Here is a 71,083-nt window from a genome sequence, read left to right as displayed (position 1 = left end):
AGCCCCGCCGGGGCCCTGCTGCTGGTGCGCGGACCGCCCTGTGGGTAGAAGACAGGAGGCTCTTCCCACCTCCGTGTGGGGTCCTCCCTCGTTGGGGTGCCGCCCGTGCACAGTAGGGAGGGAGCCGCACGCCAGGCCCCCGGCCACTCCGCGCCCACAGCGTCCCCTCTCCCCAGACGGCCTCTGCTCATTGACAAGCGTCCCGAGGGGTGGCGGACAAAATGGTGCCAGTGGGGAGCCCGCAGTCCCCAGTAAAAGCATTTAAAAATGAAGAAGGTACAGCTCTGGCTTGGACAGGGCTTTCGTGCTCTGCACACCGCCGACTAGGACAGGGTCGTCTCTGAGGGGGCGTGGGGCCATCCTGTGCATTGGAAGGGGGCTAGCAGCAGTCTCTACTCGCTGGAAGCCTGGAGGACACGTCTCTGTCTGCGGGCATTGCTAGGTGTCCCCTGGGGCACCATTGCCCCGTGAGAGCCGCTGCCGCCTCCTCGGTGGCCGAGGGGCCTCCCGTGTTGTGTTCCCAGGGCTTCTCATCCCCAAGGCTGAGCGGACGTTCTCAGCTCCTACCACCCTGTGTGCGCAGGGGACAAGACAGTGCGAGCATTGCCTGTCCTCGCCCACCAGGGAAACCCTCTCTGCGTTTGTGGCTTCTAATGGCTACTTTGTCACAGATGTTATATATATATATTTGACCTTGACTTGTGACCAAGCTGCCAGAAGAAGATGTATCATTGCAGTCCCTGCACTGGACCCAGCAGCCTCAGGAGTCTTGTGGCCACAGGGTGGGACCTCTCTGTGCGCCCAGCCCCCAGCTCCCAGCTGCACTGCGGCTCACAGGCAGCTAGTGGTATCACTAGTGGTTTCAATTTCCCTTCTTGAAGCAGCCGGCTGTGTGTGTGTGTGTGTGTGTGTGTGTGTGTGTGTGTGCGCGCATGCTGCAGGCTGTGGGCCACGGAACCTCCTTGGAGACTTCCCTTCCTGGCATTGTGGTCCGGCTGGGTCTTGGCAGGAATGACCCATGGATGAGATGACTGTCTTCCCAGTGAAAACACCCAGCAGCTGACCGTGGTCAGGCTGACACTGAGGCGGGGGAACTTGAAACTGCCACATGTGGTCAGGGAACACATTTGCAAGTTCAGTCATCTCTTAGATATGATCTCGCCCCCTGTGTGCTTTCACTATTGTTTGGAAATTAAACAAACCAAGAAATTAGGTGCTAACTAGGGCACCCGGGTGGCTCAGTCGGTTCAGCACCTGACTTCAGCTCAGGTCATAATCTCGAGGTCCGTGAGTTTGAGCCCTGCATGGGGCTCCACGCTGACAGCTCAGAGCCTGGAGCTGCTTCAGTCTCTGTGTCTCCCCTACCTCTCTCTCTGCCCCTTCCCTGCTTGTGCTCTCTCTCTCTCTCTGTCAAAAATAAACATTTTTAAAAATTAAAAACATTATGGCCAATTGACTGCCAGGATGCCCGAACGGTGTATAGCCAATCTGAGCAAAAGCTGCCGTAAGATTTGGCGGCTGAGCTGCTCTTCTAGAACAAAGTTGAGTCTCCACGCAGCCCTTGCCACAGACTGGGCTCTGCACCACACACGACCTCCTGAAATTAGGTGGCCGCCCTGATCTTCTCCCCGCGGACACAGTACGCCATGGCCGCTGGGCCCCTGTCACCACAGGATAGCACCGCGTCCTGGGAATCTTCCTCCCTCCTACAAGGCCACCTCATGTGACCTCAAAATGACTTCCAGGCTTCCTCTGCTTCCGTCAGAGCAGACCCCACGTGGTTTTACGGCATCGCCGTCCTGGCTCCTGGCGGGGCCGTGAGCAGGAGCCTGAGTCATAAACACAGACCGGTCCTGACCGTGTTCCTGGGGGTCACACAGCCGTGAGTGACTCACCTCCTCCGAGTCCCACAAGGGCACATTAGTGTCTGTCACAGAGGTGGGCGGGGGCTCTGTCAAACCTCCCTGCCACCTCGGTATTGGTGACGCCCTGTGTACCCCGAGCCCTTCCCTGGAGGGCAGGAGATGCGGTCGTGGGGACTCAGGCTGGGCCCGGGGAAGCAGATCCCTCCCTTGGCCGCACATGGGCAGGCAGTCCACCCCCTGAGGGCAGCGACCCCCGGGCACCCTTAGGAGTGCACAGCTCGGACTCATGTCTGGTCCAGCGAGCGTGTGTGTCCTGCCACTTTGGTGGAGCTGGGCCTGATTGGATGTCTGGGAGCCACACAGAGCCGGCGAGGCTCCCGAGGACTGACCCCCAGGCGCGGCCTCCCGGCAGACCCGTCCTTTCCCACGGGATCAGGCCGCTTCGGAAGGAACGCGTCTATTCAGCCGTGACTGGTATGCAGCGCTGTCCCGACACCGGTTCCCCGTTAGCCGAGTGGCGCGCTGCCCGCTGGCTTAGGGGAAGGAGTGCACAGTGAAACAGGTGGCAGGCAGGAGGTCGGGGCTCCGGGGACCCCAGGCCCCTGTCCGCGCAGGCGTGGCCTGGCATGGGCTCCGATCTGCTCCGCGAGGCGGTGAGCTCCCAGGGCCTGGGGCAGGCTGCCAGGCGCCTGCTTCCGTGGGGCCACTGTCACCTGATCTGCGCCTGATCCTCCCCAGAGCCAATTTAATGATTTACACGGAGGAGACCTGCGGCAGGGTGTCTGCTGTTCGGAGGACGGTCAACAGCTTCTGTCCCCCTGGTGGATGGAGGAAAGTTCCAGGGCGGAGCACACACAGGCTGGGGGCGGGGTACAGGCCAGGACAGGGTCCCCCTGCACGGCTGAGACGGCGGTGCATGTGACTTCCAAGCCTCACTCACCTCCCGTCTCTCTTCCTTTGTCTGCCCCCTTCTCCCTCCGTCCAGACTCCATGAAGCCCTTTCTATTTCGCTTGAAACAACTGCTCTGCGTCGAATGTGCGCAGTTCCGCAAACAGACATCCCAGACAGCCTAGAAGTTCATTCCCACGCCAGGATGCATCTGTGGTCCCCAGCGGCGGCTGCCACAGGCTCAGAGGACCCTTTACACAGGTCCTGGAGCCAGCCCGAGGGCTGCCCCCACCCCAGAGGCAGAGAAGCAGCGATACATTGAGGCAGGAACCAGTGCTGCAGGTGGCAGAGGGACCATCCGCATGGGGAACAGCAGGGGTGAGTGTCCTGCTCCCCAGGGAATGGGCCTCTGCCATCCTCGGGGCCCCAGGCCGGGGCTGAGGGCAGCCTGCTCACCAGGAGGGGATGAGCTGTCTACACCACTCACGTCTCCCAGTCCTTCCCTCCATATCCTTTCCCCTGCATGGGCCCCCTGCCTGGTGGACAGCGGGCAGACAGCAGGGACCGCTCCCCTGGGTCCCACGGCCACCTGGCCCACTGCTCCCTCCTCTGCCGTGGGAGGGGGGCTCAGCAGGATGGGGAGCAGGGGGCGATGAAGCCATGTTGGGCGCCCGCTCCCAGCAAAACACCAGCTTCAGGGGGTCAGACACTACTGGTCCAAAAGCAAGAGCTGAGAATCCACTGACAGCAACAAATACTGAAGCTGCGATGGCTGACGGAGAGGGCTGTCTCTTTCAGGCCATCTCTCTCCCATGCGGGGAGGAGCAGACAGAGAGAATCTGGACAGAAAGGAGGCAAAGGGGCAAAGGAATTCCAAGGCAGCGGCCTGACAAGCACATGCGACCAGTTGGGTCAGGAGAGCATCCTTCTCTGCCATTTTACCATTGGGAAGAGCCCAATGCACCCAGTGTGCCCAGTGTCTGTCATTTGTAACCCACGATGCCCTGGGCCAGGCAGGCCTGGACCTCAGCGCCGACCCCTGCACCCGGGAGCCACAGCAAGGTCTCCCCAACCACCAAGGGGAGTCCAGGACTTCCTGCCAATCCAAGTTCTCCTGAGTCAGTGTGACTTGGGCACTCAGTCCAGCACCCCTGGGCTGGGCAGGATCGGGGTTTCATGGTTTACACCCTCCCACAGAGACTACAGCCAGATTCGAGGCTTTGCGCTGGCAGAGTGGGACAGTGGGTGAAGCACGTCTCATAATACCCTCCGAGCTCCACGATCGGTGTCCCTCTGAGAATAGGGAGGAGATAACAATAACGTGACGGCAAGCCCTCGGCACCGGACTCCTGGGAATTCTGCCGTAGACACGAGAGGCACAAAAACGTGCACATGTTGGGACACCTGGCAGGCTCAGTGGGGGACCACGGGACTCGTGATCTGCAGTCGTTGAGTTCAAGGCCCGGGTTGGGTGTGAAGCCTGCTTTAAAAAAACGTAAAAACAAAATGTACACGCGCTGACTTACACTCCCCTGTAAATTAGGTATTTGTGTCAGGGCCGATGCCGGTGGACGAGCTGAGGATTTCTCTCGTCTTCAGGGAATGCATGGGCTGCACCCTTGAAAAGTCATTCAGATTTAAGCACTTGAGATCGTTTGAACTGTCAGTTCTGTTGGTCTGATACAAACCGCTTTCCCGAATCCCCCACACAAGTCACAAGTGGCAAATGAAACAAACTACAAGCTAGGAGTAACAGGCACGCAGCCGTATGTTTCATCTGGGCCGCAAAATACTTTAGAAAGGAAATACCTGTTGGATGAATACATTTAAAAAGCAGGTAAAATTTTTGTCAACGTACGTTTATACTAAAATCATTGAAAACCGAAACATGAACCGAAAAGAAGGCCCATTTTTCCTTTCTTAAAAATATTTTTTAAACGTTTATTCATTTTTCAGAGACAGAGACAGACAGAGCTTGAGTGGGGGAGGGGCAGAGAGGGAGACACAAAATCCAAAGCAGGCTGCAGGCTCTGAGCTGTCAGCACAGAGCCTGACACGGGGCTTGAACCCACGCACCATGAGATCATGACCTGAGCTGAAGTAGGATGCATAATCCACTGAGCCACCCAGGCAACCTCCTTTCTTTTTTTTTTTGTTTAAATGTTTATTTATTTTGAGAGACAGACAAAGAAAGACAGAGACAGAGACAGAGAGGGAGAGATAGAGCGGGGGAGGGGCACAGAGAGCATCTCAAGCAAGTTCTGCTGAGCTGTCAGTGAGGAGCCTGATGCGGGACTCCATCCCATGAACTATGAGATCATGACCCGTGCCGAAATCAAGAGTCAGACCCTTAAGCCACTGAGCCACCAGGCACCTCAACATCCTTTCAAATTTAGTTTATTTACTGGATCTAGATGCTTTTAGGAATTCACTTACTACAATTTGTAACCTGGTAAGCAATGGGCCATTCCTGAAATAGCATTTCAGTGGACTGTTTGGCAAAAATTAACAAACTTCTCGGACTCCTGGGTGGCTCAGTCAGTTAAGCATCTGACTTCAGCTCAGGTCATGATCTCTTGGTCAGTGAGTTTGAGACCCGCATCAGGTTCTCTGCTGACAGCTCAGAGCCTGGAGGCTGCTTCAGATTCTGAGTCTCCCTCTCTCTCTGCCCCTCCCCCACTCATGCTCTGTCTCTCTCTGTCTCTCAAAAATGAATAAACGTTAAAACAAAAAAATTTGAAAAAAATCATTTTGTTTTAATGTTTATTTTTATTAAAAAATTTTTATGATTTTATTTTATTTTGAGAGAGAGACAGAGCGTGAGCAGGGGAGGGGCAGAGAGAGAGAGGGAGACACAGAATCCGAAGCAGGCTCCAGGCTCTGAGCTGTCAGCACAGATCCCGACGCGGGGCTCGAACCCATGCATTGCAAAATCATGACCTGAGCAGAAGTCGGCTGCTTAACCGACTGAGCCACGCAGGTGCACCTAATGTTTATTTTTGAGTGAGAGAGAGGGTGAACGAGCACAAGTGGGGGAGGGGCAGAGAAAGAGGAAGACACCGAATCCAGAGCAGGGTGCAGACTGAGCTGTCAGCACAGAGCCTGAAATGGGGCTCAGACCCATAAACCGCGAGATCACAACCTGAGCCAAAGTCAGATGCTTAATGGACTGAGCCACCTACATGCCCCCCAAAACAAACAAACTTTAAACACAAACTCTTAGTAATGTAAATTTAGTTCTGTTTAAGCTAATAATAGTTGAGTTCATCTTACAGATCTACATGAGAAAACACAAAACCGCGAAACACATCCCTACCTTCTAGAAGCTTATGCTCTAGCAGAAGACACACTTAGCTCTAATAAACACTGCGGGAGATCAACGCTGGAGCCAGGAGAGTGTGTATGTGTGGGAAGTGTGCCTGTCTCATGAGAATTCATCCATTTTTGTAATTTTGGGCTTTCCCTAGTGGGTGTCCTAAAAGCTCACAGTTCTCTATTCCTTACTTTTGCAAATTGCCCTACTTATAATTTCATTCAATGAAATGCAGAAATACTAAAATTAAAAAAACATCTAGTTTTAAAGGCACGTCTTGTGTACCTTTGTGACCTTCGCTGTTTCAGATAACTGAGAAAATTACGTGTTCGAACACATGGAGGCTGGCCGGTGAGACAGTCCCTTTTGCAGGGCTGGCCTGAAGAAAGAACATCAAAGTAGCAGAAATCATGTATTGTTTCCACACCTTCACCTGGTTGAAACTGCTGCCTGGTTTTCTGGAAGGTTCCGGGGTGGGTTGGTTTCTGTTCACTGTCTCCAGTCATGACCCACACCGCACCTTCGCCCAGAAGTAAAAACAGGGAAGAGACCCTTCCTGGCTGTGGTGGAGAGGGTGGGCAGGCCATGGAGTTCAGTACCCACATCTTTTTTTTAATGTTTCTTTATCTTTGAGTGTGTAAGCATGAGAGTCGGGGAGGGGCAGAGACAGAGAGACAGAGAGACAGACAGAGAGAGAGAGAGAGAGAGAGAGAGAGAGACTGAATCCCCAGCAGGCTCCATGCTCAGAGAGAGGCCTGATTGGGGCTCAAACTCACAAACAGTAAGATCATGATCTGAGCTGAAGTCAAGAGTCAGATGCTTAACCAACTGAGCCCCTAGGTGCCCCAGCACCCACATCTTTGACCCCTGTGCCGGTGTCCCTGACATGCGGGGGACCCTCCTGAGAAGCCCAGCAAGCCCACCAACGGGGTTACTGTTTTGCTGAGCTTCTGGGACAAGAGTGAGAGGGAAGCACCATTTCTAGCATCGAGAGCATTCTGGTCAAGGCCGATGTGTTGTTTGATCTATTCGCATCAACGTGTAACATCTAGGGTGTGTTGTGACGTACACACATTAGTCTCGGGGGACGCCAAGAGCTAGGCATTCCATAAACAAGCGTGACAGCTGTCATGCTTCGTGCCTAGCAAACGGCCATAATGCTTGTGTGTGTCACAGAGCTGTCATGTCACCCAGCACCGAAAGAGGGAGGCTCGCGGAGCTTCCAAGGAACGATCTGGCCCAAATGATCCCATTTACTCAACAAAGAAACACCGTCTCCATTTCCGAATTTCCAGTTTCTGTCAGCCGACAATCTTCCAGTCACTCAAACTCTGTCCTTGTGACCATCTGCCACTGCTTGTCCCCCCTTCTCCAGACAAATCTAACCCACCTGCCTATTCTCTCAGCCGGTCTGCCCCGTGCCCTTTTACTTTAGTAGTGGCCCCCCTCCCCCCGCCAGGACCTCGTTACCCACATCGGACTCCTGTATTTGTCCCACAGTCGCCTGTGCCCGTGGTCCACTCCGCCTTCTGTTGCTGCGCGTCTCCGACTGCTTGGTCGTGAACTCGCTGCTTTCTGCGCCGACTCCATTCCTGACTGCTTTGCACGTTGCACGCAGCTCTGTGCGCCTTCTCGGACTCTCCCGGACACGGAGCGGCTCTACCGGTCCCCCCGCCGCACTCTGCCTCGGATGCCGATTGCGATTTTCACTTTGCCTCTTGTTTGCCCTGGCCGAGGTGGAAGGTGCGGGAGGCTCTAACCTCGTCTGCAGCGTGTCGGGCGTGGGGAACATGCTTCATGTGACTGAACAACGTGTCCCAACAGTGAGATGTACTCGACGGGAATATAAAAGGAGGGAGCTCTTCTGTTGGCGACTTGGAGAGATGGGTCTGGAAGGGTGGGGAAGAGCTCGCCGTGGAGTCGAAGGAAGAGAAGACACATTGTGGGAGGTCCCCTCCCTAAGGAAATAAATTAAAAAGAAGGAAAATGTCAAGGCAACCTGGTTGTATGCATACGGGACAGCTTTCCTCATGACCTTGTAACATGAGAGCACTCGATCAGACCGCATGTTTGGGTCTGGGAGTCACCACTCGGTGTCAGAATCCTGCTCCAATATGGAAGAGAGAAACAAGACCAAGACCAAAGTCTTGTTGACTGAGCCATAGGGGCTTGCTCCGACAGGATGGGAAGAGAGGCATGATGGGAAATTCCTTTGCAGTCATGCCAGGAGTGAGATGCTGCCTCGTGGGCTGACAAGGCCTGGCGGCTGTGGTCGGGGGTCCCTTGCACCGGGGCGTCAGCAGGCTGGCAGTCACGGGGGCGGTGCGAAGTTGGAGGAAGAAAAGCAAGGGGTTCTTTCTCTTTTGCGTCCCTTTCCACACGGACCAAGTTTGCTCATTTCCTAAGAAGTATCTGACTCTGAACGAGATGGCTTCTGCGTTGTCTTGTGTTCTTGCAGCCAAGCCTTGGCTCAGATCTTCCCTTTGGCCACGAGGTCATCACGCTGAGTTCTCCAGGCCACACTCTGCACCCAGCGTGACTGTTCCGGCAAGGCCATCTCACATCAGACCCTTCCCAGCCGTGAGCCTTCTGGGCCGCCCCAGCTTGACAGGGCCCGCGTGTCTGCCTTTGCTCACAGCTCTTTCCATTTGCCTTCGTGGCCTCTGTCCCCTGCTGGAGTGCAGGCCTTCAGAGGGACGCCTCTTCTCCAGGAGCGTCACAGCGCTCTGCCTTCTGTTTATTGGCGTGTCGTGAGTTGAAGTGACAATTGGAAACGGACGTCTGTGCTTCAGGGTAAATGGATGTTGTTCTGGAGAAAGGTGTTGGGGGAGGGGGTAATAAAGTCCCCAAAGATGACAGTCTGTGACTCCCAAGAATTGGCCTACCTTGAGGATACACCTAGAAGAGCTTGTCGTCAGAGCCGGTGGCATGGGTGGGGACATGCTCATCTGCCTTTGTCCTTTGGGGGCCGCCGCAGGCTGACTGCAGGGATTGCATCATCTTCCACCGCACGTTGGCTGCGGCACAGGGCCTTAGTGCACACAGTGGGTGCTCAAGGAAGAAATGCTCACAGTACGTTTAAAATAATTGTTTTTGGGGCACCTGGGTGACTCAGTTAAGTGTCTGACTTCGGCTTAGGCCATGATCTCGAGGTTTATGAGTTTGAGTCCTGCATCGGTCTCTGTGCTGACAGCTCAGAGCCTGGAACCTGCTTCGGATTCTGTGTCTCCCTTTCTCTCTGCCCCTCCCCTTCTTGCTCTCTGTCTCACTCCGTCTCTCAAATATATTAATTAAAAAAAAATGATTATAATTTAAAAGTGTTTTCATCTAAAAATAAATTTACGGAATTACGGACACATGCTGTAATGTAGGTGAGCCTCAAAAACACGCTTCGTGAAAGAAACCAGAGACAGAAGGTCACATATCGCATGAGTCCATTTCTGTGAAATGTCCAGAATAGGTAAATCATCAGAGACGGGAGGCAGATTAATGGTTGGCTGGGGCCGGAGCCAAGGGGGATGGAATGAGGAGTGGCTGTTTAGTGGGTACAAGCTTCACTCTGGGAAGGATGAACATGTCCCGCATCAGCAGAGAGGAGAAGGTTACACAACTCTGTATCTGTACACAGAACTGTACGATTAGAAAAAACTTACATTGTGTGACTTTCATCTGAACCAAAAAAAAAAAAAAAAGGTAAGGAAAAAGGGTCATGAACCTTCTAAAATATAAAAATTTCTTTTTGCAAAATAAAACTTACTTAGTATTTGAAACAGTAGCCAAAAAATTTTTCCCCAAGAAACTGTGGAAGAAACCCATGGATCTCCCACTTGATACTTGGTTTCTGTTTCCTTTCAGACATCACAACACAGCCAAGAGAAACATGCGTGCGCAGTCAGACCTGCTGCAGACTCACATTCAGGTCCCACCACACATTTGCTAGAACTGACCTCCCAGCCATGAAGCCTGCAACCCGAAAGCTGACTGCTCGAGCTTCTTGGGGGCGAAGAACTATTATTTTTTTTCCCTTCATAAAAGTAAATAAAATCAACTACAAGAAGACAGGTAAGCAATGCTAGATTTTGTTGGTAGCATTCTGAAAGCTGCGCGCACCTCCTGATTTTGCTGTTCCCAGAAATACAGGTCAGCGGTTGACAAGGATTCTGGTGGACAAGACCAAAGAGAAGAAATACAAAATGTATCTCCAGTGCGGGATGGAATTAGAAAACATTCAAGTGGGAAATATGAGTAATCGGATACTCAACTGTTAAAATGCTACATCCTTGTGCTTGAAAAAGAATAAAGTAACACGCAACAAAAATAACCATTGTAGGGGGCAAGGTGGGGGGTGCAGAGAAGGGAGGGACACGGAGGAAACCACTGAGATTAGGAGGCGGCCATGGTTGTTGACTTTGAGTTACCAGTTTTACATTCAATTGCAGGTGTCTCCTACCCCAGGCGTGGGTTACGTCGGAGTTTTGGCTTTAAACTCTGCAGTGTAACTTCCATACACAGTTAATGCAACAACACTGAGTGTAGTTAATCCATGTACCCACCTGCAGTCATCAGCCACATTAAGCCATGGACTTTTCTAGAAAAAGCCTTCATTCCCCATCTTGGTCAACTCTCCCACGGAAGTTGGCTAACACTGCTGATTTCTTACACCCGTACCTTACTTTTATCTGCACGAATTCAGGTTTTAATGAGGGCTTTTGATGTCCAATGACTCTATGGCAAAATCTTTATTCTAAGAATGGCTGGGAGAATAACAAACGTATTCTCTTCTAGAGTCTCAGGGAATTGCTTTGCTGTTTTCCAGACATATCTTTTTCCATTAGACTCCTTTGAAAACGTACGGTTCGTGAGTGTGAAATGAACAGATGCAAAAAGAACCCGTAGTCCAGAAGACGGAAGGTAGGAGAAGCAGGTTGTATCCGTAGGTGTATTTTTCCCTCTGCCCCATTTCCCTCTCTCCCTACATCTCTGCTTAAACAGCGCCAGATCGATAGGAAAAAAACAACCCAATTGATGTTCGCCCTACGAGGGCGGCTTTTCCTCTTCCAGAACGTTTTCTAGTTATGTAAAAACATCAGCTCTGAAAAGCATAATGCATTCATTCTCACCAAAAATAGTGCATTAGGGTTTATTAGCATTTGGGAACTTCAAGTAATGGAAAATTGAGCTACGTAACAAGAGACCCATGATTAGGAGATCTGCATTTAGCACCGTTTTATTAAGAAGCCGGCACAGCTGGCTGACAAATCAGCCAGACAAGTCGACCTGATTCACCTTCCCTGAAAGCTCCCATGAAAACAAAAAGTTCTGTAGGCGGATCAAAATAGCTACAAAAATAAATACAATATCTTGCCACAGGTTCAATGGGCCCTAAAAAGGCTTCAGAAGATATTAAATGTTTTAAACAGAAAGGCGGTTAAAAATAGAGAGCAAATGTAAATAACCCGAGGTTTTGTTGGTTTTTTTTCCTGCAAGTTATTTTGGGGCTGAAATTTGCAGGTGGAGGAAGAAGACTAAGTAGTACTTAAAACCAACCTTTCCTTCCATTTTGCTTCCTTAGAGTCTTAATCAAAGGCTCCTAGAAAACACGGGCCCACGGTGCTGGGGTAGAAGGTTTGACTGTGCACTCTCAGGTTCGGTGACTGAATTCAGGCCAACGGAGGAAGAACAGAACGCTCTTGTTGGCAGCTTCCCACGGCTTTCTCCGCTCCTTCTCACACCCTGCAGCGGTGCTGGGCAGACCAGAGGGTGCCCCCCACCATCTCCCCCCCACCCAGTGTATATTTTATTGTATTTGTACAGAACCGCACATCACCATCCATTGGCTGATTCCATTTCTCCGCACCCACCTCTGTCCCCACACCTATCCTTGCCCTCTTGGTTCAAAAAATATGGCGACACAGATAAAAAAACAAATATCGCATAATTCCATTTCTATGACTTACATAGAATAAGTAAGCTCATGGAAACAGAAAGTAGGAAAGGAGTTATTGGGACCTGGGAGAGGTAGGGATGAAGACTTTTGCTTAATGAGAGCAGAGTTTCTTTTGGGAATGATGGCAAAGTTCTGGAAGGGGGGTCGTGGTGACGGATATGCTTAATACCACACAAGTGTACCGGGTACGACCATTAGAATTGGGGCGCGTGGGTGACACAGTGGGTTAAGCTCTCTTTTTTTACATTTTAGGTTTGTTTTTTTTTTTTTTTTGAGACAAAGAGAGTGAGCGAGGGGGGGGGAGGCGGGGGCAGCAGAGAGGGAGAGAGAGAATTCTAGACAAACTTTACACGTTTAGCAGGCAGGACCTAAGCCTGAAAACTGTGACACCGTGAGCTGAACTGGACCCAAGAGTTGGGTGCTTAACACACTGAGCCACCCTGGGCGCCCCAAGCATCTGAGTCTTGATTTCAGCTCAGGTCATGATCTCAGCATTTATAAGGTCGAGTCCTGCAACGGGCTGCGTGCTGACAGTATGGAGCCTGCTTGGGATTCTCTGTCTCCCTTTTTCTGCCTCTCCCCTGCTCATTCTGTCTCTCTGTCTGTCTCGCTCTCCCTCTCTCTCAAAATAAGTAAACTAAAAATAAAAAATAAAATAATCAATAAAATAAAATGATTTAAAATGGAAAGTTTACGTTGTGTATATTTTGACATACTAACAGATGCAAACAAATATGACGACAATTTATAACTCCGCTTCTCTCCCGTGTCTCCGAATGTGGATACGCTGTCGGACCCAAAGGAGTCACTGGGCCACTGAGATGACAGCACCCGAGGAGAAAGACAGGCCAGGGAGGGGACTTCCGCCGCCTTCCTTCAACAGTCATGGCGCTCAGGCTCTAGGTGACAAGCATTGCACGTGTGCTTGACTCAGGGCTCGAACCCATGAACCGTGAGATCATGACCTGAGCCGAAGTCGGACGCTTGACCGACTGACCCTCAGGCAGTGACGTTAAAGTGGGACACCCTGGTTCTGAATTTCGGGTCCGGCCCGACCGGCTGTGGGAAGGTGCTGCCCAAGGGACTTCACACGGCTGCGCTCCAGATTCCGCCTCTGAAGAGCGGGCTCATGGGGCCTCTTCTCCTGGGGCCAGTTTGAGAGGAACATAATCTGTGCGTTCAGCACTGTGCTTAGTGCCCAGTAATTGCTCAACTAATCGAAGGTATGATGACCTCACTGAGGTATGGATCTCAGATGATTCAGAGGAAGGGAAGGGTCAGTGGGATGTGAGCACGATAGGACTTTGAGAACTTTCGTGCCAAATCCAAAATCAAACAGTGACAGAAACAAGGGGGAAGGGACTTGGGGTGATTAACACGCTGATTTCCGAAAATATGGACCATTGGGCTGAGGCAGAGAGTCTCAAGCTGGAAAGCAAGCAGACCCGAGGGAGAACTTGTCACACACACATGGCCAGGCCCCAGCCCTGAGTGTCTGACTCAGCAGGTCAGACCAGCACTTCCCTGGTTCGGGTCCCAGGAGACACTGACTCTGGTCTGAGGAACACGTCCGAGAGCACCTATGCGGCGGAAACTCAGTACCGGAACGTTTTTTTTTTTTTTAATGTTTTATTTATTTTTGATACAGACAGAGACAGAACATGAGAGGGGGAGGGGCAGAGAGAGAAGGAGACACAGAACCGGAAGCAGGCTCCAGGCTCTGAGCTAGCTGTCAGCACAGAGCCTGATGCGGGGCTCGAACCCACGAACGTGAGATCTGACCTGAGCCGAAGCCGGAGGCTTAACCGACTGAGCCACCCAGGCGCCCCTGTACCAGAACGTTCTTAAAGGCTCATGCGCTCAGGCAGCGTGTGGGGGACGACAAGGCATGCGGGGGACAGCGCGGGGGACGCCGAAGCACTGGAGGCATGATTCCTGCCCCGAGGAGCGGGCAGCCCTACGCCAGGGCCCCCCGGAGAGAGCACTCTGGCCGGGGGACCTGCACACAGGGCGGGGTGGGCCTGGCCTGGGCGCCTGTCCTCCCTGGGGAAGCCTGGGACCTCCTAGAAGCTGGAGGTTGAGATTTGGTAAGTGAAAGGCTTCAGATGGGTGCTCTCAGTGTAAAATTAAACAGACCCCTGGGAGCCTGGGGGGCTCAATCTGACTGCGGCTCAGGTCATGATCTCACGGCTCGTGGGTTCGAGCTCCACGCCAGGCTCTGTGCTGACCTCTCGGAGCCTGGAACCTGCTTCAGATTCTGTGTCTCCTTGTCTCTCAGTCCCTCCCCTGCTCACGCTCTCTCTCTCTCTCAAAGATGAAAAGAATTTTTTTTAATTAAAAAACCACATCAGCCCCCTCATTACGCTGGAGAGTGATTGTAAAATGTCTTCTGCAGGAAATCCATCTGATGTCTCTCCTCCCTCCCCTCCCTCCTCACGAAAGCTGCAGGACTACACTACAAAGCGAACGCAACTCACTTGTTCCTTTCATCCCAGCAGTTAAAAAAAAAGGTATAAAATAGTGCAACACTGAGCGTGTCAATTCCCTGGTGAATTGTTTTTCCACTGCTGGGTCACAAATAACTCCAAATGCAGAAGCTTCAAACAACATAGTGTATTATCTCAGGATTTCCTGGGTCAGGAGTCCAGGCCTGGAATAACAGCACCCTCTGGTTGGGGGCTTACCAGCCTGGAACCGAGCTGAGGGCCTCTGTCAGGCCCTGCATTTCTTATGGGATGTTCACAAGCAGCTGCTTCCTTTGCCTTTCAGTCCAGCACGAGAGTCTCCTGACTTTTATAAGGTCATCTGATTAGGCGAGGCCCACCTTCTTAGAAAGGTCACCTGACCAGGTCAGGCCCACCCAGGATGTCTTCCGTTTGACTGACTCAGAGTCAACAGAATAGTTACCTAATCACAGGAGTGACATCTCATTATATTCAGAGCTCACACACTCAATCAAGGGAAGAAGAGATTTCTGCACTGTCACTTTGGCGATCACTCCTTGCTCATGACGCACACCGGTTGTGCATGAGCATTGGCGATGCTGAGCTCTACCGAGCTAGACTTGGCTCAGCTGCTCACGTCTCACCATATCTGGCGTCTGGCTCCTCAAGGCCGAGGGCAGACGCCCAAGTGTGTGTCAACCACACCAGTGCATTTAAACTTCTGTGCAGATGAGGCAGCCTCCACGTCTACTCTCATCCCAGGGGCCAGAGCAAGTCATTAGGGAAGCCCAAGGTCAAAGGGGCAGGAAGTTCGCTCCACCGGCTGGGGGGTGGTAAACAGAGAGGCACCAGCGCAGGGTCCCCCAGCCAGCTCCCTTCCCATCCAGCTTTCCCTGGACTCCCTTGACTCCACCCACCTCTCTCCTCCACGGCCCCTCACGGAACTCTCCTTCTCAACCCGCCTTCCGTGCGCCCCGTCTGTTTCCCTCAGGGACGCTGGCTGACGCGCCAGAGCTGAACCCCACCCGAGTGTCTGAGTGCACACGGAGTCTGCCTCCCGTCTTCTGACGTTTTTTTTAATTTTAGAGAGAGAACAAGCATGTGTGAGTAGGGGGAGGAGAGAGAGAGAGAGAGAGAGAGAGAGAGAGAGAGAGAGAGAGAGAGAGAGAGAGAGACTGACTCTTCATCAGGCTTCACATTCCTAGATGTTAGCACAGAGCCTGACTCTGGGCTCAATCTCACAATGGTGAGAACATGAGCTGAGCCGAAATCAAGAGTCAGATGCTCAATGGGCTGAGCCCCCCAGGTGCCCCTGGTTGGTCTTTAACATTTTAGCAACACAAGCCCCATGTGCTAAGATCACGCCCTGTGTCTTAACATCCCAGGTGAGTTTAGGCAAGTCTGTTAGCCACTGGGAGCCTCACTGGGATTATCTGTAAAGGAAGAAACAGATTTTTTGCGGTGTCTGGGTGGCTCAGTTGGTTAGGCGTCAACGTCAGCTCAGGGCACGATGTTGTGGTTGCTGTGTCAATCATCCGGGGGGGGGGTTCTTCCTTGAAACAACCTGTTTTATTCTCTCACAGTCTTGGAGCCCAGCCGTCTACACGGGGCATTAGGGCCGTTCCTTCCTGAAACTCTTGGGAACAACCCGCTCCTGCAACGCGGGCTCCTGGCCCCTCGGTTGGTGCTCACGGCCAGCGGACCGCATCTGCGAGCTTCTGACTCTGTCCACTGCTTCCTCACGCCTCCTTCTCTTCCTCCGAACTTCCGGGTCCTTATAAGACCCCTAGCCATGACCCTGAGCTTCCCCACATTACCTAGCATCACCCCCGTGTCAAGATCTGGAAACTTAGAACTGCAAGGTCCCTTTTGCCGAGAAACGTCCCGGACTCACGGGTTCTGAGGATCAGGACGTGCACATCTTTGGGAGTCGTACTCTGCCCCCGACACCATCCAGTCCCTCTGCTCAAGCTCCTCTTTGTCCCACGGGTCCTTTGTCCCACGCATCATGCAAAGTCCCTGTCCCGGTTGGTAACCTCCAGACCTCTGAACCCCCATTCTGGCTGCACCTGCCTTCTCTGGAGCCCTGGGGTCAGCAGAGCGAAGGTACTCTTGTCGACTGAGGGCAGACGCCCTTCCCTGCCCCTCTGCTTCTCCCCCTACGGACTCGGGCATGTGGTGATCCGGAATCCCAAACCCGCTCACCCACCAAAGACATTTCTCCGCAGGGGCATGAAGTCCCAAACTGTTGCCGGCCTTCAGGGACAGTGTGGGGAGAGGGGCTTCCGTTGTCTGGGCCAGGCGTTAATTTCATGGGAAAACTTGTTTTGTGATCCCGGCAGATTGCTCACAAATGAGCAGCGTCAGAAGCCGGCCTGGCTGCCATTCGGTGTCCTGCGTCCAAACACCTGAAGCAAATGCGTAAAATAACGAAGCGAATCTAAAACACGCAAAGAAGGCTCGGAGGAGAGAAAGTGAGCAGGACACCCATTCAGAGAGGCGGTTCATGCAGTCAAGACAAACAAAAACTTCAAACTGCCAATTATTTAATGAACCGAACATTTCCTCTGACTTGCCTGGTCCTGTCTTCTGGCAGACGTCACCCGAGAGGCCGAGGTCACCAGAGTCACCCAGAAGTCACCATCTCCTGGCAGCTCACCTCTAATGGAGGTCTACTCTGACCAGTAAAGTTTTGAAGAGCAACACTTTTTCAATTTTATTTTTTTGAGAGAGAGACACACACAGAGAGAGTGTGAGCAGGGGAGGAGCAGAGAGAGAGAGAGAGGAGAGACACAGAATCTGAAGCAGCTCCAGGCTGTGAGCTGTGAGCACAGAGCCCAATGGCGGGGCTCGAACTCATGAACCACAAGATTGTGACTTGAACCGAAGTCAGGCACTTAACCGACGAAGCTACCCAGACGCCCTGAGGCACAAAGTTTATTTTGTAGCTGTCCTGTTTCTTTCTGGGATACCTGGCTTTTCTCTGGGGCTGATATCTCCCTGTTCTGGTGTTTGCTGACTCAAAACCGTATGTTCTCTGCTGGATCTACTCTGTCCCATCAGAGAAATTCTCAAATTCCAGAACCTTCTGACAACGTTTCCCTCCATCTTCAAGACTCACCTGTTCTGTGTCCTTTGCTAATGCAATAAAAGAATCCTTGTAGGGATTGACCTCAGGGCTCTGAGTCAGGGCTCCATGTTGGGTGTTGAGATTACTTAAAAATAACATCTTTAAAAAATAAAAATAATAGAAAAAAGAATCGGTGGAGAGGCCTGGGTCAGTCGGTTAAGTGTCAAACTCTTGGTTTCAGCTCAGGTCATGATCTCGCAGTTCGTGAGTTCAAGCCAATAGCGTGAAGCCTGCTTGGGATTCTCTCTCTCTATTTCTGTCCCTCCCTTCCTTGTTCTCTTAAAATAAATAAACTTTAAAAAAGTAAAAAAGAAAAAAAAAGAACCAGAATAATAGGGTCCATCTAGGCGGGAGACAGACGGTTCCTCACACCGGCTAATTGGAGGTGACTTTGATAAAGGGCCGGTTTATAAAGGGATGGGCATGGCGTAGGGGAGGGCCTCTCCAGCTTTGAGCCCTTGGTCCCTTCTTGGGTGGAAGCAGAGTTTCCCAGTCTCGACCCCACTGGCATTCTGGCCTGGCTCATTCTTTGCTGTGGGGACCGTCCTATGCATTGTGACATACTTAGCAGCCCCTTGCGTAGATTTGGGCCCCTAGAGCCAAGTGGCGAGCTCTAAATCGTGAAGACCTGCAAGGAATTGTTTGCGGTCTGCACGAGTCACCGCCCTTGAGCAGCAAGATGCTTTCTGGGAGCTCCAGCTTCACGTCGCGTGAAGCGTTGCCAAGCGCATCGCAGGGCGTGATCTGCCATCACTGCTCACACGTTGTGGGTTGGATTGTTCCTCCCTCCGCCCAAAAGATTTGTGTCCCAGCCTCTAAGGCTTGTGGGTGTTCATTCCCTTCTTCTTTGGAAGTGGGGTCTTTGATGATGTGATCGAGGTAAGATGAGGTCCTACTGGATCTAGGTGGCCCCTAATCCAGTATGGCCGCTGTCCCTATGAGAAGCAGAGACGACAAACAGAGATAGACACGCACAGAGGCAGAGCGATGGGAAGACACTGGAGAGAACAAAGACCGTGTGATGGTGGAGATTGGGAAGGGGTGTGTCACCAGCCAGGGGACAACGAGGATGGCCGGCCACACCAGATCCGGGAAGGGCATGGGACGCATTCTCCTCCGCAGCCCTCACAGGGGCATGGCGCTGCCGTGACACTCGATTTTGGACTTCTGTCCTCCAGACGGGGACAGAGTAGAGTTCCGTCGTTTGATGCACCTGCTTTGTGGTAGTAGGAAAGGAGTCCTCGGGAACTCACCCGGTGTCCCTCCCCCTAGCGTATGGACCGCGCTGAAAGTGGTTGCATGAACATCTTGGCCACGACGCTCTGCGCTCTCACTAGGTCTTGCTGTCTGTACCTCATGAACATAAAGACGCAAACCCACTGGCCTGACCTCACAGCCAAAGGACAGGGGAGCTGGAACCTGGGCTCAAACGTCAATGTCCCTCGAGAGTTAGGTGGCCTTGGTTAGTCCCTTAAACCTCAGTATGTCTTGTTAATTTTTTGGCCTGAAAGATGGGTTTGATAATAAGTCACAAGGCAAATGGGAGCTCCGTGTGACCATTCCGAGCCTCCTCCTGCTGCTCAGGGACTTGGTCCAGGAGGACAGGCATCCCAGCACCGCGAAGAAAGTGCCTTCAGCCTAATAGTGTGGGGGAGCAGGAGGGAGGCTGGGAGAAGCAGCGTGTGCGCCAAAGGTGCCGGGGTCAGCGGGCGGGTGCTGGCGGTGGATTTATTCACACGTCCGTGCAGACAACCTTGACTGAGAAACTTCTGTCCCAGGTGCCAGGCTGTGCCAATGATAGGGGCTAAGTGAGATGCGTCCAAGCCCCAAGTGTCTTGGCCTCTGTGGAGGGGAGAGGGGCCAGCCAGCCACGGCTTTGCGGGGTACTTTGGCTGCACCTCACCTAATTGTGAGCTGCCAGGGTGCTTAAGTCTTCGCGTCCGGGTGGGGTGTAGCTAGCAACCAAAAAGAACAGTTTCGTCTCTTGCTGGGACCTGTTCATTCCATGCACTGTGTGGTTACCTAGCAGATGGTTGCTGCTGTCTGTGCTCATTTCAAAAGGATGGGTCACCGGGCGCCTGGGTGGTCAGTCGGTTAAGCGTCTGGCTTCGGCTCAGGTTGTGATCTTGTGGTTCGTGGGTTCAAGCCCCGTGTCGGACTCTGTGCTGACAGCTCAGAGCCTGGGGCCTGCTTCCGATTCTGCGTCTCCCTCTCGCTCTGCCCCTCCCTGCTCATACGCTGTCTCTGTCTCTGTCTCAAAAATAAATAAACATTAAAAATTTAAAAAGACATAAAACGGATGGGTCAGGAATAAAGGTGAAATGGCAATGAGACAGAATACTTGGAAGGTTGCAAAGAATTCACAGGAAAAAAAATCTGGATTTAAAATATTGTAAAGCAATTATACTCTGTTATAGTTAATAACATAGAATAACCTGGTTTAGGTTAATAAATTGTCATCTTCAAGATGTCCTTTGACGGCTTGCTTTAATGAACAAATGAGAATAATTAATAATTAGTGTGGCACTTTTGGGGAGCTTCAGGGGAAAAGAACCCAGTGAAATTAGATGCTAATTACCATGTTAGAATCCAGGAATATGCCTGGAATACCCAATGTTACGTTTTTTGGATGTAGGCTAAAAATCAGCACCACAATAAGGGAAAACTCAATTTCTAGCTATCTAATATTTATTAAATGCATGGAAAATAATTTATTAGTTTTGTTAAAAGGAGAATTCAGAAGAAACGGTGCCAATTAATTTACCAGGGCTATATTTTAATAGACTTTTAAAAACACTTGTCCTGAATTAATTTATTCCTAGACGGTTATTGAAAAATCAAATTAAACCTCAAAAGCTACCTTCCTGTACTCATTCACCCCCTGACAGTTAATTCCAAGGTAATTTCAGAGTCGCCGGCACACGGGCTCCCCAGAGCTCATGTACAAAACCACAAGTTTTCTGTTCTTTTTCTCAGACTAGAATATATACCCCTGGCCCTTCACCATCTCCAGACCCTAGAGACGTTATCTCCAATGTCTCCAAGTTTGGAATATCTCTTTATCCCATCAATGTCATTGTGAGGAAATTCACAGCAACATTCCGCTCCTTGGTTCAGAAAAGCTGTCCCCTCCTTCACCAGTCTCATAAAGAATCCAGCATCTCAGAACTGAAATGCAAGACGCATGCAATTGGAGGTGATGAGACGTATTTAGCCATTCTCAGGTCTGTGTGGGCTGCAAGGGGCTCCGGAGGCAGGGCAAACCCAAAGGCAACAACAAAGCGGAAAATAAGTAAAATAAGAGGGCACTTGTATTACACAAGGATGTGGTAAAACTGACAGTGCTAAAAACCAAAGGTCCGACGTCACTGCATGAATGAAACAGCATGCACCCAACAGCACGTGCTATTTCACATAAGTAAATAATTGTCACAGCTCCATGATCTGAAAAATGTATTTATCTAGCCCCTGCAATGCTTCTACCATGGAATGATTAGCCAGCCTTTTCTTCATGGACCGAGGTTTGCTCACGCCCAGCTGCTGTCAAAACCATCATGGAATGTGAATTAGTGCCGTCCAAACTCATTAGATCCTTATTAATTAGGAGCTTGCTGGTTCCGAGCAAGACACATACGAGGGATTTGAAAGTCAGCAACACGTTGTAAACTCTGGAAGCAGGGAAGTTGAATTAGGCAGAGAGGGAAAAGTAGAACACATGTTCACCGTTGAAAATCGGGAAGGACAAAAATTTAGCTGGAATGGAATTCAGCGGGAGTTTCACAAGCAGAGGTATTACTACACAGTTGGCTGGGTCTTCTGGACGCCAGCTGGCTCTCTTGGCAGCGGGGGTCCTGGCGGAGTGAGGGGGGATGAGGGAACCGTACACCAGACACCAAGGGAGAGGTCTCAGCATGCGTGGCTGGTCAAGATGGAAGGCCCAAGGAGCGTTTGGAATGGAGAGCTTGTTCTGAGCTCCGGCTTCGCTCTGGATTTCAACTCTCTGTGCCAGGGCGGCTGGCAGTTCAGTGCGCTAACCATCCAGCGGGCTCAGGGTTTGTGAGTTCAAACCCCACATCAGGCTCTGCTCTGACAGCGCGGAGCCTGCTTGGGATTCTCTCTCTCTCTCTCTCTCTCTCTCTCTCTCTCTCTCTCTCCTTTCTCGGCCCCTCCACCATGGTGGCTGGTTCTCTCTCTCTCTCAGAATAAATAAACATAAAAAACCTATATATAAGGGTTAAAACTATTTACAATAAATAAATAAATAAATAAATAAATAAATAAACAAACCCGTGGGCAGAGTGGAGAATATTCCGCGGCCAGCCACCCAAACCTTTCCTGTTCCCCATCTGATTGTGCAGGAACTTGAGGGAGATGGGGCGCCACCACCAAGGTCTGAGACCACGGGGTCCGGAGCTGCTCCCTGGGGACAGACTGCAGGGCCCACTGACCCTCCTTGGGCCTCGGTGCCCCCGTCTGTAAAAGGGAGACAGAAACGGTGCCTCCTTTAGAGGCTGTGAGCATTAAATGAGCTCATAATTGCAGAAGGATTTAGAACAGTGACGGCAGAGAGAAAACGCTGTGTAAATGTTTGATGAGGTCGGAGGCGTGCTCTGGTCTGTTGTTTTAAGAGGACCCATACAGGTGACGAATCTTACCACCGACACCAGTGTAAGGGGATCATGTACATTTTAAGCACGGTGGGGACATCTGGACCTTGTCTGCTGTGAGGACTTAGGGAGAAGCAGGGGCCGGGGAAGGAGCGGGGGAGGGAAGAGAGGAAGGGAAGGAGGGCACGAGCAGGGGCTCCCAACCACGAGGAAGGGGACGGGTCTGCATTCCTCTCTCCTGGTCCCCTGACCCTCCATCCCTCTCCCAGCCTGAGATCACGTGGGCAGGGGCCCTGGCCTCCGCTGGCTGGACACCGAGTTTCCTTCCCGCCCGTTCCCCGGGAAGGCTGAAGTCACTCCTTCCAGGAATTGCTGGTTCTTTCCCAGGGAACGTTGAAACCCTTCCACAGAGTCCTCGAGGATTCCGAGAACACATTGCACAGCCCAGGCCGAGCAGCAGGGGCAGGAGGGATCCTGAGGCAGTGACCTGAGCTGCCACCACGTCATGGTCGTCACCTACTAGAAAGGTGGGCCGGTTCCGTGTCTGAAAAGACTATCTTCCCCCAGACCCCTGAGCCCCGGGGCCCTGGAATGTTGAGGAGTCACGAGGCGCTTGGGGACCCAGAACCAGCATGGCACTGAGCAGCTAGGGGCCGGGCCCGGGGGCATGCGGCGGTGGACAAGCCCTCCAGCAACCTTGGAGCGCGAGGCGGGACCCCAGAGGCCTCTGGACGGACTCAGGGCAGAGCCAGAGAACAGAATGAAGAGGCCAGCTGCGGTGGAGAATGTAGACACAGTCAAGCTGACCAGCTCATTGATCCTTCTTATACTGACCATAGGGTGAAATGATTACATTCTGCAAATACTGGATTAAATAAAACACATTATTTAAAAAAATGTTTTATTTATTCCCTGAGAGAGAGAGAGAGAGAGAATCCCAAGCAGACTCCACACTGTCACTGCAGAGCCCAATGCAGGGCTCCAATTCACAGACAGTGACATCATGACCTGAGCCAAAGTCAGATGCTTAACTGACTGAGCCACCCAGGCGCCCCAAAATAAAATATATTCTTAAAAATTCACTCTGCTTTTTACCTCTTAAATGGTGGCTCTTAGAAAATCAACTTTTGAGCTCATGACCTGTGTGTAGTGGGCAGCGCCGAGCTGAACGTTCCTGCAGAGGAAGACAGGTCCCAGCCCTAGAGCCGGAGTCCAAGGGCAGGCTGTTCCTCCTGGAGCACAACCGGGGACAAGGTGCAGGGAGGAGGACGTTCTGAGAAAGTGCACGACGCAGGGAGAGCCACGCAGGCAGGAGGAGCCGGTGACCTAGCAGGCGGGAGAGCCGTGCCTTCCTGGGAAGCTGCCGGAGAAGGAGAATGGGTGGCGGATCCAGAGAGCAACGCAGCAGGAAGAGAGGAGATGGATCGCAGGACAGAGGTGGGGGTGTTCCAGGATTAGAGCGAGTGCGGGGTTTCAGGATCCGAGGAGTGTGGGAGTGGGGGGGAGCGGGGGTGAGCGCAGGGCTCAAGGGGCGTTCTCTGGCAGGGACAGGAGAGCCCGGGGCCTCCGTGCGGTTGAGCCTTTGGGACAACCAGCAATAGTCATTGGAACACATTTGGAAATAAATTGGCAGACAACCGTAGGAATCCAAACAATAGGATGAGACAGATACTGATTCCAGTAGAGAACTTATGAAGCCATAATAATATAAAGACCATGTAAACAGAAGTCGTCATGTCTAGATGCTGGGAGGGGGGAGGAGTTTCACGGGGTCGTCAGCCAGCACAGTCCTCAGCTGAAGTTGAACTTGAATCCTCAAGTGAAGTGAAAAAAATGACTAAGGGGCGCCTGGGTGGCTCAGTCAGTTAAGCATCCGACTTCGGTTCAGGTCATAATCTCAGGCTCTGTGCTAACAGCTCGGAACCTGGACCCCGCTTTGGATTCTGTGTCTCTCTCTCTCTGCCCCTCCCCTGCTCATGCTCTCTCTCTCTCTCAAAATAAATAAACACTAAAACAAAGTTAAAAACAAAGAAAAAAATGAGAAAAAGTAAATGGAGAAATGACAGTATCTGCCGATTATTTAGAAATATGACAGTAAATCCTAGAAGAAATAGGTAAGAGTGGTAAGTTGTTGCTTTGTGGGTGAGTGGAATGGGGGTTTGGAGAGATGGAGCAGGGCACTGATAATACATTTTTAAAGAATTTTTTGATGTTTATGTTTGAGAAAGAGAGAGAGAAACAGAGCATGAGTGGGGTAGGGGCAGAGAGAGACAGGAAGACACCATATTTGAAGCAGACGCCAGGCTCTGAGCTAGCTGTCAGCACAGAGCCCGACGCGGGGCTCGAAGCCACCAACTGTGAGATCATGACCTGAGCTGAAGTCAGACACTTAACTGACTGAGCCACAGAGCCACTGATAGTAATTTTGATAGTAATTTTTGACTTAAGTATGTGCATGCTTTAGTTGGATCTGATACATACTTTTAAGTACATGGAGATTCCTTGCAGGTGAGCTACCTTGTAGGAAATGAAATTTTGCCAGGGTTTGGGGCTTTATCATCTGTTTCTCCTTGTACAACAAACATAAAGAAGCAAGTTTCAAAATATGCTGCCACTAACTGCCCACGTCAGTAGATTCAGGGCATCGTCTGTGGGTCCCCTTAGTCCCCTCCGGGCTCTGGTCCTCCCTTTGGAGGCCAATGCCAGGCGCCGACCCTCACCACCACGGTACCAAGCCTTGCCTCCCCCTCGGATCCTCTTGCCACGAATTCTTTCTGGGACCCGTCTTCCCTTGGTGCTGCCCAGCTATTTAGGTCACCGTCGATGATTTTAGCGGTAGAGGGTAAGACGCTAGTGTGTACTTGGGATAGCATTTGTTAAAAATAAAATTCTGGCATGCCGACTTTAAAAGGAATCAGTTGGCTCTGAAAATACACCGAAATGGAGACCGCCCACGAGGGGACCTCTTTTCTCTTTCTACGATTTCATCAACGCGGGGACACCTGTTTCTAGAGGCAGCTGTTTCTCTACCTCATGGCATCATTTTTTCCTCAGCGATGTTTTCGGAGAAAGCGTTCCTCCATCCTGGACTACACAACTGACCGCATTGGCCATGTATTCACTAGGGAAGAAACACATCTCTGTAGAGATGTGAGAACATGAAAAAAAATTCTGACAGGCTGATAGATTTTTTTAATATCACCATTTTTAATGGCTAAAATTAAGGTCTCCTATTTATAGTCTCTCTGTCTCTTCCTTTCCTTTTTTTTTATGCTTATTTGTGAGAGAGACAGGCAGACTGTGAGCAGGAGAGGGGTGGAGAGAGAGAGAGAACAGAATCCAAGGCAGGTTCCAGGCTCCGAGCTGTTAGCACAGAGCCCATCAGGGGACTTGAACCCACAAACCATGAGATCAAAATCTGAGCCCAAGTCGAACGCCTAACCGACTGAGCCACCCAGGCGCCCCGTCTCTCTCTCTTTTCCTCACTTGCAGCCTTGAGCAGCCTTGAGCAGCCTTGTATGCTAAAATCCCAACCCTGCAGACGGTCATTGCCGAAGCAAAGGCCCCCAAACAATGAATGGCACATGGATCGGGACACCACGAGAACGTGTAGTAACGGAATCATGGAAACCACTGAGGCAAAGTGGAGTGTTTGGTGGCTCTTCCTCTGGGAGGAATTGTTCACTGCCTGTCATCTTGGGCCACCTGGGTGACTCAGGTAAGTGGTCAACTCTTGATTTTAGCTGAAGTCCTGATCTACGCTAACGCCCTGCATCAGGCTCTGAACTGACAGCATGGCGTGGCTTGGGATCTCTCTCCCCTTCTCTCTCTCTCTCTCTGCCACTCCCCTGCTCATGGGCTCTCTCTCTCTCTCGTGTCTCCCTCTCAAGAATAAATTAATTAAAAATTTTTTAACTTAAAAAGAAAAGAAATGAAACAAAGTGTTGTTTGGCAAACATTGGTCTTGAGTGAGCCCACAGCTTACCTCATTGAAAATGAATTAGAAGCATTTCAGGGGCGCCGGGGGCTCAGTCGGTTAAGCGTCCGGCTTCGGCTCAGGTCTTGATCTCACAGTTCGTGGGTTCGAGCCCCGCGTCGGGCTCTGTGCTGACAGCTCAGAGCCTGGAGCCTGCTTCGCATTCTGTGTCTCCCTCTGTCTCTGCCCCTCTCTTCCTCGTGCTCTGCTGCAGAGGTGGTGTTTTGAAAGGGAAGCTTGTTTATTTGTGTTTGTTCGTTTTGAGAGAGAAAGAGAACGTGCTCACACACACTTGTGTGAAGTGGGGGCGGGTGTGGGGGAGACAGAGAGAGAGAAGATCTCAAGCAGGCCCCACGCTGCCAACACAGACCCCAATGCGTAGCTTGACCCCACAACCCTGAGATCATGACCAGAGTCGAATCAAGAGTCAGATGCCTGATTGACAGAGCCACCCAGGTACCCTAGAAGCTTCTTTAAAATTAAAAAAAAAAAATGTTTCTTTATATTTGAGAGAGACAGAGAGAGAGAGAGAGAGAGAGAGAGAAAGAGAGAGAGAGAGAGAGAGAAAACAGGGTGGGGGTTGCGCAGAGAGAGAGAGGCAGACACAGAATCTGAAACAGGCTCCAGGCTCTGAGCTGTCAGCACAGAACCCGACACGGAGCTCGAACCCATGAACCATGAGATCATGACCTGAGCGGAAGTTGGACTCTTCACCGACAGAGCCTCCCAGGCACCCCGGCCCCGGAAACTTCTTATGCTCGTTTGTGGAAAACTTTTGCTGATGAATATAACGTCTTTATCCAGAGTCTTCCTGAATTTTTATTTCTATTTAGCAATATCATGGACCCGTTTTCTATCCACCAGGATACATGTTGTGGGTTGTTCTACGTCAGTGTGGACAAAGTGACTTCTTTGTCTGCAACGGCCGCGTTTCCTGTCCGAGGCACCCCCTTTCTCCCGGGTGGACAGTTCCGTTGTTCCCCAACTTTGGCTATTTAAACAACACTGTAACGAACAACGCACAGATGAATTTGCACCTTAGCAGAGCCGTAGGACAGTTCTGGAAGAGGGATCTTTGGGTAAGAAAGTTTAAAACGTCAGCTCATAATTGCAAACATGTCCCCTCATCTGCATTCTTCACATTTACCTTCCCTTCAGGGATTTTTCACCCATTACCGTTGCCACCTTTGCCCAGCTTAAGGAATATTCTGGCCCACAATAGATGTCTTTGAATCCAAGGAGTTGGATTCCTGAGTTCTGTGCTCTAAGTGTTTTGTCCTCCTGGTTCAACGACTGGGAGAGGAACACAGAACCGCCACATTATAGGAGGCAAATGACGGAAGACGAATCAGCTTTTAAAAACACATTCGGCGAATATTCACGGAACACCTGCTTCATTACAGGAGTTTTCTTCTTGGTCAGGTGGCAACTGTCCGCCTCTTTCTCTCCGCGGGTGCGGAAGGAAGGAGCGAGCACCTGCCAGGGTTCCGCGGGCACAGGGGGAGACGGAGAGCGCCCTGCCCCGCCTGCGGGACCCTCGCCAGACTTCCCATGGGGCCTCCGTGCCACAGCCGTCATCGGGGGCCAGGCTCGCGTCCTTCCTGCCCCAAGGAGTGTGCAATGCAGAACTTCCTTCCGGGGAGAAACAAGGAATTGAACAGGTGCCTTCTTACTCAGCATTGTTTTCCACTGAAGTGTGAAAATCATCGCTAGGTTTCTAATGCGGGTAATAAAAACCAGCAATGTGATCAAAACGTAGTGTAAAATTGCTCTTGTAGGGTAGGGTTGTACCTGCATTAAGAAAAATTTTAATGTTTATTTATTTTTGAGAGACAGAGACACACAGAGTGGAAGCAGGGGAGGGTCAGAGAGAGAGGGAGACAGAATCTGAATCAGGCTCCAGGCTCTGAGCTGTCAGCACAGAGCCCGACGCAGAGCTCAAACCCACAAACTGTGAGATCATGACCTGAGCTAAAGTCGGACGCTGAACCGACTGAGCCCCCCAGGCGCCCCCTTTTCCTCTTTTCATCAGGCAAGGGCTGAGCAGGCAATATTGAGAGCTAAGTGTCTAAAGTACCTTTGTCTAAACATTACATTTTCTGTAAGTATCTGCTATTATAGAAAAAAGAGAAACCAAACAGAGGATGAAGGTTAATCCCTCAGTTCTGGTCTGCTCACAGGCAGGGACGTTTACGCTCAGCTCACATGTGCGTTGTGTTCCTACATCCTTTTCTCCGCGAAGCAAGCACCTCACTTTCCGGTGACCCTGCCCCAGTGCCCTGCATGCAGCGGCCGCCGTGGCTCGTTCTCTTCCAGCATCGGGAAGCTCACAATCCTGCTTTGTCGCCTCTGACTTCTGATGTCGCAGCCTGGCCTGCTTTTTCCTCTGTGTGGCCCGCGATGCGTCTTGGGAACTCTCATTGAATAATTAATTTTTAGCTTTAAATAATTCACTAGTCCTGGCCTGCATAATTGCTGGGGACCAAAGAATGAATTAGTTGGATGGTGTTCCTTTCTCCTCTTTTGCTTGGAGGGAAGGCTAGGCATTGCCGAATGGAACATAGCTGAGCAGCCTCTAACGAGGCCATTGTCTTGGCGATATCGAAGACCATGATGGCGAAAGGGTAGTAATGGTCCTGATCCCGCAATGGTATCAGGCAGGGACTGGGATTACAACTCCTGCACAGTCTTGTCTTCCATAGCCCACCCAACACTCGTGGGTTGGTTTTGGCAGTGAGGACCAGACTGATTGTAGACAAATGAAATCAAAACATGATCTCAAACCCTCAGTTTAAAGCATGGGTCTGACAAACCAAATCTGGCCCACTGTCGGGCTTTGTAAATAAAGTTTTATTGGCACATGCTCATTCATGAACATATTGTCGATGGCCACTTTCAGCTACAATGGCAGAGTTGAAGAGCTGTGACAGAGACCATAAAGATAGCTATTTATTCTCTTGCCCTTATAGGAAATGTTTGCTGGCTGACCTCTGGCTTAGAATGCCATTGAAGGGGCGCCTGGATGGCTCAGTCGGTTAAGCGTCCAGCTTCGGCTCAGGTCATGATCTCACAGTTTGTGGGTTCGAGCCCCGTGTCGGGCTCTGTGCTGACAGCTCAGAGCCTGGAGCCTGCTTCAGGTTCTGTGTCTCCCTCTCTCTCTGACCCTTCCCTGCTCACACTGTCTCTCTCTGTCTCTCAAAAAAAAATAAAAAAAAAATAAAAAAAAAAAGAATGCCATTGAAGCCATTGGTCTCTTATTGATTTAAAGCAGGTTTGATAGGGTTGCAACACTGGAAACTCATGGTTGAACAGGACTTCTCCTCACAGCACTCGATGCCTAAAGGAGGGGACTGGGAGATGAAAAGTAGAAACAAGAAGCAAAAGCCCCGGGTAATCCATAACTGGGCTCTACGCCTTTGAATACTTAGGATTAGGGCCTCATTGAGCAAAAACCAATTCTTCCAATTCCATCAAATTTAACCTGTCCTCTACTCATGAGAGCAAGGAGCTGATGAGCTTTGGAGTCGAGAGTAAGTTCGAATCCCCACCCCCTCTTAGGCTGTGTTATGTCTGAACCTCTCTGTTTCCTCATCTGGTAAGTGGCAATATTCTCCCTTTTCCACTGGGCTCTGGCTGCGGGAGGTCATATACGTACTCACTCACGTAAAGGACTTGTCGCTGTGCCTGGCGCGGCGTGAATAGCATACTCTGGTTGATTTTATCGTTATCACGACTGTTTCCCCAAGGTACATTTTATCTTCAGGTGATCGGTTGATTAGAGAAACTGCCCAGAGCCCTGTGGTTAGAGTTTGAAACAGAAATTACCATCCCAAACATTTGTAGGATCGGAAAAGCTCATTTTGGGTCAGCGTGGTCTAGAAATGGACAGGAGAGCCTAACCTTCTGGACTGGCTGCTCGCTGTTTCTGCACAGGGATTTGGGCCCTGTCTCCATCAGCAGAAAGCCAAGTGCTTGGGCATAAACAGAGCTATGCACGAAATGGAAAGACTGACAATGCATAATCTCTACCGATCTGGACGGAGCCACACACTTGCAGGTCTAAACATGGAGAGGGTACGTGTGCAAAGAGCAAAATCCTTTCTGAAATATTATTGCCCCAGAGACCTTGTGGCTCAAACCAGGGATCTGTGCTCCCTCCTGGACTTGTGGGCATTCCTGGTCCCCGAAGGCTAGGTCACCAAGCCCTCCATTTGTGATCTTCTTCCTGCCACCCACTCCTACCCCATCAGTTTTCTCCTGAATTACATAGTCTTCCCTGGTCTCTTTGACTTCAGTCTTACTCTTGCAATTCACAGTCATAAGTCTTCCTAAAACACATCCCGTGGCTTCATGTTCCCTTTCAAACCACTTGTGATGGGGGCAGCCTGAGTGGCTCTGTCAGCTGAGTACTCGACTCTTGATGTCACCCTAGGTCATGATCTCAGGGCTGTGGGATCAAGCCCAGTGTTGGGCTCCGCAGTGAGCATGGAGCCTGCTTGGGATTCTCTCTCTCTCCCTCTACGATCTGTGCTCTCTCTTTTCTCTAAAACAAACAAACAAACAAAACAACTCCCCAACCAAACCAAACATCGACAACAAGAAAAGCAGTTGTGTTAAAACACACCCAGCATAAAACTGACTGCTAGGGACCCGTCCGTACATCACGAGGTTGTGCAACCCTCACCAATGTATTTCTAGAGCATTTCCGGCACGCCAAAGAGAAACCTCATCCCCAGGAAGCAGTCTCTCTTCACTCCCCGCTCTCCCCAGCCCCTGGCGACCACCGATCTGCCGTCCGTCTCTATGATTTGACGAATCTGGGTCGTTCATACTGGCTTCTGTGTGTGGCTTCTTGTACATAGCATAACAGTGTCCAGGCTCGGCCACATCGCAGTGGTAACAGTACTTTTTTATACCAGAATGACATTCCATCACAATACCACATTTTGTCTATCTGCTCCTCTGCCTATGGACGTTTGGGTTGTTTCCAATTTGGCGCCATCGTTACTAGTTGCCGCTGTGAGCATCCATGTGCGTATCTTTGTTGGAGAACGTGTGCTCAGCTCTTTGGGGTGCACCCCCAGGAGCAGAACTGCGGGGTGTACTTATTGAAGAAAACACCAAACTGCTTTTCCCTGTAGCGGCATCACTTCACATTCCTTCTTAAACCCAGAAAACGGCTTCCCATTGGGCTCTGGGGAATGCCCACGCTTAGGACATGCCTGACGAAGCCTCCAGATCCCTCTCCCGCGAACCCCTCCCCCTGCGGACTTGCTTCGCTCCCCATGCTCTCCCATTGGCTCATGTGGTCGTCCCTCGCCTGGACCCCTCGCAGGGTTTTAGCCATGGAAGCCATTCACCCTCCTGGACTTTCTCGTGAAGCCCTCCATCCCGGATGGGATGTGCCCACACTGCAGCGTCCTGGGATTCGTTCCTGTGTGTCTGGCTTCACAAGGCAGGGGCCATATGTATGAGGCCCGACGCGGGGCTCGAACCCACGAACCGTGAGGTCATGACATGAGCTGAAGTCGAACGCTTAACCAACTGAGCCACCCAGGTGCCCCTAAAAATGTTTCTTAATGTTTATTTATTTTTTAGAGAGGGAGAGACGGAGTGCAAGCAGGGGAGGAGCAGAGAGGGAGGGACACACAGAATCCGAAGCAGGCTCTAGGCTCTGAGCTGTCAGCACAGAGTCTGACGGGGGTCTCAGACTCATGAACTGTAAGATCATGAACTGAGCCGAAGTCGGTGCCCAACGGACTGAGCTACCCAGGCACCCCACTTGTGATTTATTGTTTTCCAAAACGTTGAACTGGCAGCCTGCATAATGACAGTTACCCCAAATCTTTATTATTTAGTGAAACACCTGTTGTTCAACCCTTGCATGCAAAGAAACCCTATAGAAGCACTGAAATTCCACTCTACGTGCACCAGAGCAGCTGATGTTACGATGTTATGACCACATTCAAGGGGACATTCTCAGAGACAACCGGAATTCTCAGAGAGTGCTGGTTGGTGGGAATTTAAAATAGTGCCACCTCTGTGTGCCTGACTGACTCACTTGGCAGGGCATGTGACTCTTGATCTTGGGATTCTGACTTTGAGACCCAACTTGGGTATAGAGTTCACTTAAAAAAAATAGTGCCACTGCTTTGGAAAACCACTTGGCAGTTGGTCTACTTAAAAATAATCATGCCACCAGTTTGGGAAACAATTTGGTGGTTTGTTAAGAAGTTTAGCACAGGGGTGCCCGGGAGGCTGAGTTGGTTAAGCATCTGACTTCGACCTGGGTCATGATCTCCCGGTTTGTAAGTTGGAGCCCTGCATCAGGCTCTGTGCTGACAGCTTGGAGCCTGGAGCCTGCTTCAGATTCTGTGTCTCCCTCTCTCTGCCCCTCCCCTTCTCATACTCTGTCTCTCTGTCTCTCAAAAATTAATAAACATTAAAAAATAAAGAAGTTTAGCACATATCTATCTGAAGATCAGCAACCTCCCCCCAAGGTCATTACCTAAGAGAAAGTAAACCATGTGGCTAAGAAAGCCTTATGTGAGAAGCTGTCTGATGTAGAGTCACCGGAACTTGGGAACAGTGCAGGTGTCTCCGCACTGGAGACTGGCTCACAGAGCAGTGCCGTGGCCACAGACTGGAATACAACTCAGGAATGAAGAGGAATGAGCTACTAATACACGTGACAGTATACAGAGACAAGTGTGCAAAACCCCAGGTGGAGTGAAAAAAGACATCACAAAAGAGCACGTACTCGGGGTAATAGGAAGTTGTAGGGAAGACAAATCTAATCCATAGTGCCAGGGGCAGATCCGTGGCAGAGAAGGAATAACTGGGAAGCAGAACGAGGGAGGTGCGCGGACGATGGACAAGTTCTGTGTTCTCCTGCCTCACATGTGTGTGTGCGCGTGTGTGTGTGTGTTCTCCAGACCAGCCCCGTGTCCGTGCAGACCTTCGCGCTGCGCTGTTTGTAAACTAAACGTCAATTTTACTTTATTTTATTTAATTTATTATTATTATTTATTATTACTAATTTTTTTTTAATTTTTGAGAGACAGAGAGAGACAGCATGAGCAGGGGAGAGTCAGAGAGAGAGGGAGACACAGAATCAGAAGCAGGCTCCGGGCTCTGAGCTGCCTGTCTCCTCTTTGTGATGACCAATAGAATTAATTTCTGGTTTTGAAAAATCTGTGGGTCTTTCTCCGTGTTGGTGAGAGAAGACTCTGAACTATTTTTTAAATTCTTTTTTATGTTTTTTATTTATTTTTGAGAGACAGAGAAAAACAGTGTGAGCAGGAGAAGGTCAGAGAGAGAGAGGGAGATACAGATTCTGAAGCAGGCTCCAGGCTCTGAGCTAGCTGTCAGCACAGAGCCTGACATGGGGCTCGAACCCACAAACCATGAGATCATGACCTGAGCTGAAGCCGGATGCTTAACCGACTAAGCCACCCAGGCGCCTCTAAGCTTCAATTTTAAAATGATAACATAAAAGTAGTCCTGCTGCTTCTAAGCAAGAAGGTGATTTACATAAAGACCTGGTTTCGTATTGTTACGTCTATGCGATAATTGAATCCTGTGAGGCCTCGGACCACATTTTAGATGGTGATGTTTTCTTATCTTCCTTGCTTTCTAGTCTTAGAATAATTTTATTTTATTTATTTATTTATTTTAATGTTTATTTTTGAGAGAGGGAGAGACAGAACATGAGCAGGGGAGGGGCAGAGAGACAGGGAGATACAGAATCTGAAGCAGGCTCCAGGCTCTGAGCTGTCAGCACAAAGCCCGACACGGGGCTCGAACCCACAGACTGTGAGATCATGACCTGAGCTGAAGTTGGGCACTTAGCTGACTGAGCCGCCCAGGCGCCCCAGCTTTTGCTATTTTGATGAGTGGCTTCTAAATGAAATGGCTGAAAAGTGACCACGGTTCAGTTTGCTCACAGTTCAGAGGGCAAGCAATTTGGGTCAGGCTCCGACAAGGGATATTTCTGGTCGAGCCGGGGCTCCGTTGTGCAGGAGCACTTACTCCTCGGGCACACCTGAATCACCTGCCGGAGTCGTGACCAGCGGCGTCACGCCCCATGAGATGCCGCGGCCGTGGGTCTGGTGTCGCTTTCGGGAGCCATGCGGGCTTTATCAGGGTCTCAAGTTGGCCCGTCTGGAAGGCAGAAGCCAAGAAGCTAATTTCACTGTTGCACCCAGCCCTCCACACTGTTGGCCTTGTCACTTTGTCTTCCTCTGTGAAGTAGGGCTGGAAATTCTCCAGATAGTAAAATCTAGCTGCTTTGTCCTCCTTGGCACGGTTGAGTTGCAGAAAAGCAAGCTTGATATATTTCTGCAAACACCTTGCAAAATCCCCGGGAAGTCACACCTGGAGCTCTTGCAGGAAGCACACAGCAGACCCGACTCACACAGAAAAATCCTTATGTATTTTTAGTATGAATATGAATTCAGGTGTGATCGTCACTGAACACAAAAGATTAGGATGAAACCAATGGTTGAAATGGACCATCATTGCTCATGACACATTGTAAGCAGTGATAGCAAGAAATTGTTATGATTCCTCATTAAAAAAATTTTAATACGTGCTTGTTTTTGAGAGAGAGAGAGTCAGAGAGTGAGTGCAGGAGGGTCAGACAGAGAGGGAGACACAGAACCTGAAGCAGGCTCCAGGCTCTGAGCTGTCAGCACAGAGTCTGACACAGGGCTGGAACCCACGAACCGTGAGATCATGACCTGAGCCGAAGTTGGACACTTGACCGACTGAGTCCCCCCAGATGCCCTATGCTTTCTTGTTAAAACTGGAAATTGTGCACCAGAACGCTCAGAAGAAAAAGATGACTACGAGCAGATTTTTGAAGTATCTTTCTGAGTCTCGTTTTTTTAAAAATCATTGATCTTATTATATGTAATACTGACTTCCCCATCTGTTACAATAGAAGCAAATTGTGCTTAAAAAAAAACTTCGATTATGAGAGAGAGTCAAAGAATCATTTCCGCCTTGTGCTTGTGCATTAAGTTTTAATGCTAATACTGATAGTTCTGACATTCCATTTTCACTGACACTTACATAAAGTTATATTTTCTCTGTTGGGGGCGCATCACAATGATTTCAGTGTCAATTACAGCCAGTGATGGTTCTTCCAGAAATCCTGTAACCTACAAAAGGTTGGAGATTGTCATGGACGCGGTGGGGGGGACCTCCCAGATGCCCTAGGGAGGGGCGGCTATGCAGATGTAGAGAACAGGGATGGAGAAAGACGGATCTTTCTCTCCTTGCCCCCACTGGGGATCGATATTTCATCTTTTCTGCCTGAGAACTCTGATCCACTTAGTCAAGTAACAAGCGTGGGAGGTGCCATTCCACACATTTCTTCTCTCGCGGCTGTTTTTGCCACAAAGATTTTATTTTCTGATGGGTCAGATTTCTGTTTTGTACAGCAATTGATTTTGCTTTCACACATAACATTTATGAAGCAAACACACATGCACATGAAAACGTAATTATATTTAATGTGGTGTGTGTATTTGACCATCTGGAATCTGTCTGTACTCGTCAAAACTGCACCCCGTGTTTAGACCATGGGGGGCAGCTGTGTGTTCACGTCCACAACCTTGAACTGGGAAGTGCTTGCTCTGCCTTGCTGCTTTGCCATTATTTTAAAATATTAATTGATCCAAGAGGCGCCTGGGTGGCTCAGTCGGTCGACCATCTGACTCTTGATTTCAGCTCAGGTTGTGATCCTAGGGTTGTGAGATCAAGACTGGTGTTGGGCACTCTGCTGAGTGTGGAGCCTGAGTGAGGTTCTGTCCTCCTGCCCCTCTCCCCCCTCGCTCGCTCTCTCTCTCTCTCAAATAAATGGTTTTAAATGTAAAAAAGACATTAATTGATCCAAACTGTCTTCATGTCTAAAGCTGGGCTTGAAGTTAGAAAATTGTTCAGAGTTAGGTCTCCCCCCAAGCAGAGCCTGAGACAGGGATGAAGTGCAAGCCGTTGGGGTGGGAGCCAATCCTGGGAGATGGCAGCCGAGGAAGGGAGCGCCCACAGGTCTCCGAGCTGAATGCGGGGCTGGAGCCCAAGCCCGCACCAGCACGGGCTCCTCCCGCTCCCTGAGCTGCACACGCTGCTCCTGTACGAACCCCAGCGGCCCGACCTTGGTCACATGGCCTCAGTTTGCTGCACATGAGGCTGGAGAATATCATTCTTTTTCTTGGGCGGCCAGAGTCTCAGTGCAAAAGAGCAGGTCTTATTCTGAGGGGCAAGGTTTCTCCACCCTCGCATGATGGACACGTTAGTCAAGGTCATTCTCTGTGGTGGGAGGCTGTCCTCTGTACCACTGGGTGGTCAGCATCCCTGGCCTCCACCCACCAGAGGCCAGTGACATCCACTCTCCCCCCTGCCCCGTCCAACAGATAAAATTGTCCCGAGAGATGGCCCGATGGGAAAAGGCGACCCAAGTTGAGAATGTCTGGAAGCGGGATGGAGGAACTGATGTTAAGAGAGAGCCGCATGCCGATACCACGTCTCGTCTGGAAGGTGGGGCTCCGGGCTGTATCCAGGCAGAGCCTCCTCTCTCACAGAAGGTCAAGTTGCAGTGTTGTTTCCACGTTCGTCAGCAGGTTGGGCTTTGCTGGAGCTGTTCTGTGATGTTTTGGCTCCGTGGCTGACCTTGTCAGTCCCGAGTCTGGGGCACCCTCTCGGAGGTTCTGTGAACGCCTTATTATTCCTTAATAAATTCATTTTCTGTTTAGATGAGCCAGACTTAAGTCCTGCTGCTCACAACTAAGAATCCGGGCGGACACAATTGGCCTCATTAAGATTCACCCAAGATCCCCCTTGAAGACCTCGGTCTTTTGTTCCCCGGGTTAAGAAGCCAGGCAAATATTCTAGGAATAACTCACAGAGGCGAATTCCCATGCTCGAGACCCATGGGAACGTGCTAGTTTCCACACGAGTTTATAGGTTAAATTCTCTCTCCATTATCTGGTTTTTTTCCCCTACTCCTCTTAGGACTAGTTGAGAAAGTTTGTAGGAACCCGAATTCCCTCTGGGTCTCCACACATTTGTTCATGTGCCCTCATCCTTGACTTCCCAGCCCAATTCATATATAATTCTCTCCTCCTGTCATTTTTCTCATTCTTTTACATGGTAGCGATTCATTTTGTTTTCTGGTGTCCCTGCCATGTTCTTCTGGCCTGATCTCTTCCCCACTTAATCTTCGCGATGCTGTCTTTTCCCTCCTCGTCACTACCTTCAACCCCTTTAGCCTCTGATGTGTTTCATTCTGCTGTAGGAAGGCTGTCTCGGAAAAGGGAGTGAGTTCATTCTGGAGCAGGTAGGAAAGAGTAGGAACAGTGAGGGAGGCAGGCTGGCTGGGGGAGTCTGTCATTCCTGCGCAGTCGTGAGGCTGGCTGGGGGACAGGTGGCAGCCACCGCTGTGGCTGGGGAGCGAGGTCTGCATCAGGCTGCTCCTGGAGGGCCAGCCCCACGACACGGGTGTCCAAATGTCCCCTAAGTGTGGTTCAAACACCTAAGGCGTTCGAGGGGCTGGGAAAGTTCATGTGCAGGCATCCCTGGGAGTTGGTGGTGCTGGACCTTGATTCTGGGACCCATCAAGGCTCTGAGGGGCTGGCTGCAAGTTCTCAAGGTTCATAGGCGAGGCTGGAACTCAAAATAGAGGCTTGAGCGCAAAATGGAATCGTGAGCAGCAACCTGGGCGGGTGTGTGGCCTGGACCGTGAGAGGCGCCTGGGCTGCAGCAGCGGTGAGGGGCCCTCGTGGTTGTCCAGGGCTCTCCGAGGCTGCACCGGCTCTGTCTCAGCAAGCCTGGCCCAGCGGGACGCGGAGAGGCCTCACTTAGGGCCGAGGTGGGCAGAGGCTGTGAGGACGGAACACAGCTGGGGAAGAGCCACCCCGCGCAGTGATCGGAAAACCTCAGTGTGCATTGGATCACCTGGGAGGCTATTTTAGTGATTTTTAAAAATAGTTTATTTATTTATTTTGAGAGAGAGGAAAAACATGAGCGGGAGAGGGGCAGAGAGAGAGGGAGAGAGAATTCTTTTTTTTTCTTTTATAGTTTATTGTCAAGTTGGTTTCCATGTAACACCCAGTGCTCTTCCCCGCAAGTGCCCCCCTCCATGCCCATCCCCTCTTCCGCTTTCCCCCTCCCCCATCAGCCCTCAGTTTGTTCTCAGTATTCAAGAGGCTCTCATGGTTTACCTCCCTCCCTCTCCCCAACTATTTTTCCCCCTCCCCCTCCCCTATGGTCCTCTGCTGGGTTTCTCCTGTTAGACCTCTGAGTGCAAACATATGGTATCTGTCCTTCTCTGCCTGACTTATTTCACTTAGCATGACACCCTCAAGGTCCATCCATGTTGTCGCGAATGGCCAGATGTCATTCTTTCTCGTTGCCATGTGGTACTCCATTGTATAGATAAACCACATCTTCTTGATCCATTTGTCAGTTGATGAACATTTAGGCTCTTTCCATGATTTGGCTATTGTTGAAAGTGCTGCTATGAACATTGGGGTGCATGTGCCCCTGTGCATCAGCACTTCCGTATCCCTTGGGTAGATCCCCAGCAGTGCTACTGCTGGGTCATAGGGGAGTTCTACTGAGAGTTTTTTGAGGAACCCCCACACTGTTTTTCAGAGCGGTCGCACCAGTTTGCATTCCCAGTGACAGTGTAGGAGGGTGCCAGTTGGGAGAGAGAATTTGAAGCAGGCCCTGTGCTGTCAGCACATAGAATCCAAGGTGGGGCTCGATCTTGCAAACTGTGAGATCATGACGTGCCGCTCCACAGCCTGCAGAGGACAGTCCCCACCACAAAGAAGGAGCCAGGCCCAAACACATGTAGTGCCATGGTCGGGAAATGATGCCCAGGCCAGTGGGCCGGCAGGCCTCCCCTCCCGTGTCCCACCCCCGCTGTGCGCTCCGGCTGGGGGGTGGGGCGCCGGGACAGGAGGCCAGGGCGATGCTGTCTGTCCTCCGGGCCTCCTGCTTCTGGCCCAAGGTTTGCAGTGTCAGCTAACGTCAGCAACGGGCACCTGCATGCCCACCTGGGGACTGTCGGCCCTGAGCATCGGGGGAGGGCTTGGCAAGGACATGAATGGGGGCTGTGTGTGCGGCCGAGCCGGGGCTGCCTCGGAGCCCTGTCAGCTTCGGGGCCACTGTCCTTGCTTTCAGCAGCCCTCCTCTGCCTCCCAGCCTGAGGCAGCCTGCCCGTCCCCGCATCCTTCGCCCCGAACTCTTCACCGTGACTCATTTCTCCTGGGGAGACAAAAGAAGGCCTTGACTCCAATCAATGTTTAAAACCAACAGAAATAACAAATCGTTGATTCCCAGGAAGGTGGGAGGAGGCGAGGCGGTTAGAGTATTTCCACACCAATGTAGTAAGTGGATTAATTAGTCTGATGTGCTGTTTACCACCTGGAAAGGTGTGGAAAGGTGTGAGGGGATGAGCCAGAGCTCAGGAGAAGACAAGGAAAGCCTGGGAGAAGGCACCAGGGAAAGGGGGCCGGCAGACTGGGCAGAGAGGCACCCTGAGTGCCGAGAGGTGGGTTGAAGGCTCCCTGATCATCACTAGCAGCAGGCAATGTCATAGGCACCTTACATAGAATCCTCATGACCCTCTGTAACTGGTCCTACGCTGCCACCTGTATCAGTTAGCTATCGCCTCGGCAAAACTGTGTAACAAACATCCCCACATTTCTGTGGCTTAACACGCCCATCACTCACTTCATCTCTTCTAAAGCATCCGCTGTCTACAGTTCACCAGAGACTCAGGGCATCTGGTTCGGGGTTAAGCTCCAAGCAGCAGGCTGGGTGCACATGGCTCCAGGCATGGCTCTTTTGCTGTGAACCAGGGGCCTGACTGGGGCGCATTTTTCTCATAATGATGGAGGATACACAAAAGGACAACAAAACCGGGCAAACTCATTCCAAACCTCTACGGTGTCAAATCTGCCAGCACTGGCAAAGTGAGGCATGTTGCTGAGCCTGAAATCAAGAGGTGGGAAGTTGTGCTCTGGCCACCGTGAGTTCAAAGCAAGTCAGAGAGCCAAGTCCAACACTGACAGAGTGGGGACATGTCCTTCCTCCCAGGAAGGTGCTGTTGGAACTGAATATTTGCTGTGATATAATCTACCACATTTTAAATATGTGGAAACAGAACCACAAAGACATGAAATCAAAAAGACATTGCTTTAGGCCACAGGGCAGGTGGTAGGCTCGGATGTGAACCCAAGTGGTGTGGCTTGAGGGCCGGTGTTACACGGTGCCCCTCCACTCCAGCGTGTGGCATCCACACCCATGCCACCATACCCCACCGCGAGCTGTCTTAAGCTGTCTGGGTAGCAAGTTCCCAGGAACTGCCTGATGGTCCTCACCTCCTGTGTTCACTGCCCTGCCTCACCTCCATGTTGGATATGACTGACCTTCGTGACCAGTAAAATACTGAGGAAGTGCTAGTGTGCACCTTCCGGGGCTAGGTCATAATAGCCGTGCTGGTTTTCTCTTTGGGGTCTTGGCTCGCTCACTCTGGGGGAGCCGGGGCCATGCTGTGAGCAGTCCTGTAGGGAGGCCCACATGGAGAGGGGCTGAATCCTCCCCCACCAGGCAGCGCCAACACGCCTGCCATGTGGAGTGGGCCACCTTGGATGTGGGTCCTCCAGCCTCTGGACTTCAGGTTCTTTTTTTAGGTTTTCTACAAGAAGCTCAAATACTGTGAATGAAGCATAAGCCATCCCTTCTGGATTGTGTGTCCTGTTTGGATCCTGGACCTGAAGAAACTCTGACGTGTAACGAATGATTGTTTCAAGTCATGACATTTTGGAAGGATTATTACACAGCGAGAGATACCGTGCAGCCTTTTGTAAGTACTGGACACGTCACCCAACACTCAACGGCCGAGCTGAACCTGGAACTCCAGTAATCTGACCTCTTACCCCGTGTTGTTTTACATTGTGAACCAGGATGAGGACGCAGGTCTGCAAAGTGCATGCTGGGAGCTGGGTAGTCAGTCCATGGGAGATCTGAAATCGACAGGGTGTCCTGAAAGGTCATCCAAAGCGTAGACCCTGAAGATTTAGAAACCTCAGTTAGTTATAGAATCACAGCAGCACTTCCATTGTGTCTCTGGTGGAAGTCGTGGCTTCCCCTAGAGCGGTGCCCCTACAGCATGCTGCCCAAGCCACCAGGGGTGTGGCAAACACCTCACTTCTGACGATTGCCTTCCCTACCCGCAGAGCTTACCTCCGAGACTCAGAGACAGTTCTGGCTCCTTTCATCCATGGAGCCTTCAGGTAAGGTGTTCAGCCTCATCTTCCATTTTAACCTCTCCTTCACTTCACAGAAGTGACTCCATCCCTCATTAGCGCTCGGGCATGTTCACAGTTTCCCCTTAAAAGAGTTCTTGGACATCCAGATGGCCAACCGGTGCATCAAAAGATGCTCAATGTCACTCATCATCAGGGAAATACAAATCAAAACCACACTGAGATATCACCTCATACACGTCAGAATGGCTAATATCAGGGTGCCTGAGTGGCTTAGTCGGTTAGACATCTGACTTTGGCTCAGTTCATGGTCTCACAGTTCATGAGTTCGAGCCCCATGTCAGGCTCTGTGCTGCCAGCTCAGAGTCTGGAGCCTGCTTTAGGCTGTGTCTCCCTCTCTCTGTGCCCCTCCTCCATTCATGCTCTGTCTCTCAAAAAGAAATCAAAATGGTAAAAAAAAAAAAAAAAAAAGAATGGCCAACACTGACAACTCCGGCAACAACAGATGTTGGCGAGGATGTGGAGAAAGAGGATCTCTTTTGCACTGCTGGGGGGAATGCAAACTGGTGCAGCCGCTCCGGAAAACAGTATGGAGGGTCCTCAAAAAAATTAAAAATAGAACTACCGTTTGAACCAGCAATTGTACTACTAGGTTATTTACCCCAGGGGTACAGGTGTGCTGTTTCGAAGAGCCACATGCACCCCAATGTTTATAACAGTGCTATTGACAATAGCCAAAGTATGGAAAGAGCCCAAATGTTTACTGATGGATGAATGGATAAAGAAGATGTGGTGTACACACACACACACACACACACACACTGGACACTGGAGTATTACTCAGCAATCAAAAAGAATGAAGTCTGTCCATTTGCAATTACGTGGATGGAACTAGATGGTATTCTGCCAAGTGGAATTAGCCAGTTAAAGAAAGACAAATATCATATGACTTCACTCTTATGAGGACTTTAAGATGAAAACAGTTGAACATGAGGGAAGTGAAGCAAAAATAATATAAAAAGAGGGAGAAAGACAAAACATAAGAGACTCAAATACAGAAAAGAAACAGTTACTGGAGGGGTAGTGGGAGGTGGATGGGCTAAATGGGTGAGGTAATTAAGGAATCTACTCCTGAAATCATTGTTGCATATAGACAGTTCTTGGGGCACCTGGGTGGCCCAGTTGGTTGAACATCCAACTTTGGCTCAGGTCATGATCTCTTGGTTTGTGAGTTTGAGCTGCACGTCGGGCTTTGTGCTGACATCTCAGAGCCTGGAGCCTGCTTCCGATTCATTGCTTCCTTCTCTCTCTGCCCCTCCCCGACTCATGCTCTGTCTCTCAAAAATAAACATTAAAATAAATTAAAATAGGGGCTCCACAATGGCTCAGTTGGTTAAGCGTCCAGCTTCAGCTCAGGTCATGATCTCACAGTTCGTGGGTTCGAGCCCCGCATTGGGCTCTGTGCGGACAGCTAGCTCAGAGCCTGGAGCCTGCTTCAGATTCTGTGTCTCCCTCTCTCTCTGACCCTCCCCTGCTCACGCTGTCTCTCTCTTTGTCTAAATAAATAAAAACATTTAAAAAATAAAAAAAAGAAAATAGTAAGACAGTTCTTGTCAATATCAGACAATGTGGAAATGAGGAGACACTGGTTCCTCCCACCAGACAGCCCAGAGGAGGGTAAGAAAACCTCACTGACTTCCTATGATTTGTCAGCAAGCCGGCGACGCCTGCCCACAAGCAAGTGGAGCTGGACAGCCGTGGTGGGGACTCTGGCAGCGGCGGAGGCAGACTGCTCCACATACATCATCATTTTAAAAAGCCATCACCACCCGACTTGCTCTCTCCCATTTACCTCTGCCCTCCCCCGCCTCCCCCCCTCACTGTGATCACACTGACATTGCACGATATTGCAGGGTATGGCGTGTGTTGCACAGGGCACAGCTCATTAGAAGCGCTTCTCCGTGCAGGATGGACGCTCCCCCTTGATGACGGACTTGCTAAGCCCTCCAGCGGTTTGCTCGATTCAAGAGATCGGGTGGAGGAAAGATCGATGTTGACCACAGGGTTCGTTAGTGAGATCCGTCAGGGGCTTGATGACTTCCGGAAGAAGTCTTTTCAACCAACACATTGTCCTGTCTGCGATTTCTTCGGCCTCAAAACCTCTGCAACAGGCCAGGGGTCAGAGTGTGCAGTGTGACTCTCTGCCTCCCACACAGTCAGCGGGGACACATGGTCGCCACATGTGTTTTTCTAACTCAGGAGGGAGAAACGTCCACGGCACACACAGTGCACACCTCCCCCCCACATGTGGGTAGAACGTTCTCTGTTTTAGATATGCATCGTTGTGATAAACGTTCAACATGTTTGGATTTAGCATAAGACACTGCAGGGGGTCCTAAATTAAATTCAGGAGGTCCCCAGGGCTGCACAGGTGAAACACACCAACCTTAAAACCTTCAGACCTGAACTCTCAGAAAATAAGCATATGACTATATGGGTATTGTTTGGTGTGTTATTTTTTTTTTAATGTGTGATTCTATTTATTTATTTTTTTATGTTGTTTATTTAGTTTTGAGAGACAGAGAGAGACAGCGCGAGCAGGGGAGGGTCAGAGAGAGAGGGAGACGCAGAATCCGAAGCAGCTCCAGGCTCTGAGATGTCAGCACAGAGCCTGACTTGGGGCTCAAACCCACGAACCTTGAGATCATGACCTGAGCCAAAGCCGAACACTTAACCGACTGAGCCACCCAAGCACCCCTGTTTGGTGTGTTATTTTAACAATCATTTTAATCCGAAGCATAGGCTCTTGTTGTGTAATCAGATCATGAGTTCACACCCACGACACTCGCTGTGAACCAAGGGTTTTATGTTCATTGACGGACCTCATTCTCACCACTACCAGATAGTAGGGATGTTAGCTGGTGTACTAGCAGACAGCTGATGTGACCTGTCCGATGCCACATGACTGAGAAAGGGCGTAGCTGGAGCTTACCCTGAACACAGTCCACCCCCCAACCCTGTGTGCTTCCACCCTGCCCTCCAGTCTCTTTCCAAGGCATACCCTTGTGCAAATTTGTATTTAAGATGCATTGCCATCAATGTGTCTGAACTTGATCATGCCATGAGTCATTAGCAGATTATGGTTCCTGTCCTTCCTTATGGCAGTTTCATTTCCAGTATATTTATTCTTCCAAACCCAGTTCAAATAGCACCACCCGTGAGCTTTCCCCAGACCCCACCCGGGACTATGTTCTGGCCTTCGTATTTGGCACCTTGTTTTTGGGTTCTTTTGTATTTATTTGCTTGTAGGAACTTCTTGAGGCCAAGCTAAAATCTCTTTAACTTTCTGTGCTGGGAATTTTAAATTCAATAAAAAACTCAACTTATGGAGGTAAAATGAATGTGCAATAAAACACAGAGTCCTTAGGTGTGCGCTGGGCGGGGCTTACACATGTCCTCACCTACGTGCCAAACATCCCAGTCAAGATGTGGAATGTTTCCATCAGCCCGTCTGCGCCTTTGCAACTGATGCCCTTCACGCAGCCACAGACTGGAACTCCCATCTGTATGCCGTAAAAACACTTCAGCCCTGTCTGTCTTCTTTAGTTTGCTTAATGCTACTAGAATCCTCTGGCTGCTTAGGTTATAAAACCCGAAGTCTTTTTTTGTCATATCTTTTAGTTCCTCATATATCATATATGTATATAAATATACACATATATCTATAGTCATATCCATAGTTCTGCATCCAGCAAACTTTGCGGAGTATCTAGATTCCAAGGCAAAGATCGTTGCCAAGGACTGAGTCATGAGCCAAAGCCACTCAACGCCATGTTCCCATGGTTCTTTCTTCTGTCTGCCGACCTCCCCCGTCCACTGTCCAGTTCATGTCCTCCACAGCTTTACGCTGTTGCTGGCCAGCCGCACGTTGGGTCTTGCCGCCCTCTCTTCTTCGAATCCGTCACCCACAGGGCTCAGGCTGCTGTCATAAACTTCCCATATCTCCCCATTGCAGACAAAACACAACATACAAAATCATGTCTCAGCCGCTCAGCTCGCCTTCAGGAGCTTCTGCAGTCTGGCTTCCGCCCGCCTCTCCTGCTCGGCGGCCTCGACCTGCTTCCCTTCAAGCCACTGCAGGTGGTTTCCTGTTTCAAAACACGTTTTGTTTCCTTCGAACTCAGGCTGTGCTTTCTGCCTCTGGAAGTCTTACCCGTTTGCAGTGCTCCGCTCTGCAAGGTCGGGAGAGGGGTCCTTCCTCTCTTCCTATTTATCCACCTGTTGCTTTCACACCCTGAGGACTTTGTTTCCCTGTGTGTCTTCCAGAGACATTAGTTTCATACCACAGAGGAGTCCATGTTAGGAGAACAAGAGGAGAGAATGTTCTTTGCAGCAGAGTAGAGGGGTTGGGATATTTTTTTCTGTGTGTTTTTATTCTGTGGACACACGGGGGAACTTGCTTCTCTCTTCAATTGGCTGTTGCGGAGCTGGGAGCTAACCATAGCGCTGCCCGTCCCCCCACACGTAGAGCCTATAGGATAAATTCTGTGTGTGAGGTTGCCCCTGGTTTCATCTCCTGTTTCTTATTTCCCTGACGCCCGTATTTCCTGTTGATTTTTAGTCTCTGCAAGGGTTTTGCCGTCTCTGCTCATGGTAGGCCCTCAGTTAATTTGTTCAATGAAACAATTCATTGCTTTCATTCGCATGTGGCAGAGAAAAAACAACCACAAAAGCTCTTCAAGAGCGAATGGATATTTGAGTCAACTTTATACCGACCCCCACCCCTAAGAGCCTAGCACAGAGCTTGGCCCTGAGTAGAAACTCAACGAATGTTAAATTTCATTGAACTAAAAAAAAGGAGAGGGCACCTGCCGAGCTCAAAATCATCAGCAAATGGTTAGAGTAAATTCCCTGACGATAAAGTTGTTTCTATTATAGGATTACTATAAAATTATGGGGGCCTTGAACTAACATTAAGAAAGGAAGAGAAGGGGCGCCTGGGTGGCTCAGTCGGTTGGGCCTCCGACCTTGGCTCAGGTCAGATCTCGCGTTTGTGGGTTCAGGCCCTGCGTCAGGCTCTGTGCTGACAGCTAGTTCAGAGCCTGGAGCCTGCTTCCGGTTCCATGTCTCCTTCTCTCTCTGCCCCTCCCCCTCTCATGCTCTGTCTCTCTCTGTCTCAAAAATAAATAAAATATTTGAAAAAAAAGAAAGGAAGAGAATGGGGGGCCTGGGTGGGTCAGGTGGTTAAGTGTCCTGATTTCAGCTTAGGTCATGATCTCACAAACCCGGCATCGGGCTCTGTGCTGAGCGTGGAGGCCGCTTAACATTCGCTCTCTCCCTCCCTCCAATGCTCCTCCACAGCTCACCACCTGTGTGTGCACACACTTCGCAAAGAAAAAAGAAAGAAAGAAAAAGAAAGGAAGAGAAGGAGGCACCCGACTGGCTCCACCAATAGAAAATGCTCTTGTTGATCTTGGGTTGTGAGTTTGAGCCTCACCTTGGGCATAGAGCTTACTTAAAAAAAAACAGGGCAGAGGCTGATTCTGGTCTTCATGGAGACCATTATGGAGCAAGGAGTGTATGTAAATGTGCAATGAAGGAGTGTATGCAAATATGGAATGAAAGAGGGTATGCAAATATGGAGTGAAGGAGTGTATGCAAATGTGCAATGAAGGAGTGAATGCAAATATGGAATGAAGGAGGTATGCAAATGTGGAACGAAAGAGTGTATGTAAATGTGGAAGGACTGTATGCAAATGTGGAGTGAGGAGCGGCTGGGGAATCTGCTGAGAGGCTGCTTGCTTCTGCCACAACAGAACGAACAGACCAGATGAAATTGATGACTCTTTCTGTGCCTCTTTATATGCTTACATCTAAATCAATCCTGTTGTATAGAAACTGAAGATTTATGCATTCATATAGAAAGCAGGTAAGAAGGAAAGCCAGAAAATGTAAAGACTGATAAAAACGTAAAATAAACGGTTGGGGGGGGAAGTGGCACTTGGGTGGCTCAGTTGGTTGAGCATCTGACTTTTGATTTTGACTCAGGTTGTGATCCCAGGGTCGTGAGATCAAGCCCTGTGTTAGGCTCTGTGCTTGGCATGGAGCCTGCTTGGAATTCTCTCTCTCTTCTTCTCCTTTTTTGCCACATGCTTTCTCTTTTAAAAAAATTAAAAATGAAAAATAAATGTATTTATTAAAAAAATTTTAATATTTATTTTTCAGAGAGACAGAGCATGAGCAGAGGAGGGCAGAGAGAGAGGGACACACAGAATCCAAAGCAGGCTCCAGGCTCTGAGCTGTCAGCACAGAGCCCAATGCAGGGTTTGAACTCATGAACTATGAGATCATAACCTGAGCCAAAGTCAGATGCTTAACCAACTGAGCCACCCAGGCACCCCAAAATAAAATTAAAGTAAGAGGGAATTTTTTCTCCTGATTGCGGTGCTGGCTGTTATTTCCCGTCTCCCACTGGAAAGAGACCTTGGCCTTTATCTGCCCAGGAGCCGCTCTACCTCTGGGTCTCTGCGTGGGTCTCCCTGAGTTTATCAGATGCAGACACCTGAAACCCCCCTCTTCTGAGTCTGCAGGACGTGGTTTCACCACCACAGGCAGAGGAGACCCTCGGGCATCTATACATCAGGACCACACCACCCCTCCTGAGAGGAAACAGGCTTACCAGTCAGTTCAAGATCACGGGCAGGAAGCTGGAGGCAAGGGCCCTCCTGACCATGAGTCCCCGCTTGCGCTTCCCTGAGCCATGCATCCCGTGGATCTCCGAAGCCACTTAGAGACACGGGGTGTGTCAATGGCGGCCCATGTCTGTTGTCTTCCATCCTGCTCGCCACTTATCCCCACTAATGATGCCTCTTCTTCCTGTAGAATCTCCAAGAAGGACCATGGCGTCTGCTGGGGACCTAAGCCCATCCACCCTACCTCTCGGAGAGAGGTTCAGCCTTGTATCCAACCCGCAAACATAAAGCAGGTCAGTGAAATGCCTGGAGTGCCAGGAAGTGTTATGAAGAGTCCTTGCACCGCGGGGCGGCTTTCCGAGGGGCTCTGGACCGGGCCTGCAGCTCTGTCTTCTCCTCACTTACAGCTGCTCTGTGCGCAGGTACACAGCTTACCTGTACCATCATGTGGGTTTTAGGGCAGTACTTTATTTTAGCCTGAGAAATCATGGTGGTTTTTTCCTTTCCTTCCCCCCCCGCCCCCCCCCCCCGCCCCTGCAGAAAACCATCAAATACTCCAAACATAGAAACCTGCCTATGAGAGCTTGGCTTCCATCACTTTCCGTGGCGTCTATGATCTTCACCCTTGCCCACCAACGCTTGTCAATCAGGCTTCCTCCAGCCTGGCTCTTGACACTGGGGCTGGAAACCCTTTCTGGGGGGCTGTCCTGTGTCAAGGGGGGCTCACCAATATGCCTGGTCTCTGTCTTCTGCATGCTACGAGCACCCTTCCTCCCTTAGGTGTGACAACCAAAAATATTTCTGGAACATTCTGGAATGTTCCCTGGGGAGCAAAGTCCCCCAGCTGAGAATCCGTGCTGGAGAGGATAGGGACCGGGAGAATCTGGGCCAGAATTGCCCTCTCGGGGGGTTGCTTCAGCCACAAAGCCTCACACCCAGGTCTGACGGCATCCGCTTCCCGTTCATGACACCCATTTCTTCAGCCTCTTCTGTGCCACCTAGGAAGCTGTGAGGCACTGAGCAGTAAGCTTCAAGAGGGAGACGTGCACTTTGATTATTATTATTATTATTATTAGAGAGAGACAGGGCACAAGTGAGCAAAGGTGGAGACAGACAGAGAGAGGCAGGGTTCATCGATGCAGCACTTGAGTTCTTCTGATGTGGGGCTCGAACTCATGAACCATAAGATCATGGCCTGAGCTGAAGCCAGAGGCTTAACTGACTGAGCCATCCAGACAGCAGGAATTTTGAAAAAAATGTGTATTTATTTTTGAAAAAAAATTTTTTAATGTTTTTTATTTATTTTGGAGAGACAGAGAGAGACAGCTCGAGCAGGGGAGGGTCAGAGAGAGAGGAAGGCACAGAATCCGAAGCAGGCTCCAGGCTCTGAACTAGCTGTCAGCACAGAGCCCAATGCAGGACTCAAACCCATGAACCGTGAGATCATGGCCTGAGCCGAAGTTGAATGCTTAACTGACTGAGCCACCCAGGTGCCCCTGTTTATTTGCTTATGAAAGAGAGAGAGAGGGAGCATGATCAGGAGAGGGTCAGAGAGAGAGAGAGAGAGAGAGAGAGAGAGAGAGAGAGAGAGAGAGATTGTGAAGCAGGATCCAGGCTCCGAGCTGTCAGCACAGAATCTGACGTGGGGCTCCAACTCATAAGTGGTGACATCATGACCTGAGCTGAAGTTGGAGGCTCAACTTTGACAGAGCCACCCTGGTGCCCGTGGACATTTTTTCTGAACTCTGCTGTGCATTTATGGATCGTCAGGGAATTTTTCCAGACCTGAGGCCTGGAGGCAAGGGCTAGGAAGAGCTGGGAGAGGATGAGAATGGGGAAGGCAGGCCCATTCCCACCTTCCCGCAGGCCAGGCTGAGAGTCCCAGCGTGACCCGCAGAGCGCTGGGCCTTTGGGACCCACACGAAGTGCCATTTCCCCAGGAAGTCACAGGGAAAACCATTAACCTGGTACCTACAAACTAATAAAAATAACTACAGTTGTGCAGTTGCCCACGCTGGGTTTTCACTCATTGTCCTGTGTGACAGAGGTTGTTAGACACCCCTACTCCTCTCTGTTGTTGGAAGCCAATTTCTGAGCTCCCTAAGTTGAGAAAAAAGTCCTTGTGAGGTAAGGCAGGTTTGCAAGGCAGGGGCAACCGAGGTCTAGCCCCCTCAATTATTTTTGCTTGAGCGCTGACCCCCCATGGCCCCTTGTTGATTGGTATCAGGAGTGACCCACCAACTATCCTCTTATCCTAAAATATGCAGATTGCACCTTGTGAAGGAACTTATTCTAGGAATTTCTTCTTTTGTGATCATGGGGAGCAAACATTACATTTCCTGAGAAACCTGTTTTTCTTCCCCTCAAGAAAACAGGCTATTGACCCCTGCTCATGAAGAACTAACACTTGCCTTTGCTGTGCTAAAAACATTGCCTCATATTTGAATGCTGAAGATCCCTTCCTTCCCGGTACAATAAGCATCTAAATCACCTACATCAATCACTATTGATAAAGATTATGCAGGAGTCTTCTACCAATCTATGTTCTGGGAAAGTTTTACATACCAAAGAATTTATCATCAGAAATCATTATCTAAGGCAATTGCCACTTCTGTGCTGGGCCCATACGTTTTTCCCATAAATAAAGCTGAGTCTCAGTCAGTGCCGAGATGCCTGCCCGGTGATCAGAAAGAAACTTGAGGCTCTCTCACTCCCTTTCGCCAACACCGTCCATTTTTCAGGGAGCCCTGGACCTGCTGGAGCTGGACTCCGGCACTCTCTTACTGTCACACATAGATGGCAAATGGCTTCATCCCTGGTGGCTCTCACCACGACTGACACAACAAAAGCTTCAGGACATAGCAGACTGCAGCCTCCTCCACTGTGGGGGAGGTGATGGAGAACCCGTCAGCAAGTGACACCAGCGTCTCTTAAGTGTGAGCATTTCTAAGTCCCTTGGTCATACATGACACAAACTACTCCCCACCCCGTTAGTATGGGAATTAACTCTGTGGTCTTTTATTAAATGACGATGCTGTTTTGAGCAACTTGCCGTTGTTTGGAAGCCTGCCTCAGTTTCCCGCAATCAGCTGCAGTTTGCTTTCAGCTCCTGGGAACCAACCCCATTCTTTGCCACATGGCTTCATCTTTAAATCCAGTATCAGAGATTATGCCTCTCCAGATTCCTCCTTACCTTTCAAGTCTCTTTTTGGGAGAAACCCTGTCACCATTAAGCTCAGGTCCACCAAGGATAATGTTAAAGTCAATGGATTTGGGGGGCGCCTGGGTGGCTCAGTTGGTTGGGCGGCCGGCTTCGGCTCAGGTCATGATCTCACAGGTCGTGGGTTCGAGCCCCATGTCAAGGCTCTGTGCTGACTGCTCGCTCGGAGCCTGGAGCCTGCTTCAGATTCTGTGTCTCCCTCGCTCTCTGACCTCCCCCTGCTCATGCTGTCTCTCTCTCTAAAATAAATAAAGACAGTTAAAAAAAAAAAGTCAATGGATTTGGGATTTAATTGCACCTGCGAAATCCCTTCATGGAAGCACCTAGGTTAGTATGTGAGTGAATAACTTGGAGAAGGTGTGTCTATGCCAGGGGTCAGGAATGTCAGGGGCATCTCGGAATTCTGCCTATTACAATCTCTAGTATGAGAACGCTGGTCCCTCGCCCCTTGAGAGTTACCACTTTATCAAGGAATCATTGTGATCGATTCATTCGTCCTCTCGCTCCTTCTGCTTAAACCAGCACGGAGCCTGCAACATGCCCTTAATTAATATTCATTTACCTGATGCTCCTGAGAACTGAATTAACTGACTGGACAAATAATTATTGAGGATCAAGCATATTTCAGACCCTCCTCTAGGTGTAGACGAGAGGACGTGTAGGAGAAGAGTCTTGTTCCCGTGGCGGCTGAATGAAAGCACGCTGCAGACTTCCCAGACCGCCAGGTCCTCCCCGGGCTTGCTTCGCATTGAATAAACACTTCCTAGTTGCTGACTCTTGATAAGGCTGGATCCTTAACCATTTGTTCCTTAACAGAAAGAGAATTGTTCAAGGCAACTGATGAGACAGAATCTGTCTCAATCCAACAAACTTCCCGATTCCTCTGCCATGTTACCCTTCGGGTGAGTGGAAGCAAGCTAGGTGATGGGTATTGAATCCCCTTGTTTTACTGAGTGGAGGTAAGAATGGGAGGGTGGAGACTGAGGGTGGCCGGGGAGGGTCTAAGCTTCCTGGGCTGATTGCTAGTGGAGACCCCAGTTCAGGGACTGGGGATCTGGAACAAAGAGCTGAGTGGGAGGTCCAATAATTCTTATAAGGGGGTCAGAAGTAGGTCTCGTTGCCTGCACTGGAGACAGGAATCCAAGAGCGAGGTTTTGGAGAAGAATGGCAGGTGCCGGATGTATAATTGTGAGGTGCAGCCATTATGCTTTATTTTTCTTCAGCGGTAGACGTTCCAGCATCTAATGGGTAGAGGCCAGTGCACACAGTGGCCCCAGTAACAACTATCTGCCTGCGAATGTCAAGTGTGAACCTTGTCCTAACTGGATCCACATGTTGGGGTCAATGGCCAAGCAGCCGTGAGTGGCAAAGGCCACTGCATTCAGTGAATCATGTTGGCACCTGGTGCCCTTTCTGGGCTCTGCAACCAACCAGTTGTGGGACCTTAGACCCAGACTGGACCCCAGCATGCTTTCCTGGGGGGCCCCATTCATAGGAAGGTGAGCAGAAATTATAAAAGATGTTTGATTTCCCATTAGTTGAATCACAATTTCCTGGTGTTCCAGGAATACTTAGTTTTCATTTTTCCTTATTTGTTTAATATTTCAAAAAGAATCTTTTTCTTAAGTTTATTTATTTTGAGAGAGAGAGCATGAGTCTGGGAGAAGCAGAGAGAGAGAGAATCAGGGAAAGAGAGAATCCCAGAGAGAGAGATCCCAAGCAGGCTCTGCACTGTTAGCACAGACCCAATAGGGGGCTTGAATCAACCAACTATAAGATCATGACCTGAGCTTAAGTCCAACACATAACCAATTTAATTTAATTGTCCTTTGTCTCTGGAAAATGCATTGCCCAGGGTCCAGTGGGCCAATGAGTCCTCCCCTGTGCTTTGAGAGCTGATTCCCATTTACCGGCCCCCAAGATAACCCTCTGGAAGTTGTGTGGTCAATGAAGTCACAGACACTTCTCCTGGTTCATCATTTACTTCTTTTTTGAAATCAGGTTTTCTAAAACATAACTTTGATTAGAGTATGTTCTGGAACACTGAGAATATACGGTAGTTTAAGTATTCAAGTTTAGGACAAATACTATCTCTTATTTAGGGAAAGGATCAAAATGAAATAGGGATGTTCACCCCATCCGGGGAGTGCCTGGGTGGGGCCCAACCTCCGTCAGCTCCAGAGGGAGCACTGTTGGAGAGACAGCCCTCTATGGTCTCCCGGTCACTTTATCCACTTGCTCTAATTAATCCTTCGTCTCGGATGTGACACCCGAGAGAGGTTTAGAAGTGATTGCCCAGGCTTAGAGAGGAGGTTGTGCGGTCCCGTGTGGGTATGATGCTGGGCGTTCCATTTTGGAGGCTGCATGGCCAGAGCCGATAAGTGTTAGGGCCTCAGAGGCAATTTTTCTAATAGGGGGGAAAAGTGCTTCAGGTAATCAGTCTCTTGTTTTCCTTTCCTTTTTCAGCTTTTATCCTTGGTCTGTTTGGCAGTTACCCAAATTATAAGACTCGACAGGCATTTCTGTTTAATAATCTTGCTTTGAAACTCAAGAAGTACCCACATGCAGCCCTGTCAACAGGGAATCATTAACGCTGAGCAGACAAAATGTATATACTTAATTGTTTTTATTGAAATAAATGCCCTATGTACCCCCTGCGATTTAATGAGCGCACACAGGCTAGCTAAGACCAGGACGCTCGTTACAGCCGCCATCTTTGATTACTCGCGTTTGCACTTGAAGGTAGAACTGAGGCTTGTTTTTATACAAGAAATAGGATTTCACCTTTTTGGTTTTACCCCCGTCTCTACCCTAGCCTATTTCTCAAAGGGAAATGAATTGGATTAACAGAGGAAGAGTGAGGACACTTAAAACCTTCTTTGTGGGCATTTATTTATTCCCACCGGACAATTGATCTTTCAAGCAAAGCTTGTTAGTACTTCGCTTAAGAACCGTGAGAATAGGGGTGCCTGGTGTCTCAGGCAGTAAAGCATCGGACTCTTGGTTTCGGCTCAGGTCATGATCTCACGTTTCGTGAGTTCGAGCCCTGAATCAGGTTCCACGCTGACAGTGCAGAGCCTGCCTGGGATTCTCTGTCTCCCTCTCTCTTTCTGCCTCTCCCCTGCTCGCTCTCTGTTTCTCTCAAAATGAATAAACGTAAAAGAAAAAAAGAAGAAGAAGAAGAACCACAAGAATATAGGTCTGCTTTCCCATTCTTGATTCTGTGATTGAAGGTTTTCCAGCACAATCAGCAGGGTTTATGAAGCCTCTCCAATCCACAGACCGCAGACTGAATTCTGCATCCTCCCCAACCAACGCCGCTCCTCTTCCATCTTGTATATGTAAATAAGCCATCCTCCAACCAGTCCACCTGCCTAAAACCTTTCAAGCACTTTTTAACAGATTCATCAGTCTATATACATGCAGAAAAGTGCACATATAGTAAGTTGTGGCCCTGTGATTTTCACGACCTACATCCTCCCATGGACCCAGCTCCAGATGAAGAAGCAAACACTACCAGTGGCCGATACCTAAGCTGGACTCTTAGGAGTGGACTTCTTCTGTATCACATGAACTCCCTCCTCTCCATTTCATCCTGGAACCCTCCCTTCCTTCTGGTCCCTCCCCCCACTGGTCTCCCAGGCCCCAACTATGATCCTGCCCACCCATCTCCCTCCCACTGCCAGCTTCAGGCTAGACCACAACTTGTCATGTCTGTTTCCTGTTTAAAAACGTAGTCTTGGGGTGCCTGGGTGGCTCAGTTAGTTAAGTGTCCAACTTTGGCTCAGGTCATGATCTCACAGTCCGTGGGTTCGAGCCCTGTGTCGGGCTCTGTGCTGACAGCTAGCTCAGGACCTGGAGCTGTCTTTGGATTCTGTGTCTCCCTCTCTTTCTGACCCTCCCCTGCTCACACACTCTCTCTCTCTCTTTCTCTCTCTCTCTCAAAAGTAAATAAAACATTAAAAAAAAAAAAGCATAGTTTTGCTCCCTAGTGCTATGGTGTGGAAACTCAGTTTCTTCATCTAGTGTCTGAGGTCCTTCAGACCTGATGAGGACGTATTTCAGTGTTACTTCCCCCAGTTTTGCCTCATCTGCCTTATGACTGAGCCAAATGGAAATATCCACTGTCCCCGTAATAGAAATAATAGCAACAGTGGTGGCTGACTTGTCTTAAATATTTAACATACACGAGGCTCTTGGTGGAGGCTCGATTAAGATGTAACAGATTTTGGGGCGTCTGGGCGGCTCAGTTGACTGAGCATCCGACTTCAGGCTCAGGTCAGGATCTCTTGGTTCGTGAGTTTGAGTCCCACATTAGGCTTGCTGCTGTCTGCCTCTCAGTGTGGAGCTTGCTTTGGATCCCCTGTACCCCTCTCTCAGCCCCTCCCCCACTCGTACTTTCCACCAAAATAAATTAATATTACAAAATGTAGCAGATTTTAATCTTCACAGCGACTTTATCAGATAGGTGATATTGATCTACTTCACGGGAAATTGAGTGACTTACCGGCGGTTACACCGTGCATCCCGTGCCTCAGAACTGCCATTCTAAGACCTCGGGACTTGGGCTCTTGAGCAGAACAAGTGCCAAGATTTTCCACACCTGTGATTTTGCTCATGCTGTTCCACTCTGCCGGGCATGTACAATCAATTGTTTGTCCGCACCTGACCGATTCTGCAAGGCTCAGCTTCCGTGTGTCATCTTCCAATGAATTCTTTGCCTTCCCTTCGACTCAAGTGTCTCTGAACATTCAGAGCATTTCGGCTTTCCCTCTTGTGACTCTTCATTCATTCAGTCAAGATACACAACTGATTTCCATTATTTGCAGTATTGATGTTCTTTAGAGCTTCCATGAACACTGAATTAGCAAATAGTGAACCTTTGCTCCCCGGGGGACATATGGGATCAGGCTCCTACAAGGCTCTGGTCATAAGACTTCCAACAACCTATTAGTACCTAAACTTGTTTTATACATGTAGCTGTCCTAAAATAAGACATCTTATTTCATATCTATTATTGATTTGTTCTCATTGAACCGATGGCCAAGAGCACTATAACTCACGCCTGAAGGAAACTTACTGAAAACATATTTTCTCCATAAGGCCCAGTCCAGCCTTCTCGTGCTGAGGAGCACCAGACAGCGTGACAGCATTCAGGGTGACAGTGCGACAGTGAACGCACCAACAGAAAGCACAAAAAAGCAAAAAAACGTGGCCCCAGGTGGGCTGTGAAAAACACGCTTGTTTACAGAGCTGAAACACGCAATCACTTTGAGCTCTGTTGGCGATGTGCACGTCCAGAGACTTAAAAATGTTCTCTTCTGTATCCGTGTCCTTGAATGACTTTGAAACCACCACGTGTGTTGATTTTAGCGAGTAGGCAAGTTTGCAGATTCAGACTCCGTGAACTGGGAGACTGACTGCACTCATTTCAATCTTGTACTGCTGTTATTTAGTAAATGCTTCTCTTTCCTGGTAAATTATAATTTCCTTGAGAGAATGAGCTTATGTTTTATTAATCTCTATACTTCCCCAATACTAGCCCAATGCCTTGTTCACATTAACTGCCCAATAAATTATTTATTACATTAATTAAAGGGAAGAGGAGGAAGTACCTATAGGTTAATGGGTCCATAGTGTTATTTCTTCATTACATCTGGCTTCCCTTCAGATATTTTTAGTCCACTGAATGAGCTATATTTAAAAAATTTTTTTTAATGTTTATTTATTTTTGAGAGACAGAGGGTAAGCAGGGGAAGGGCACAGAGAGAGGGAGACACAGAATCTGAAGCAGGCTCCAGGCTCTGAGCACAGAGTCCGACATGGGACTCAAACTCTCGGAAGTGTGAGATCATGACCTGAGCTGAAGCTGGACGCTTAACCGATTGAGCCACCCAGGCGCCCTTATTTTTAAGATATGTTCAGTAACATATAACTTTTGCCCTCTCTCCAAAAGCATTTTTTCTTATTTTAACACAAAAGATACTGGAGATGAAGGAATGGGTATTTTTATCTCTTGAAAATGTGCTCCAAATACAAACAGCCTGGTGAGGACAAAATCCGGTGCAGCTTGCCCAGCCCCCTGTGATTTAGAAAACCACGCCCTGTGAGCTCAGCGGATCCATGATCCTGTAAAGTGGTGGGGGTGGGGGGGTGGGGTGCAGCTGGGGGTCTTGGAGGGTCACAGGCTGTGAGCCACAGGACATTGTTACTGACGGCAGGAGCGTGGGTTTTGCCAGGGATGATGCAACGGATTGATTATCTTTTTCATTATTCTTGATTTGTGCCTCTTATTCATGAATAAGAAACTCATAATTCTTTCCTTCTCCCCCCCGCCCCATCTGATAAGTTTCGCTTGCCTCTCTTCCACCCACCACCTTTTGCATTTTGAATGGAATACAAAAATAATGAGGCTGTTTTGTTCAACATCAATGAGCTTTAGCTACGTAAATCTTACATCAAATCAAATTTTTTTCCATTGCTCTAACAGCATTATCTCTCTAAAGATCATGTGATTTTCCATTGCTGCGGGAGACGGGTAATTATTCTACCAAGCAACAAAACAGGTAGCTTTGTGAGTAATTTAAGAATCTGATGTTCAAGGTTATGTTTTGAGGACACATATTTAGCCAGACTTTTTTTTCTTTTTTAATGTTTATTTATTTTTGGGAGAGAGAGAGACAGAGTGCAAGCAGGGGAGGGGCAGAGAGAGATGGAGACACAGAATCTGATGCAGGCTGCAGGCTGCAGGCTGCAGGCTGCAGGCTCTGAGCTGTCGGCACAGAGCCTGACATGGGGCTCAAACCCACAAACTGCAAGATCATGACCTGAGCCGAAGTCCCAGGTACCTCTAGACAGACTTTTCAAAGCTCAAAAATAATGTACATTTATGTATCGGGGCTTATGTCAAATCATAATCCAATAGATATCTCTAGTTTTCCTCTCTTTTGCCCCATTCTCTTCCATAGGGTTAAATTTTAATGAGTACAATAAAGGAGAATGTGAAAAGGCAAATAAAAAATAAATGCTAGTGCAGATTGTAAGAATAGTCATGATCCTTCTGCCTGCTTGTGCACAGGCACCTTGGCAACATGACTTTGCAACCACCCCCAGCAACAGGTCAAACCTACCCTCCTTCCTTTTCACTCTGGTCTGGCCTTGTGACTTGCTTTAGCCAATAGAATGTGATACTGAAGTGACAGTATTGTCACTTGCAGGCCTAGATGTTAAGAGGTGTTATATGCCTCTTCTCTCTTAGAGCTCTGCCCAGCCTTCTGGAGGATGACAGACGGTACGACACAGATAATCTGCAGCTCACCTAGAAACCAACTACAGGTTCATGAGCTCAGCCAAAACTAGAAGACCCCCTCAGCTGAGCCCAGCCCAAATTTTTGACCAAAATGAATGGTAGTTGTTTTAGGTCCTTATGTTTTGGGAATGTTTGTTATGCAGAAAAAGCTGACTGATACAAGGATTCTAAAGAATCCAAATTTTAATCTAGTGAGCGTACAAAACTAGTGCCCTGAAAATTATTTTCTAACTACTCTAAAACAGCAGTATTTTCAGTGATTTAAAAACTTCTAAAGCTCCTTAATTTAAAAAAATGTTTCACTTTGGCAATTTCAGTAGCCTTTCTGTTGGACCTATGAGAATTGCTAACCCTTGCCCTGTACTAATGAAAGTCTATGCATTTCTTCTTTGTAGTCAGCAACTGAGAAGGGAGAGGGAACATCTGAAAAGGACTTTTTTTATGATCAGGAATTATTACAAAAAGAAACACAACAACACACCCCAAACAATTTTGTGCCCGCCCCCCGGGATTTGCAATCTTCAAGCCAACTGGGAAGAAAGAGAATGCTTGTGTGCAAGGTCTAGTGGGAAATTGTTCCTCAACAAGAATTGTGAATCTTCCATGAGTTCACCTGTTTGTGAACATGAGGTGAAATATGTTTAGCAACCCTAATTAGAATGGACACTAAAGCAAGAACTTTTTAAAGAGGAAAGGAGAAAACTCTTATGAAATGGTTTGAGTCATGAGTTACATTAAAATCCCTCTGACCTGTTTTAATACCATGTCTTCATGGACACACATTTTGGTCCCAATTACTCTGAAGGAGATCAGGAACTGTTAGCTATGGAAGGTGGAGAGAGATTGATGGAAAAAGCAGATATAATTGATTTTAGTGAAAGCCTATACACATGACCTGACTCTGAGATGCCCTGCCTTTAATTCCCTCAGAAGACAAAAATCTGGTCTTCAATAGCACAGGCAACTTGACATTCATCTATGAAAACGTTCATGTCTATTTTTGTCAATTATGCTTTGACAAAATAGCATAAGCTTTCATTATTTTTCTAGTGATGATTTAACACAAAATTAGGGGCACCTGGGTGGTTCAGTCAGTTAATTGTTTGACTTTGGACATTTCAGCAGTCTTTCTGATGGACCAGTCCGTGCAGGTCAGGATCTCATGGCTTGTGAGTTTGAGCCCCGCCTGCTTCAAATTCTGTGTCTCCCTCTCCCTCTCCCCTCCTCTGCTTGTGCTCTGTCCCTCTCTCTCTGTCAAAAATAAATAAGCATTAAAAAATAAAAAGAAACAAAATTCATTCTTTTTTAATAGTCATACATGGTCATGGTATTTATGCCATTTTTACCATTTGTAATTTTATTTACAAATGTCCAGATAGTGAAGAGCAAGCCCCTTGCCCTCTCCCGTCTCTCAGACGTCCATTTCCCCTCCCTCAAGGCAACCCCTGTTGACGTGCTTGGTTTGTGCGTGTTCTTGTAGTGACTTTGTACGGGGTGGGGACAGACATTGACAAGCGTGTATGTGTGACGGACAATATGAGGCGCTTGCAAGCCTCATGACTGGCCGTAAAAGCAGGTGATGTTCCCAGCCTCCCTTGCAGTTGAATGAGGTCTTGGCCGGTTGTTGGGGAAGGTGCTCTACGGCTCTCCCAGGCTCTGCTCCTGGAGCCCCCATGAGGCCCTCCCCACACGCCCCTTCTCTCCCCACTTTCCGGAGACCCCGACTGGACTGCCTCATGACTGGTTTGGTTTGCTCCACCAGTTAGCTTGCTGCACTGGTTCTCGATGGGGAGTGACGGAGCCTCCCTGAAGGGCACACTTGACGAGATCTGGAGGCATTTTTGGTTGTCACAGCTCCATACCGGCACCTGGCGGGACATCTAAACATCTGGCCAGACAGCTGCCCCTTCTCCCGCAGAATTCCTGGCCCCGCAGGTCACTATGGCTGCCCCTGAGGACCGCCGGCTTACCCGATTTGTACACACGCTCCTTACTTCTCAAATGGAAGCATTTGATGTTATTGATGGCATCCTGGGTTTTCCTCGCGTTAACCTTTTTTCTCATTTGCAAGTATCTTCTCCCATTCCATACCTCACATTAACTTCTTGAGCAAAACATCCAGCTGTACATTCTCTCGCATCAGTTCCCCCCACCCCTGCAGAGACGCCCTATTTCCTCTTGAAACCTGCTCACCCAGGTGAGTAAGCCAGGATAGCTGCTCAGGGGGCCGGGGAGCAGTTTGGAAAGCCATTAACAGTAACAACCATCATTACGGATTAGGAGGCGCTGTGGTATGTGCTCTGAATTATTTGTAGCCTCTGGGCCCAGGTTTTACTGCATCGGAGAACAAGGGGAAGTCTGAACTGAGTCTGTCCAGCTACCCGGATGTAAAGATGGTGCATCTATTTAAACTAATATGTATAGCGTTGGTCACTGACCTGCTCACTTAAAAGCGTCTTGGGGAGACCCATCTGAAAGTGGCTCAGATCAGAGGTTGTTCTGTTTCTAGGAGTTTCTCTGGACGTGATGAGTTAAGCCTGGGTGTCAGGTTCACCATCCCTCGACCTTTTTACTTGCCTAGGCATGACTGTGCCACTTCTGAAATGCACCTTGTGACTTATGTCAGCCAACTGAATGGCAGCCACCCCACCTCCACATTCTAGTAGGTTAGCATTCCTTCTCCCAGCCTTACTGTTGGGGCCATTTCTTGCCAGTTGGTCCTACATATGGTATTGTGGACTCCTACCTTATGTGGTTGGGCTCTGACCTGGCTGTACTGGGGATATTTCATGTTCATCTAATTATGTCGTAGGTTCGAGAGTGTGAAGTAATCTTAAAAAAATTTTTTTTCACGTTTATTTATTTGTGAGAGCAAGAGAGACAGACCATGAGCAGGGGAGGGTCAGAGAGAGAAGGAGACAGAGAATCAGAAGCAGCTCAGAGCCTGACGCAAGGCTTGAACTCATGAACAATAAGATCATGATCTGAGCTGAAGTCAGACACCCAGGCACCTCCTCCCTCTTCTACTTCTAAGGATCCTTGTAGTTACATTGGACTCACGAAGACAATCCAGGATCCCTATCTTAAACTCAGCTGAAGAGCCACATAGCGACTAGTCCCATGAACGCCCCTTCACCAGGTAACACAACATAGACCCAGGTTCCGGGGGACTTCTTTGGGGAGCCCTTATTCTTCCTTCCACAAGGTCTAAGATGGTGGACAATTGTACAGGAACTTGCAAAGGATGCTTTTATAGTTTTTTTTCAAGTTTATTTATTTATTTTAAGAGAGAGATAGGTGTGGGTGTGTGCGAGCAGGGGAGGGGCAGAGGGAGAAGCCCTGGCAGGCTCTGCACTGTCAGCACAGAGCCTGATGTGCGGCTTGAACCCGTGAACCATAAGCTCATGATCTGAACTGAAATCAAGAGTCTGACGCTTAACCGACTGAGCCGCCCAGGCGCCCCTTCTCTGCATCGTTTTGGGCAAAGTCACCGTCTAACTTCTCAAAAGGATCCTCCAGGTGCTGAGCAGAGACTAGACCGTAAAGGCCAGAGTGGAATCAGGAAGTCAAAGCAGGGGGCCCTTTCCTGGTCCAGACACACTAAATGCCAGCTCCCACAGGGCCGTGCCCTGCAGGTGATAAAAAGTATTTGGATTCTGAACACAATGCCAAGGCTGACGGTGAGGATTGGATGCAGACATCATCACGAGGGCCCCAAATGTTTCCACTGGGCAGTTGGAAGGATGAGTACCAACAGCTGAGCCTGTAAACCGTGTAAATGTGTTAAATTTTTACACATGGATTTATTGTTTTGCAATGCAGTGTGTGTGTGTGTGTATGTGTGTGTGTGTGTGTGTGTGTGTGTGTGTGTGTGTGTGTGTGTGTGTTGGGGGAGGAGCTTCTAAAAAGAGTTATGGGGGCCCCTGGGTGAGTTAGTCGGTTAAGGGTCTGACTTCCGTCCAGCTCAGGATATCACAGTTCATGAGTTGGAGCCCCACGTCGGGCTCTTTGCTGTCGGTGTGCAGGCTGCTTTGCGAATCCTCTGTCTCCCTCTCTCTCTACCTCTCCCCTGATTGAACTCTTTCTGTTTCTCCCTCACAAATAAATACGTATTTTTTTTACAAGAGAAAGAGCTATTATTTATTAAGTTGTCCACTTTCTAGTCCATGAGCATCCTTGTATTGGCGTCAAATAAAGGTCTGGTTGAGGAGCATTCTGCACGGCACCGCCTTTTGGGGGCTTGCATTCACTGTGGAATGAGACCCCAGACTCTTAGCTGAGCTCACAGAAGCATCAAGCTTCATCTGTGTTCTCCTCCCCCCCTTTCCTGGGCATCCCTGCTCCCAAGTGACTTGCACTTCCCGGGACACACGAGCTGGTTCTGCCCTGGAATGTACCCTCCTGACCTGCAGTGAGTGCAGAGCTGGCGATGCTAGACTTTCCCAGGGAAGGTAGCAAATAGGCAGCTTCTGAGCTTATTAAAATCCACTGCATCAGAAACCCCGGGAGTGAGTCCCAGGAACCCGCACAAGACAGGATTCCGCTGTTGTGCGGCGTGACCTCGGGCCAGCAGCTGCGCAGGTGAGCTTGTTAGAAATGGAAATTTGGGTCCCGCTCAGGCCTGATGAATCAGCGTTGCTGGGAATGTGGCTTCGGAGGCTGTGCTAGGAAGCCCGCAGGACGGTTTGAGAGCCGCTGGCTTCGTGGTAAGGATTCTGCACTTTGAAAGCCCAAGTGATGTGGATTTGAAGCCAAACACATTCATCTGTGGCCAGCGGCGAGTCTCAGATTCTCATTCTCCTCGTCTGTAAACTGGGGATAATCTAGCTGGTGGATTAGAGGTTGTGCCCATAATGTGTGTGGATTTCCACGAAATGGCAGCTTCCACCTTCCTCCACCTCTTCTTGGCTTGTTCTTCTGCGGTTAATATCACAGCTTTGTGTGGGATAGGCCTGGGTTCCAGACCCATTTTTGTTTTTAATTTTAATTTAATTTTTTTATTTTTTTTAAATGTTTTATTTATTTTTGAGAGAGAGGCAGAGAGAATCCTAAGCAGGCTCCATACTGTCTGGGCAGAGCCCGACGCAGGTCTCGAATTGTTGAATAGTGAGATCATGCCCTGAGCCGAAATCAAGAGTCGGACGCCTAACCGACTTGAGCCCCCCAGGTGCCCCAGCAGTGAGTTTATTCTGAACAGAGGTGTGCCGCAGATGTGTTGGTTGGTCTGCTGGCGTTTTCTCATTTCTTGAGCATACATCTTGTTACTTTTGGAGGAAGTGATGATAAGGGCAATTAATTCCCCAGCTTGATGTGCATTGTCACTTTAGCAAACCTGATCCATTCACCTGGGTTCCCGGAGCCCGTGGAGCCTGCGGGCTGTATAGAAGAGAGGTGCCTCCTGAGACCGCCACAACGGTTTGCCTTGGCTTACCCTGCAAGAGACGGCGGGGCTGGAAATGCAGACACAACACTAGACTACTGCAGCCAGGGGGTTTCCATTTGTATGTTGCCCAACAGGCATGTGTGCATGTTGTAACGAGAGGAGCCCACTGTTTGGCATAGAAGGGTTAATTGGTGTGACACAGGCCCTTTCACGCTGGTCTTGCAATCTCTCTGCAACCCTGGGAGTCAGCTATTTTCGGCAGCTGTCCTTGGCTACGCTCCCCTGCACCTTGGGATCCTTACGCAAAGTGACTCTCTGCACAGAGACGGCCAGCTAACGCATGCTCAAGGGTTTATTGGAGAGCCTCAGGGCTTCGCTACAAAACCAAGCCAAGCAAAACCCTATCTGCCTGACCTTGAATTGGTTTACCATGTGTCTCTTTCTTATCTGGAGAATCTCCAAGGAGTCATTCACATTGAACAGTGCAGCCTCAAATCAAACAAAGATTTTTTAATAAAAGGAACAGACAGAATGTTGCCCTTTGCTTATCCATGTCACCACGAGTGTTCCTTAGGAGTCTCTTGACATTTCCTCTTTGCTGACTCAAAATAACGATGAAGAACAAGAAGCCGGAAGGATAAGAAAGAGAAGGGACCAGCTATCCCGAGACTCCGGCCAAGAGCCAAGTCCTGCTTGCCCCTCCCCCACCTCTTTGGCTGTTGTTCCAAAGAAAGCTTTGTCCCATCAGATTTGCGAGGAAGTCTGGCCGGAGGGTGGGATTCAGCGAACTGGGGCATCTCCAGTGAATGTGTAGGTCACAAAACGGTTCTGAGGACCCCGAAGGCTTGTGGGACATTGCGCAATGAAATGGCATCCCGTTATGTGTGCGGTAGGTTTCGCTTCCTGTGCATTTCTCTGAAACCCTTGCCAGGTTACCAACCGTTATCACCATCCTGCAGAATTTATGAAAGCTCTGGCAGTCATCTGGACCATCTCTTTCTTTTCTTCCTATTTTGCCCTAAAATGCGTTCTTTTGCACTTAGGACTCCTTGCACTCTTACATTTTAAAATGTATTCATAGCTTATGGGGCACCTGGGTGGCTCAGTCGGTTAAACGTCTTACTTCAGCCCAGGTCATGATCTCATGGTTGGTGGGTTCGAACCCCTTGTTGAGCTCTGTGCTGACAGCTCAGAGCCTGGAGCCTGCTTCGGATTCTGTGTCTCCCTCTCTCTCTGCTCCTCACTCTCTTGCTCTTTGTCTCTCAAAAATAAACATTAAAAAAATAAAATGTATTTTTAGCTTAAATAACAAAACCGACAAGTCACCTATGGCGAAATTAAAATTTCAGGGAAGGCAGGCAGAGTTTTGCCAGATGGGATCCTTCACAGCACTGGGCTGATAACGCAAGGAGCAGATCTTTTTCTTGATTTTCCTGGAGGTAATGAGTCACTATGTGTGCCTGGCTTGGTAAACAGAAGGGATGGGAAGATGGTATTTTAGACAGTCAGAAATGGAAGAAAGTGAGTATAGTGTTCAATGAAAATTAATTAACATCCCTCCCTCCCCCGGGTAGAAAGTTGTTGGCAATGATAGTGAAAGAATTATGTTTAAGAAAAAATTTACCAGGGGCGCCTGGGTGGCTCAGTCAGTTGAACCTTCCACTTAGGCTCAGGTCATGATCGCACAGTTTGTGGGTTCGAGCCCTGTGACAGACTCTGTGCTGACAGCTTGGAGCCTGGAGCCTGTCTTGGATTCTGTGTCTCCCTCTCTTTCTGCCTCTCCCCAGCTTGTTCTGTCTCTCTCTCTCTCTCTCTCTCTCTCTCTGTCAAAATAAACATTAAAAAATTTTTTTTAAAGGGAAAGAAAATTACCAAATTAGCAGATTGCTGTCTCAAGAATATAAAACAACATTGTATATGGGAAGGATTTTTTGAGGTCGGAAAATCGTCACTTCCTAAGAAACGGCAGGAATCTGTTTCCTGAGCATAAGGTATTTGCATTTGGAGTTTTTGCTGCTACCTGGCGAGTTGGGATTGTGCCAACAGAGTGGAGAGGCAAGAGCACAAGGGGCGAGTGTATTTTTCACCACCTGGCTCTGGAGAGCGGAGAAGCCCGGGAAGGAGGAGGTGACTAACTCCCACCTGCGCACCTGCAGCCCGGCCTGGCCCCAGAGGTGCGGGGAGGGGCAGGAGACAGGTACCCACGGCCTCAGAATGTGCTGCCTGACCCCACACGGCTGTGGCGGGTGTGGACAGCTTCAGACAAGGTGTGTCTATGACTTTGTGCCATTTTGGCCATGTGGTGTGTAACACTGAGCCCAGCACCTGGAACCAGAGGGCATTCATTGAGTTTCCGGAAGGAACGGTGTTGTTCTCTACTGCTTACGGGCTGTCAGTCAGGGGGACGGGACACTGAGCGGTGGTTCTCAAAGGATGGGTGCCTTGTGGCCACCTGAGCTGTTTGTCACTATAGCAGGTTCCCAGAATGTCACCCCTGGAGTTCTGCTCCACCAATCTGGGCAGATGCCGGTCCAGGAGGTTCACAGTTCCCGTGCCAAGAAATCTGGACAAATGGGTGAAGAAGAGACAAACCTGTACAAATCCTGTACACATCATGCTTTGCCCTTACAGTCCGTACTCCTTCGGCCCCTGAAACCACCAGCAAGTCATGTCATCACCTTCTGGGTAAGGGACAACCTGGTTTTGTGGACTGCGTGTTTCTTAGGCCGGAACACAAGTCATACCTCCTTAGTTCTCTTTGGATGTTTCACAAATCCATTAACAAATGTGTGGGGCGGGGGTGGGGGGGACGGGGCGTGCCTGGGTAAAATCAGTTAGTTATACGCCTGACTTCGGCTCAGGTCATGGTCTCATGGTTCTTGAGTTTGAGCCCAGGGTTGGGCTCTGTGCTAAATACTCAGAGCCTGGAGCCTGCTTTGGATTCTGTGTCTTCCTCTCTCTGCCCCTCCCCCACATGCACTCTGTCTGTCTCTCTCAAAAATAAATAAACATTAAAAAAAATTAAGATGAGGGTGCCTGGGTGGCTCAGTCGGTTAAGCGTCTGGCTTCGGCTCAGGTCATGATCTCATGGTTCGTGGGTTCAAGCCCCGCATTGGGCTCTGTGCTGACAGCTCAGAGCCTGGAACCTATCTTCAGATTCTGTCTCTCTCTCTCTCTCTCTCTCTCTCTCTCTCTCTCTCTTTCTCTGCCCCTCTCCTACTCATGCTGCCTCTCTCCCTCAAAAATAAATTTAAAAAAAAATAAAAAAAATTAAGATAGGGAAATGGGGCACTTGGGTGGATCAATAGATTAAGGGTCCAGCTTTGGCTCAGGTCATGATCTCACGGTTCATGAGTTTGAGCCCCTCATTGGGCTCTGTGCTGACAGCTCAGGCTTTGGAGCCTGCTTTAGATTCTGTGTCACTCTGTCTCTCTGCCCCTTGCCCTGCTTACACTCCGTCTCTCTCTGTCTCTCAAAAATGAATGAACATTAAAAAAAAAAAACCAGTAAATCTATCAAAACATGTATGGGAGGAGCAACAAAATGAACTATTTTTTTAATATTCACTGTATGTTTTTACTGTAGAGATGCTAACAATGTAAAAAATAAAAAAGTTTTAGCAGTTGAGAAAAGCAAACGTGTTGAAAATGTTATTCTGTTCCTAACGGAGTGGGTCATTTGTGAAACTAACTATTGGGTCATCCTTGTGACTTGGAAGACGTTTTATTTACTGCTTACTTCACGATATAAAATATTGCTGGTGCTGCAGCTTCATGGCCTGGTGACATTTCCATCACACGTGGCCCCATATTGCCAGGTTGGACATCCTTTCAACCCCCACAGTGAAATCCTTAGTAGTTTCATGCTTAGCTTTGTGTTTTCACAGTGCAGCTTGATAGCACAGTGGAGCACGGACCTGGGAGCCCAGTGGGTCCGTGCCCAGCAGCCCCTCTGGTTCCCCACGATGAGCGCTTTCTCCAGCTCGCTTCCCTGAGCCTCCGGGCGTCGCTGCTACCCTCTGCCCCTGGGGACCTGAGGGGACACTGGGGTCATCGGACATGTGCTGCACCTGCTGCTCCATGGGACCCTGGGCACCTGTGCGGGCCCACACTGGCGCTGTGAGGATCACAGCGCCCAAAGACGTGCGGCATTAGAAGTAAACAACACCATGACTGGGCGGTGGAACCATTGAAGACCGTGTGCTTCTGCACCGAGGCCCCTGCACTTAGAGTTTGCACTGCACCCCCCTGAATTATGTAGCAGGCCTCAGGGTAAGTCATCTGAGGACACATCTTCCCTCGGTAGGAGACTGCCCTCAGGCCAGAGCGAGGTAGAGGGTGACTCATGTCCCCGCAAACAATTCACAGGAAAGAATTCAGCCAATTCCTCCTCTTAAATGCCTAACATAGTTCTATAAAGGCTGCAAGTTCTTTTTTTAAATCCATCAATGATGTTTGTTCTGTTTAATTTAAAATTTTTTCCTATTTATTATTGAGACAGAGAGAAACAGAGCATGAATTGGGGAGGGGCAGAGAGAGAGGGAGACACAAAATCCGAAGCAGCTCCAAGACCCAAGCTGTCAGCACAGAGCCTGACGCGGGGCTCAAACCCACGAACCAAGAGATCATGACCTGAACTAAAGTCGGATGCTTGACCAGCTGAGCCGTCCAGGCGCCCCTGTTCTGTTCAATTTTAAAAATTGCTCGTCATCCTCTGTTTTCCTTGATACGGCTCTGCGCAGGGACACACGGTTGGATGGAATTGTGCCCGATGACCCCCTGTTGTGTACAAGCCACAAACTGTCCCCAACCCAGCCACATCTCCTTCATGACGTGCAGGCTGGTCTTCAGGTATTTGAGGCGGTTTGAAGGCCCAGCTTCAGGGACAGAAGGGAGCATGTGTTCCCCAACATCGGGAATCTGCACTTGTGTGGGAGCAGAAAGGGACTCAGGAGGTGCCCACGGTCCGGTCCGGTCCGGTCGGGTCGGGTCGGGTCGGCAGGAGGAGCTCCAGAAAAGGAAGCTCTTGGGCCCCGGTGGCAACAAGAAGAGAAGCCGCCAGTTCCCCGGGCTTTGCTAACCGCCTTGAACTTTGTCAGCCTTGGCCTCCAAATGGATGGCGAGCCATGTTCCGGTGGGTCGGGTGGCCGTCCTCGGGGAGTCCTGCGGGGCGCAGGCCTGGTGCCCTCGCCCACCCGAACAAAACAAAGTACAGTTGGCATCAAGTAACACTGGAAACTCTTTCGGAAAAGGTGTACATTTTGATGTAGCTAAAAAAACAGCAAAGCGGAGACATACTTTTGTACACTTTTAAATGAGTGTTTCTCAACTGGGGGTGATTTCGACACTGCAATGCTTGCCCACGTCCCGGACTAAAGTCTCTGGCGGTGGGACCTGGGAGGTAGGAGTTTTTAAAGCTTGGGGAGTGAGTCCAAGGTGGGGCCACGCTGGAGTGTCCGGGGACATGGGATGCAGGTGTTGGTGTGTGTCAGCTCCGAGATGGAAAGCAGACGGTTTCTGGGTTCTTGGTGAGGAAGAATGGAAGGGCAAAGCCAAGGAGGAACTTTCTGCAGAAGCAGGAGGCGGGCAGGAGGGGAGCAGCATGGGAGGCCGCAGGTGGAAGGGGGGGGGGCAGGATGGACACATGGACACTCACTGGGGCCAGGCACACAGGGGGAGCCAGCCCTGTCATTCCAGGCAGAGGCAAGAGGGCCCCTGCGGAGGCAGTGCTGTGGGCAAAGAGTTGGGCTTCGTTTCAGAACATTTGAAGCCAAAGTCTGAAGACCCTCAGGCCCAAGGAAGAAAGGCACACACTAGGGGCGCCCAGGGGGCTCAGTCAGTTGAGCATCCGTCTTCGGCTCAGGTCACGATCTCACGGTTCGTGGGTTCAAGCACTGCATCAGGCTCTGTGCCGACAGCTCAGAGCCTGGAGCCTGCTTCAGATGCTGTGTCTCCCTCTCTCTCTGACCCTCCCCCGCTTGTGCTCTCAAAAATAAGTTAAAAAAAATAGGAAAAGACCCACAGTTGTTGGGGGGCTGGATATACACTAAGAAAGAGGGTTCAAATTAGGGCGACTGTGTGAAGTCACAGGGATGTGACACGTACTCTCCACATGAGTCATGTTGACAGATCCGTGTGCAAATCCACTGATTTGATGTAAAGGTCAGCCCTCTGCTAAATATTGAAGACATGCTCAGAGCCACCATCTCTGAGCTAATGTTGGCTGGGGGCCTGCACTGTCTGCTTTGGGTTAATAATATAGAAGGGGAAGAATGTTACCTTATGGATCATGCAGAGTTCTCTCCTTCCACCGTATTTTATTTATTTATTTTTTAGGGGGGAGGGGCAGAGACAGAGAGAGAGACACAGAATCCAAAGCAGGCTCTGAGCTGTGAGCACAGTTGTGAGACTCGGGGCTCGAATCCACAAACCGCGAGATCATGACCTGAGCCGAAGTCGGGCGCTTAACTGACTGAGCCGCCCAGGCGCCTGTTCTTCCACCTTATTTTAGAGTTAGCTATGAGATCCGTTGAGTGGGCGAGGACGCTGGAAACATTCCTAAAGCTGAGATCAGAATTTCCCCATCCTGGCACTGATTGTCCTCTGCGGTGGGGGCCTGTCTTGTGCACTCCCTTGTGGGGAGCTGAGCAGTGTCCCTGGCCTCCGCCCACTAGATGCCAGTCGCTCCCCTCCCCCAGCCGTGACTATCAAAACTGTCTCCAGTCATTGCCTAAGGTCCCCACTGGACTCACAATTTTCAAACTGGGGAAGGAGGGTCGGTTTCTCAAACAACTCCTTGGGTGTGAATTCAGTGGGGCTGGTGACGACCAGCATTGAAACAATGAAATGAGAGCAATCAACAAAGAAGAGTATGTCACCCACGGCAAAGGGAGGAGGATTTCATGAGCATCTACTTCTGGCCACGTGTGTGTGGGTTTCAGTGGGAAGCATGCGTCTCTGCCTGCGGAGAGGAGCTGCAAACAGCTCAGGGAGGCTTGGTGAGCTCCGCTGGAGGAAGTGCTCGTGTG

The 71,083-nt window shown here is 49.6% G+C and overlaps 3 long non-coding RNA genes across 3 annotated transcripts in view; 2 read left to right on the top strand and 1 right to left on the bottom strand.

Moving 5' to 3' along the window:
• The window catches only part of LOC115284336, a 2,726-nt gene extending 2,480 nt beyond the window's left edge, over positions 1-246 (top strand). Inside the window, exon 4 of the long non-coding RNA XR_003905163.1 lies at positions 1-246. This exon is cut by the window's left edge and continues 194 nt beyond it. This is a non-coding gene — a long non-coding RNA (uncharacterized LOC115284336).
• Positions 247-38,901: 38,655 nt separating this feature from the next.
• Positions 38,902-48,590, bottom strand: LOC115283815. Its single transcript, XR_003905069.1, has 3 exons — positions 48,132-48,590; positions 41,123-41,254; positions 38,902-39,446 (listed from the first exon to the last, which is right to left on the bottom strand). It is a non-coding gene; the product is annotated as an uncharacterized LOC115283815 (long non-coding RNA).
• LOC115283816 lies at positions 47,256-66,021 on the top strand. Its single transcript, XR_003905070.1, has 3 exons — positions 47,256-47,381; positions 48,335-48,437; positions 65,915-66,021. It is a non-coding gene; the product is annotated as an uncharacterized LOC115283816 (long non-coding RNA).
• The last annotated feature ends 5,062 nt before the right edge of the window (positions 66,022-71,083 follow it).

This window comes from Suricata suricatta, chromosome X, assembly GCF_006229205.1.
Source record: "Suricata suricatta isolate VVHF042 chromosome X, meerkat_22Aug2017_6uvM2_HiC, whole genome shotgun sequence".
In the NCBI taxonomy this organism is placed as follows: Eukaryota; Metazoa; Chordata; class Mammalia; order Carnivora; family Herpestidae; genus Suricata; species Suricata suricatta.
Note: the sequence above shows the minus strand (reverse complement) of the source record. Positions and strands in the feature narration are given on the sequence as shown.